The sequence below is a fragment of the Plecotus auritus genome (assembly GCF_963455305.1).
Source record: "Plecotus auritus genome assembly, chromosome: 6".
In the NCBI taxonomy this organism is placed as follows: domain Eukaryota; kingdom Metazoa; phylum Chordata; class Mammalia; order Chiroptera; family Vespertilionidae; genus Plecotus; species Plecotus auritus.
In genome coordinates, this window is record NC_137773.1 from 34,451,014 (window position 1) to 34,523,102 (window position 72,089).

Below are 72,089 nucleotides of genomic sequence, written 5' to 3' on the forward strand. Positions count from 1 at the left end.
AGAACCCTCTTTCATAGCGGCAAAACCACCATGTTTGATGTTAAAGGGGCAGAATTGCTCTCCAAGGGGTAAGAGTGGGCAACATGCACAGGCGGCCAGGGAGGACTTTATAGGGAGGCAGCCTCAAGGAAGTGTAAGGAATGACCCAGAGATGACTAGGCAGAAGCAGGAAAGGCATTACAGGCATTGGAAACACAGAATACAGAGCTTGAGTGTGTGAGAATGCACGGCATATTTGGGGAACCACAGGGGCTAGAAGGTTAAACAGTGTGGCAGCCGAAGATGAGGTTAGGAGGCCACGAAACTAGAGACATCGGGCAAAAAGGCCTTGGGGCCAAGACCCTGAGCATGGACCACCTGGTGGACAAAGCAGAGGAGGTAGTAGCAAGATTTGTCCTTAAGAGAGATGTGCAGGCTGTCAGACAGACAATGGCCCTCTAGCAAGGTTGGAATCTGAGATGCCAGAGAGAAGGCAGTCACACTGTCCAGCTCAGAGATTATGATGAAGACTTGACCTAGGACTGTGGCAATGGGTGAAGGGATGGGTATGACACTGTAGCAATTCTAATAAGGCTTGGTGACTGGTTGGGGTGATCACATTGGTAGTGATGGAAAAAAGTCAGAGTGATCCAAGTTCCTGCCATAGGCAACATAGTGGAGGGAGACATAATGACACCATTAAAGGAGATGGTGCACCAGGAAGAACGACTGGGCAAGAGAGGCCTCCAAAGAGAAAGGCAAACCTTAACATTGTTTCATAAGGGATAATAAAATTAGTGATATCTGAAGCCAGGCTGCCTGAGAAGGCCAGGATAATAATAATAGTGATAATATCAGTAATAATAATAATATATTGAGCACTTGCAATAATACTTACGTGCACTTTGTATTGGATTCTGTGGATTGGTTCTCCCAACCTCCATTCCACTCTCCTTCTAGCTGGTGAGATTGGAAAGCTAACCACGTTTCCCAGGCTCTTGTAGGTAGGGTAGAATGCCAATTGAGTCCCATCAGTTGGATGCTATCAGACCAGATTTGGAAAGCAGAAGTGAGGCAGAGGCCATCCTCCCATCCCTTTTGGCCATTTCTATCAGCAAGCAAGGTCCTGGAAATGTGGGTTTTCTTTGTAGCTGGTTCCAGCCTTCATTCTACAGCTTCCTGGTTATTGAGAGGTGACTGTGGCAGCAGCAGCAGCAGCAGCAGCAACAGCAGCAGCAGCGATCCCTTGATTTCACTGGCTTCCTGGTATCTGGATCCCAGCTATGAGAATGAACCCTGAGTTCATACTTCCAGTGTCAGAGGTAGGACAGAAGCAAGTAGCCCTATCCTAGAGGGTCAGTTCTGATTTGTCCTGGTAATCCTTCCAGAAGTCTAGCAGTCCTTCAGCCCTTCCAACAATGTTATAGGGCCTCATTCACCATATCAAATCTCCTCTTGCTCAAAGTCACTAACTTGGTTTCTGTTTCCAGGACAGAATCCAGACTGGCAGTACTCCATGAGCTTAAACATATCAATTCATTTAATCCTCATAATAAGCTTATAAGGTTACATATGACCTTGGGCAAGTCATTTACCCTCTGTGGGCTCCAATTTCCCCAGCTGCAAGCTGCCCTGCACCTGGGCTAGGCACTGTATTTGGGGCTTTTACATGCATCATCCCCTTACCACAGACCTACTATTAGCTCTTCTTTCAAAAGAGGACTGAGTCTTAGAATTGCTAAGTAATTCATGGAAGGTCACACAGCTAGTAAGTGGCAGAGCTGAATTTCAGCTCACTGCCAAGTACATGCCAACTACATTGTACTGCACTGGATGGGGAGTAGATCTTCACACTGCCTCCCAGAGGCTGCCCTGTAGGCCAGGGAAGGGGCAGGACAGAAGGGAAGGGAAGGGGAGCCTGCTGGGATGGGCACTCCTTCAAAATGATGGTGCAATAGATAGGAAGAGGACAATCATGTGGCTCAATCTAATTAAAAGTGGGGCAAAAGTGAGGTAATTTTGTGAATTACTTGCTCAGCAGTTGGCACATATAAGAAATCTCCCCTTCCCCAGCCTTAAAGAACAGGAAGGGTAGTACATGGAGATTATGGACAAAAGACCACTCATGATGGGTCATTTCATTCACTCTATCTGGGAGCTCTGCCTCATGGTCCAAAAAAACAGACCACATGGATGGTGACATGAGAGAAATAGAGTCAAGATATTTGACTTTGAGGGTTATAGAGGCTAACCCATTGGGCCAAGTCTAAGGCTCCTCAAAAGTCCTCCTTCTAGATCAGTGGTTCTCAACCTTCCTAATGCCGCGACCCTTTAATACAGTTCCTCATGTTGTGGTGACCCCCAACCATAAAATTATTTTCGTTGCTACTTCATAACTGTAATTTTGCTACTGTTAATGAATCGTAACGTAAATATCTGTGTTTTCCAATGGTCTTAGGCGACCCTGCTAGCGGTTCTCAACCTGTGGGTCACGACCCACAGGTTGAGAACCGCTGCTGTAGAGCCTAAGACCATCGGAAAACACAGATATTTACATTACCAAAAGTAGCAAAATTACAGTTATGAAGTAGCAACGAAAATAATTTTATGGTTGGGGGTCACCACAACATGAGGAACTGTATTAAAGGGTTGCGGCATTAGAAAGGTTGAGAACCACTGTTCTAGATGGAGACAGGGGTATATGCTTTGTTGTGAGCCCTTGCTAATACTTTTTCTCCCTCCAAGAGATACTTCCTTGCATGCTTAGCCCATGAATAAAGTCATGTGTCTTTGTGCATAAATTCAATAACATAAAATTTGCAGGGAGTTGCCTTCATACTTTGATCTGATGGAATTTCATATCCACAAGTATAAACAGTTATCACTTGTCTCTTTTATATAAAATATTCTTGAAAAATACCCTTAGGTCTCCAATAATGGAAATCAAACATACAGAATGCTCACAGCATCTTTTAAAATTATTTATATAAAATGTCTCTACACATAAACATAGATAAAATTGAGTAACCATCTGGCTATAAATAACTCAAGGATTGTTGCAGCTTGCTTTTTCAGCTCTAGTATCAGCTCTCCTAAGTGAGACAGGTCTGGCAAGAGTAAGGATTTGGCTGAGACAGGTAGGGGGATACTAGAAAACAGTATTCAGCACCTGACAATGTTCACTCTGAGGTCACCAAAGTGAAGTAGACTGATGCTCAAAGGTACCATTCAGATAAGTGATTATTTAGTCCTAGTGTTTACTGGTTGTGTATGCCAAGGGCCTTATGCTGAGGACCACAATGAATGCATGAATGAATGAATGAATGAATGATGAAAGCTGACATTCATGGAGAGTGTACTATGTGTCAGTCATTGTCATGCATTTTACAAGTACTTCCTCATGTAATCCTCACAATATCAATATGAGATAGATATTATTATTATTATTCCAATTTTACAGATGAAGAAACAGAGGCTCAGAGAGTTCATACAGCAAAGAAGAGGTACAGCCAGCATTTATACCCAAGCCTGTCCAATCCAAAGCCCCTGCTCTCTCCAACCCCTCCTCTGCTGCCACCACTCAACATGCCCTCACATGTCTGTCATGACTGCCCAGAAAAACTCTGAACTGTTTAAGGTGAGAGACATGACAGCTTTTCTATTTTGCCTGGAGGGAGCTCCCTGGATGGTGACCCTAATGGAAAGATGCTCCTGGCTATTAGAAGCACTCAACTATTCAAATCCCTGGTTAGCAATGTCTATCCATTGGTAACTCTATGACCCTGGTCAGCAGTATCTGAGCATTCCCATATAGTTTGGGACCCTCAACAGCTCTGATCTCCAGGAGCCCACAAGATTGGTAGGGTCAGCAGGTCACACAACTCCAGTAGGCATACAATGGGAGTAGACATACGTCTACTACCTATGTAATACCCACCTCTGCTCATAAAATCTTGTCTCCAAATGGAGCAGGTGCCAGGCCAGGCATGGCTCAGTGGTTGAGCATCTACCTATGAACCAAGAGGTCACAGTTCGATTCCTGGTTGGGCCACATGCCTGGGTTGCAGACTCAATCCCCAGTGGGGGGCCTGCAGGAGGTGCAGGAAGCAAGCCAATCAATGATTCTCTCTCATCATCGATGTTTCTATCTCTCTTTTTCTCTCCCTTCCTCTCTGAAATCACAAAAAATATACATATATATTTTAAAACAAACAAATGAAGCAGGTGACAGAGACTATACAGGGTGAATCTGGATGAAGGAATGAGATGGTGGACCAGAATAACACTGCCTAAAGATGAAGGGTTCCACTTGCCTCCTCCAGGGTCTGGTTGGAAGTGGGGCCTAAGGCACTGCAGACCCTCAAAGCCAAGACCTAGTGGAAGTCAATAGACCAAGATTCTAACTCCCTCTTGACTGAGGTCCCAAAGCCCTTTCCCTCTTTGTACCTCGGCTTCCTTATCTATGAAATGGGTATAATAATCATTGTGCCCCTTGCCTAACAGGAGGGCAAACAGGCTCATGTGGGACCATGTGTGAATGTCCTCTTCACACAGTAAAGTGCCATCCACACAAGGGATTTGGGTACCCTCCAAGGAGTGATGCTACCAAGAAATTAGCTAACGCACTGCTAGGCTATGCATCCACTCACTCCCTTTGATGGTGCCAACCTCACTACCAATTTGCTCTGCTTTCACTCTTCCCCTTGGGGGCCAGCCTCTGGGAAGAGCAATTAGGTTTAGTTCAACCACCACATCCCCATGTACACACTGTGGTAAGTGCTACCAACACCATCTCATACAATCCTCACAGTAATCCTATGAAGGTTCTGAAAGGTCCCCATTTTACAGGTTAGGAAACAGATCAAAGAGGTGAAGTGACCTGCCTAAAGTCACACAGCTAGACAGTGATCAGGATTTAAACCCAGTGCTGTCTGGCTGCAAAATACCAGATTTTTCCACTGCATCATGCCACCTCTTATTGCACTCTGAATTGTAACAGGTTTTGGGGGGACTGGATGTGTCAGGTTTCACCAAACCAAGACTTCTATATACATCTCCCAGCTAAAGCCACTTTTTCCTAAGGGAAATTTAAATAAAGAGTAATTCTTCAACTAAACAGATGTTTAGTTGCAGATGTCTATCCTAGCAAACACTAACATATAAAAAGAGCTGGCTTTTTAAAACTTAAGTCCTCAGAAACCAGATATGAAGTCATTGTGGCATACCCTCTGATTCCTCACCCACAGAAGTCACAGTGTTTGAGAGACTCTCTTCTGCTCTAGTCTGAGCCTTGTGTTCCTCACTGGAGCCATCTCTCCAGGGAGGTGTTCATTCATTCGATAATTATTTATTACGCCTCTACTGTGTATCAGACATTGTGCCAGGGAAACAAGACACTTGCTGTCCCTGCAATCACAAAGCTCAGTCTGGTCCAGCCCAAACCCAGGAAGGGGGCTGGTACCAGAAGTTATAAAGCATAGAGAGTTCCCCCCAGGACCATACCCTTGAAAGGCAGAGTGGAGCATTTATCCACCAGCTCCCACTCCCCAATGGTTGAGTTTCACCCCCTGAAATGTAAACTGGACACCCTTCCATGTTTCCAGGACGTACTGGTAGAAGGGCAATGGAGCTCCCATAGGCTGGGAGAAGGGTCTGAGAAAACTGCAGGACGCATGGAACACTTGAGGTGGGATAAGGAAGGAAGAGGTGATTTAGAAATGCCTGACACAGCTGCCACTGAAATCAAAGATGGGCCAAGGGAGGCAGGTGTGACAGGTAAGTGTGGGCCTTAGTCACCCTTCATCCTACAGAAGGACCATCCCATGGACATCTAAGTGACATGCCAGGAACTATGCTAGGAACCAGGCAAACATACAAGAAAAAGCTTCCCCCACTCCTGTGACCTGAGCAAGTCCCTTCTCTGCTCTGGGCCTCAGTTTCTCCATCCTCCAAAGACAGATCAAAATTTGTGCCCTGCAGGGGTGTCACAAAAATGGCAGCAGGGACGTTGTATGACTCTCCATTGCTTTGCACTTGCATCATCGTCTGGTGAGGCCTGCCTTCACCCAAAGAAGTGCAGTCTAATTGTAGAATCCTAGGTAGGGAAGAACTTTGGAGACCAGGCAGTCCTTGTGGCCCAAACACCTTGGAAGTCCAACCGGAGTGTCAGGTGGTGGTAGGTGGGAGCCATATAATGCTTGTGGCAGCATATGGGCCTTGGAGTCAAGAAGATGAGAGTTCACAACTCAGCTCTGCCCAGATGGGTGACTTTAGAAAAGTCATTTATTCTCTCTGCCAATGGGAAGTGTGCTGCACAATGGGCAGAGTTGAGGATTCGAAGAGACAGTGTCTGTGAAGCACCACGACACGAGGCCTGGCCTGGCACATAATAGGCCTGCAGCAAATGCCCTCTATGGGCTGCCCAACCTGAGAACCTGGGAATGTCTAATTTGAGGTCTCACAAGCCAGGCTATTGTCTTTTCTACAAAGCTTCCCACCCTCTTTCACAGGAGAGAGAACAGCACAGCCCCCAGCCCAGGTGGCCAACAGCAGCCCTGGAAATGCTCAAGCTTTATAGTTCCCCAGCAGGCTCTGTGTTCTCCTCCACTAGCTCAGGCCCTCAGCCCTCTGGAAAGCTCTGGGCTTAAGAGAACCAGGTGCCTTCATTTTTAAAAATTCTGTAAATAAAGGGCAACTTTGCGAGGGGAATGGGGTGCATTCTTGGGGTCTCCAAGCAGTTTAACAAGCCCAGCCATGGAGCAAAGGCATTCAGGGACTATGGAGCAGTTCCCAGGACCTAGCAGGCCAGCCAGGGCCCAGGGCCATGGGCTGGGGTGGGGTGGGGTGGAGTGGGGTGAGAAAGTCCCCTCCGCTGCTCCTCACCCCCGTCCAAAAGTACACCCCTAGCTGGCCCTGGCTGCCCATTGAAGGAGGAAGGAGGAAGGAGGGTGACAGGTCCAGCCTGATGAGAGTCAGGTTCATGTAGCTCATCTGAGTTAGAGACCTTATACCCTGAGAACAGCCCTTCCCCTAAAAGGGGTTTATTTTGCCATGGAGGTGGATTGTGAACCCTGGGTGAGAATACCCAAATTCCCTACTCTCCAGGCACTCCCACAAAGCAAATCTGGGAAATTATAGTCAAAAGAGCCAACAAACTGAACTGAAAATTCATCTATATAATCTTCCTTTTTGTAACACATAAGATACCCAATACTTAAAATACATAAAACATGTTACCACCAAATGCCCTGACAACACGCAGCCTCAGCAAGACCCAAATGCCCATAAATATCACTATCAGTGAACAGAAACCAAGTTTTTCTATAAAGCAATACTTCAGTGCCTCATTCCTTCAACATAATGGCTTTTGGAGAATTGGTGTGGGGCCCCTACAGAACTGGGCTTGGTGCCTGGAGAATGGAAGGGTCGTCTCAGAGCCCCACCATCAGTCTCTGTCCTGCTCATTCTTTGTCAACCCAGCAGCCAGCCTGTGACCTGGGCAGGTAGTGACACAAGCTCACTTTTCCTGGCACTATGGAGGTATGTGGTTGAGTGAAATGGGGAGAAAGGCCTCCAGGGCTCCCCAAATCACTGCAGGTATTAACTAGAGAAACTTTTTTGAGAACCTCAACTAAAAACACTAAGCTGTGGATTGTTCATATTTCAGAAAGTCTATATTTTACCCCCAGGGTCCTTTTAAGTGTTCCCAGGCCATTTAAGGTGGGGATAAAATAGGGCAGGAGTGGGAGGTAGTTATGAAATAATGTGTACCACAGAAAGATGAGTACACACGGATGTACAATATGATTGTACTTCCATGGAAGTCTCTGTGTTTCTTAATGGAGTAAGAAGTTCCATGGTATCTTTCTTTAGTGCTACTGTATTGTTTTCAGAATAGTGTAGCTATTTCATTTAGGGTTTCTGTGGGGGTTTTTTTGCGGGGGGGAGGAGGGTTTCTGTGGGTTTTTTTTTTTTTAGAAATGGGAATTGAAATGGCATCAAACAGACCTAGGCACCAAATTCAATTTTCCAATAAAATTAATTACAAGTTCCTGACATCAGCATTCAAGGTTCTCCCTAACATACCACTCTCTCCCCCTACCCCCACCCCATTGCCCACAACCCCCGTCGTTATGGTCTCTCATCTGATGGAACCAGCTACTCCCTGACTCATCACATACTTTCTGGCTCCAGACATTCACCTCTGCTGTTCTCTCCCTGTGGCTCATCCTTCCTTCACCCCTTTCCTCTCTACCTGTGTAAATCTCTCTCAGCCATTGAGGTCCATTTCAAGCCTATCTATTCCATGAAAGCTCTCCTGCTCCTACATGAATGGGACTGCCCCATGCCACCCCCTGAAGTCCCAGAACTTGTGCCAGAAACCCATTTAAAAGAATCTTCCCAGCCTGTTGGCCTTTGGTCCCCTCCACAGCAGGCATCTTGGAGGGCTGCTGGCATTCTTGAAGCCCATGCAGCCCTGGCACAAAGGGGGTGCTCAGCAAGTGTTCACCTTGATGTTTTTAAAGGACTTTGCACATCAGAAAAAAAGACACACCCCTCTATCTCAGGCCAAATAAGGGTCATTTGGGCAAACATGATTTTTACTCTAATCCAAAGGAATTTCCACACATGTGAGTTACTCTTTTCCTCTATAGGAAAAACACAATCCTTTTGTTATATTTCAAATACATTGTTAAAGCATTGCTCCAAATGTCGTGTCTTCAAAGACACAAAGCCCAGAAAAGCTTGTAAATACTTGTGGTGGAGCAGCAGCGAGTACTGTGACCTTCAGACTTGGCATTTTTCTTCTGATGCTGGACCTCCTGCCCTGTTTCTAGGCCTGAGTCTCTGCCAGTCTGCAGTGGGAGGCATCTCCCTCTGACAGGGCCCTCTCCTCTGTCCTCAGCTCTCTCCTTCCTGCCCCCTCTCCCTCCAGCATCCACATCTGGTTTCCCTTCAGCACAAGTTTCACAATGGACAGATTTTGCACTCCTAGGAGTTATGGTTCCTGCCGCTCCTCCTTGCTTTTGATATGATTCCATTATGTGCTTAAAATCTGAGCTGTGCTCTTGGCTCTGGGGAGCTGTTTATGACAATTCTTTTACTATCTTAAATTGCTCACCGTTAGGAACCTGGTCTTATTCAGAAGTAATGACTAGTTGTTAAGACAGAAAATTGCAACTTACCTCAGACTGCTTGAATAGTTTTCTTCATATAAGCTTAATTAAGGCTAATGTTTACTGGCAGGCAAATCCCCTCAGCAACACCTTTGACCCTGTCCTCTTACGTCTGCCTGAGACACTGAAGCAAATTAGTGAGAACATCCCTCCCCGAACCCAATGCTTCCTTCCTCTGGGTACTACAGACCCACTGACAGAAGGGCTGGTAAAAACAAAAACACCAACATTGCACACACCTCCCTCTCGATAACTAATGAGACTGAGAACTACTTTTTATTTTTCCACCTCTGCCTTGCATTTTTCAAAAGATAAAGAATTCCAAGAATAAGGAGACAAAGTGTTTATTCCCTGCCCTTCGGTCAAAAACTTCCTTGACGATGGTTTCTCTTGCATCCCAATTCCCTCTCTGTCATCCCTCTTCACCTGACAGCCAGGGAGCTCTTCCTAAGAGGCAAAACCTAATCACATAACCTTCTTAGGATCCAGGTGACAAAGCCCAAAGCCCTGTACAATGTGGCCCTACTTTATATTTAACCTTCCTGCCAGACAGAGTGCTCTGTTAACTAGCATACCCTTGGCTTTCTTCCCCTTCACTGAGCAGTTTCTTAAGCTGTTGCCTCCACCTGGAATGTCTCCCTCCTCCACTAGAACTAAATGCCCACTCTGCCCTACAGGAGAGTTCACAGTGAGCCTATCCTTCCCTCACCAACCCTGCCCCTGACAGATCCCAGGGGGCTGCATATCTGTGTCTGAGACCACCACTTGAAAGAAGGTGGACCAAAACCACATTGCTGCCCTCTGGTGCTAGATGTAGGGTGGCCAGTTAAAATACAGGAGCCTCAGTTTAATTTGAACTTCAGATAAACAATGAATAATTTTTTTTTTTAGTATAAGTGTGCCCCCAAATACTGCATGGGCACAAGCCCACAATGCCAGGGTAGCCCATATTTATTTGCTAAGTCTGGCAACCCTAGCTGGATGAAAACTCTGGGATGCCCTCCAAAGAGAACTGAGGGCCAGATGCCAGCAGCAAAGGGAGAGGAAAGCAGTGTTGAGGCCTAGGCAAAAGATGGGGAAATGTTCCCATTCCCTCCTCCTAGGAGGCAGCATCGGGCTGTTCTGAGCCAGATGGCTTGGAGTTCAAGATCAGCCTACACCTGCCAGTGATCTGGAAAGTTATTTACCCTCTCTATGCCTTGTCTGTAAAATAGGAATTACCTGTTTTATGTGACTATTATGAGGATTAAATAAATTAATATTTGTATAGCATGTAGAACAGTCTTTGACAAAGAGTAACTGCTATTTGAGCATTTCATAGATATTAAAGAAAAGGAATTAGCCAAGCCTTCGCCAGTTTGGCTCAGTGGATAGAGTGTCAGCCCATGGACTGAAGGGTCCTGGGTTCGATTCCCGGTCAAGAACACGTACCTGGGTTGAAGGTTTGATCCTCGGCCTGGTCCAGGCACATGTGGGAGGCAACCAATCAATGTGTCTTCTCTCACATAGATGTTTCTCTCTCTCTGTCTTTCCCCCTCCCTTCCACTCTCTCTAAAAACCAATGGAAAAATATCCTTGGTTGAAGATTAACAAAAAAAAACAAAAAAAAAAAGGAATTAGCCAAGCAAATCCACAGATGAGAAAATCTAGGAGATTTAATAATAGTAATCCTATATAATAAAGAGATAATATGCAAATTAACCCTCACACCCTCACAAGATGGCTGCCTATGACCAGGCCGGCAGGGGGGTGAGCGATCAGGAGCCAGCAGTCCAGGATTGTGAGAGGGATGTCAGACTGCTGGGTTAGGCCCAATCCCCCGAAAAGTCCCAGACTGGAGAGGGTGCAGGCTGCGCTGAGGTGACCGCCACCCGCCCGTGCACAAATTTCATGCACCGGGCCTCTAGTAGTAAAATAAAACAAGAATGGACATTTATAGAGCACTTGCTATGTGCCAAGATACTGTGCTACATTGTTTGTTCTGTATTAGTTCATAATCCTCACCATGATCCCCTTGTTATTATTCCCTTTTGACAGATGAGGAATCAGAGTCACAGAATAGTATACTAGGATTCTAAGCCAGGAAGTCTGACTCCATAACTCACTAGACTGTAGTAATTGTGATCCACATTAATTCACTCATTCATTATTGAGCACCTGCTGTGTGCCAGGCCCTGGACTCCTGTTGGTGCACTGGAGTAAACAAGCCCCTTGGAGCTCATGGGCTGATAGGGAAGACCTTGAATGAGCCTTTGCATGTGTGAGGAATGGTACTAAAGAGAAAATAGGGCTATGGATCACAGACAACAAAGAGCAGGGGCCTCTCCCAAACCGGACAAGGATAGGGGAGGGGAGGTGGCAGGTGTACAAGGTCAAGAAAGGCTTCCCTGTAGAGATTCAGAAGGTAAAGCAGCAACCAGCCTGATCAAGGGACAAGGGGAAATCGTTAGGGCAGAATAGGCAGCCAGCAAACCCTTGAGTCAGAGCTTTCAAGGAACTGAAGAATAGAGGGTGTGGCTGGAGAGGTGTGAGAGTCTGTAGCAGTGCAGGCTGGAAAGGGGCAGCACCTGGGGCCCATGTCAGGAGACAGGGCTTGGTGGGGCCGGGGGAGGGAGGAGGCCAGGAAGGATGAGACAGGGTGAGGCCTGCCATGATGGGCCAGTAAGCTGTGGTGCCAAGCAAGTGTGGAAAGCTGTGAAGATGGAGCCTGGGCCCTCACCATGGCTCACCAGCACCACTGAGGACTCTTCTGTGGTGCCAACTACAGGGCAGACATGTCTATCACCCATCATGGGGGTCAGCCAAAAGGAGTTAAGGCTGCCTCAGGCCTCACTATTTAAACTGAATGCTCCTGAGTTCCTTTTATAGTGAGAACTAGAGGCCTGGTGCACAAAATTCATGCACGGGGAGTAGGGGGGTGCCTCAGCCCAGCCTGCACCCTCTAGCAATCCAGGACCCCTCGGGGGATGTCGGGCCTAAGCTGGCAGTCAGACATCCCTCTCGCAATCCAGTATGCTGCATACACCAGTGACCATACTTTTCATAAAGGTGAAAGGCATCTTGCTGTTGTATGGGCAGCTACATTTTTTTGCCCTGATTATAAAAAGTAGTACATAACATGATCCTTCTGCGGCAGTAGTACCATTTTCCCTACATTATGGGTGGAAAAACTGAAGCAGAGAGAAGTTAAGTAATTGACTTTGTCACACAGTTTTAAGTGTCAGAATCAGGGATGACCACAAAATGTGCAAGCCAGAGTCCATGCATGTTATCGCTGCATTATCCTATTTTTTCCGTGTTAGAGGAGCCTTGCCAGGTTTTAATTTTTAAATCTAAGAGACTATTCCCAATATATAGGGTAGGTCCCTAGGCCTGGCTGGAGATCAGGGCCTATCTATGGGGTGACCGGCAGGCGGGGCGATGGGTGGGGGAGGGCCCCCCCCCCCCACTGGCACCCACCTTGGCTGGCAGGCTAGCACCACCCGCTGGCCGGCCCCACCTCCCCCACCCCACCCCCCATCGCCGCCGCCAGTCCCACCCCAAATCACCACCTGGTCACCTCCCTCTGGGGAGGGGGGGTGTGGGGGGGCAGTGCACATCATAGCAACCAGTCGTTCCACCGGTTGTTCTGCTGTTCGGTGGATTTGCATATTAGGGTTTTATTATATAGGATATTCAGATAAATTGGTAAGCAAGGAGAGAAGCTTTTAAAAGATGCCCTAAGCCCTACCACTCAAAGAGAATGATGTTTGTATCTCTTTCTTAGCCATCCTTTATATAGCGGTTGCTGCTTTACATACTTGCAATCACAGTGTTTACACAACTTTGTGTTGTCTACTTATTGAATAAGCATTTACTCCATGGAATTCTACAGGCTTTGTAATCATGAGTCTTCATACCAGTATATTTCACTAGAGTTTTCATTGCTTACTAAACCAATCCCCCATTGTTGGGCACTTAGGTTAACACTTTAATAAGGAATATCTTTGCATATTCCTTGTCAACTGTTTTAATAGGTTTTCTTAACTAGATTAATGGGGTGAACTTATTTATTTCAAACATTCTGGCTACATACTATAAGTATGATTTCCTAAAATCTTGTATCACTTCATAGTCCCACCAGTGTTGCTTAAGTGGCCCTTCCTCCTTTTACTTTGGATGTTAATATTTAAAATAAATGTTAGCTTTGGATGTTAATATTTAAAATAAATATTTCATTATTGAATAGGACCCAAACCAAAATGCCATGATACTGCAGCATTAATGTGCTTTTTTCTTGATTGCTAATGAGGATGCACATTCTTTCATGAATTGGTTAATGACTGGTTTTCTATTTTTCCCCTGAATTGTCTTTTGCTGTCCTTTGCTCACTTACTAGGTGTACTGGTTAATAATAGCAGATTTTGTAAGCAAAGAAAATACGATAATTTCAAGAGAAACATCAAAAGTGCTTTATTCAAAGTAATGTCCATCGCTAGCTACACATTTCCCCATTTTTCAGGTAATTTGTGGATACCATCCCAATAGAACTTTTCTTGTTTTGAGGCAAACCATTCAGAGACCCAATTTTCCACTTCTTCGTATGTTTTGAAGTGCTGCTCAGAAAGTGCGTGTGCCATCGATCGAAACAGGTGGTAATCTGAAGGAGCAAGGTCTGGTGAATACAGCGGGAGGGTTAATACTTCCCAGGCAAGATCTTTTAATGTGTCTTTAACTGGTTTTGAAGTGTGTGATGGTGCCTTATTATGAAGCAAAATTACTTTGCTGTGTCTTCTAGAACATTCTGGTTGTTTCACGATCAAAGCAAGGTTCAAATTGATTATTTATTGTTGGTAGCGATCAGTATTAACTGTTTCACCTGGTTTTAGAAGCTCATAATACACCACACCTTCCTGATCCCACCAAATGCAGAGCATGGTCTTTTTTTCCGAAGCAATTTGTCCTTGCAGTCGATGTTGATGGTTGTCCTGGATCAACCCATGATTTTGTGCATTTGGGATTCTCAAAATAAATCCACTTTTCATTGCCAGTCGCAATTTGATGCAAAAAAGACTTTCTTTCGTGCCGTTGAAGCAACATTTTACTAATGACTTTTCGGTTTTCCATTTGTCTTTTGTTCAGTTATGTGGCACCCATTTTCCTTCCTTTAAAATCTTTCCCATTGCTTGTAAATGATTGAAAATTGTTTGCTGAGCAACGTTTAATCTTTCTGCAAGTTGTTTTTGAGTTTGACACGCATCTTCATCCAATAATGCTTGTAATTGTTGGTCTTCAAACTTTTTCGGTTGACCTGGATGTTCTTTGTCTTTCACATCGAAATCATCACTTTTAAAGCGTTTAAACCAGCGTTCACAAGTATCTTGAGATGGAGCATGTTCACCATAAGTTTCCTGAAGTATTCAGCAAGACTTTTCTTCAAAATAATGAATTAAAACTTCCCACAAATGCTCTTTTTTTTGGCACGAAATTTGACATTTTTAAGTGTAAAAATATCTATGATGTTAACACCTCCAGCAAATTTGACATATGAAGTCTTGAAGCTTGTTGTCAATACAACAAAATAGCATACATATCAAATCACATATATATCAACATATGTGTAACTCCATCTATTAAAAAAAATCCGCATTATTAACCGGTACACCTCATATATGTTAGGGCCTTCTTTGAAAATATCTTTGCTTGAGTTCTTAACATAGTATAGATGTTTGTCTGCCATGAGGTGGTGCTGAATGAATAAGTGGCAGAATAAAAGCTAATTGGTCTGTCGTATTTGCTGCAGTCATTTTTTTCCATGTTGGGGGGAATTCACGATGCCCTTCTGCTCCCACAAGGCTACCTGGAGCCTAATTCAACTTCACCCAACTATCCCCTGTGCCATTTCCTCTGGGCTTGATAGCTGAGGCTTTCTAAACATTCCAAGTGTAAAGATCAAAACCAGTTGTTGTCCTCAGGGAACCTTAGCCCTGCCTCTCCCTCCACCTCAGAGCAAGACCCTGAGAGGGGTCAGTAGACAGGACTGTTCTAAAGGAGAACCAGCAAAGAGAAGGCAGCTGGCTGCCGGGTTCCACAGGTTGGGGGCAACATTGGGAGAGAAGCACACAGCCCTCCAGAAAAGAATGAGCTGGAGAGAGAGAGGAGTGCCCACCAGGCTTGGACTCACAGCTAGTGGATGCACTACCATTGGAAGCAGGTATTTTGGGGTGCCACACATATGAGAGGTGAAAGGGCCAGACAGGTCTTTAGAGCACAGGATCTCACTGTGGTCTACTTCCTTCCATCTCTCCCCCCACCTCCCCTAGAGAACCAGCATGATTATAAATAGCTGCACACACACACACACACACACACACACACACACACACACACACCAGAATATATACTCCAGAGGGCAGAGCATGTGTGTGCTCCTTCACTACACCACAGAGATCCCCCTGAATTGGGCAGTGCCACTGTGCAAAGAACTGCCTCACCCATGTCCACCTCACCCTGCCTCCTTGATCTACTCAAAGGCCCCAGGTGAAGCTCAGTGGAGAGTCTGCACCCTGAAGGCATGTCAGGGGTCAAGCCTCCCTCACTCTCTGGGTTGAGCAGCATCACTCACAGACCCATTGGCAGCAAAGGCCCTCCATCCTCTTTTGTACCCATGGATCCAGAACTGCTCACACAAACAGGGGTGAGCTCTGTTTGTAAAGACATGATGGTTGTATTTTGCAAACCAAAGATGAGCATACATAGACTAAGGAATACAGTGGGAACAAAATATTGAAATGTCTGACCTCGTCTAGCCTGGGAAGTTGGGAAACATTGGTCCATATTTTTAGGGCCAACTACTTTTCCCTATAAAAGCTCCATGCCCATGATCCCCGGTGCTGTTAGATCCCACTTAATTAATAAGCATATTCTTGAAACAAACAAAAAATCATATTTCACATGCTCTGCCAAAGCTTGGTAGCTAAAAAATTATTTTTTAAAATAAAAATAATTTTGGGGAGGGCAATTTGCATTAAAAGCCTTAAAACAAGCATAATTCTATTTCTGAGACATAATCCAATTTTAAAGGGCTACCCTAAAATTGAGCTCCAAAAATTTTTGTTACACAGCACTGCTTGCAAAAAAATATCCTTGAAAACAATTCCAATGTCCAGCAGAGAGTAATTAAGGTAATTATGGAACATCTGTACAATGGAATGTGCTGTATCTAAAATAACAGTAATAACAATAATCAGCACTTATTGAACATTTACTCTGCTGGGGACCAAGTTACATGCTTCACATGCACCATCTCATTTAATCCTCCCAATGCTGTAGGTACTATTATATCCCCATCTCACAGATGAGAAAATAAATACCCAAAAGAGTTAAGTCATAAGCCAAGATCACACAGATAGTAGGTAGGATTCGCACTCAGGCAGTCTGACTCCAGACAAAAAATGTTTAGCCATTACACTATATGACCTCAAATGATTATCATTAAAAGAGATATTGTAACCCAAGCTGGTTTTGCTCAGTGTATAGAGCATTGGCCTGTGGACTGAAGGGTCCCAGGTTCGATTCCAGTCAAGGGCACAAGCCTGGGTTGGGGGCTTGATTCCCAGTAGGGGGCCTGTAGGAGGAAGCTGATCAATGATTCTCTCTCATCATTGATATTTCTATCTCTCTCTCCCTCTCCTTTCCTCTCTGAAATCAATAAAAATATATATTTTTTTTTAAAAGAGAGATATTGTAGAAGCGAAACTAGTCATGTGGAACAATGCTGATGATACAGTGACAGGGTTGATTATTAAACAGGACTGACTATTAAACAGGGTTGATTATTAAGCATATTATTAAACAGGACATCCATTGATCTCATTTGTGTACAAGCATACAAGCAAAGAGAGAAGGGTTTGAAAAGATAACACTGTAGCATCTTGGTGTAGATTGCTGAGTAGGTGTAAGTGATATGTGTGTGTGTGTGTGTGTGTGTGTGTGTGTGTGTGTGTGTGTTTTCTGATCACAAACGTGCTGGTTTTGTGTTAAGAAAAAATAATTTTAAATTTCAGAAATTAACATAAATGGCCCTGCCACAGTTGGTTGGGCGTTGTCCCATGCACTGAAAGGTTGGTTGTTTGATTCCCAGTCAGGGTACATGACCAGGTTGCAGGCTCAATCCCTGGTAGGGGGCGTGCAGGAGGTAGAAATTGATGTTTCTCTCTCACATCAATGTTTCTTTCTCCTGTGAGCATTCTCTCTCTCTCTCTTTCTCTCTCTCCCTCTCTCTCTAAAATTCACTAAAAATATTTTTTAAAAATTAATATAAATGCCAAAAATAAGTCCCTTGCACTTAACCTCTACATAATCCAAGTGTCCAGTTGTTGGCCTTGCTTTAAGTATAGGTACACAACTGCTTGCATAGGACTCAGGATATGGCCTGAAGCCAGCTCACAGGCACTGCTGGCTCTTTACGGCTCAGCTTCCCCACAAGGAAGCCAAAGCTCCCAACTGAGAGACAACACAGATTCTTCCCACTCTGCCCCTCATCAGCCTGTCTATTCCATACCATCCCCCCAGGATCTCCTCTGGGCACTTTTGCCCCCAGGAAGCTGCTGGGCTAAGAGCACAGAGCTGTGTGAACTGGAAGAGCCTGGCAGCTTCTGCCCTGGCGCCAGCTTTTGCCTGAGATGCAAGCCCCGGGACCCTCGAAGCCTAAGAAGCTCCATCCCGTTGCTGGGTCTATCGAAGAAGTATTTCACCAAATGCCTGAGGGAGGTTGGGTGGCCCAGGGACAACACCAGTTCTGCAGTCACATACTAGTATACTAGGGTCCCTCCCGGCCTAGCCACCTACTTCCTGACTGTGTGATCTTAAAAAGTTATTTCTTCTCTCTGAGCCTGCTTCCATGCCTGTCAAATAATTAAAATACCAACTTGAAAGGGGACTTGTAAGAAGCAAAAGAAAATATATACCTATATAATAATGATATCAATAAGTAAAATTTCCTGAGTACCAACTACTGGCTGGGCATTCTGTTAAACACTTTATATGTCTGATCTTAAGTAGCTCTCACAGCTGCCCTATGATAAGTACTGTGACTACTTGTACTTGCCAGAATGAAAGGAAGGCCAATAGTGGTGAACTCACTTGCACTGTTGAGTAGTGCAACAGGAACTTCTGTCGCTATCCCTGGTCCCCTACCAATGCACCACACAACCTGGCACGATGTCTGGAACATGGACTCCATCCAGATGATTATCACTGTCATATCTCCCTACTTGGCCTCTGCATGGCTTTGTAAGAATGGTATAACAGTGAGGAACCTCTGCCTGGTTCTCCCCACCCGCAGACAGCTGACACAGCCAGGGGCCATATACCCACTTTAGGAAGCCTTCCTCTAAGAGTGATCAAACCTCCCACAGACATACTCTTTGAGCCAGCTCCAGTGACCACAGGTGATGGTTTTGCTGCTGTACAACCAACCTATGGCAACCTCCCCCCAACCAGGCCTTCTGCTCTGGCCACCATGGCTGCTGGCCCAACAGGGACTGCTCACACCCTAGGTGTCAGGCCCACTGGTACTCACACCTGGCACCTGCCCCCAAACCCTGTCAATTCTTCTCAGAAGATCTGGGCCACAGGCCTGGGTCTCCCATTTGCTCAAAAGAGCAGATCAGTCTGTCCAGAGGGAACTAAGCAAACCAGAAAAGCAGTGCCCTTAAGCAGCCTCTCAACTGTCCAGTGGAGCCAGGGCACTGGCTGTGTGTGCACGTGCTGGAGTTTGGGTGTGCAAGTGTGTGCAGGAGTGTGTGGGAGCGCGGGTAGCGGATTAACTGTGCGAATACGCGTGTGTTCATGGCTGGGAGTATGTGCCGCTGGATGAGGTTTGGGGTGGGCGGGCTAAGATGGTCTCCTCCCCCCACTGAGTTAAGAAATCTCAGTGAGTCACCGAATGGTTCTGCATATTAATGAGCTCACTCTCCGCGAGGGCAAGAGCGGATTTAAAAGAGGCCTGGGCGGGAGGAGGGAGGCTGTGGAAGGAACGCCGAGCCCAGAGCGAGCTCAGTGAAGGAGGCACCCACCGACGGGCGCGCAGTGGAGCTAGAGGAGCCGAGAGGAGCCGGGAGTCGCTCTCCGGGCACAGAGAAGAGCGCAGCCGGCAGTGTCTCCCGGCTACTGCACGGAAGGGCGGGCGCCCTCCCCTTGTCCCTGCTCCCGCACCGCGAGCGCCGTGCCCCTCTGGCCAGCATGAGGCTCCTGACCGCTGCTCTGCTCCTGCTGCTTCTGGCTCTGTGTGCCGCGGGAGTGGACGGTGAGTGCCCAGAAGGTCCTTTGTCGTCCTTCTGTCCCATTCTGGGGAACCCAAGCGCCAAATGCTAGGTTTGGTGAGATCCAGGGTTCTGAGTTGGGCACCGAGTGCGTAGAAGGGTAAGAGACCCTGCCCTCAACTGAGCGGCCTCTGGGCACTCTTTCGCAGGGTCCAAATGCAAGTGCTCCCGGAAGGGGCCCAAAATCCGCTACAGCGACGTGAAGAAGCTGGAGATGAAGCCAAAGTACCCGCACTGCGAGGAGAAGATGGTTATGTGAGTTCCCACTCCAAGCTTGTGTGTGCCGCTCTTAACCTGGTGCAGGGGCATAGCGTGGGGCTGGGTCAGGCTAACAAACATCTCTCCACCTTTGGCAGGGCCTTGGCAGAGCCTTTGTAATTGCCCAGTGAGTCAGTCCTTAGGGCGCTGGTGCAACAGTCTGGAAGAGAGTTTCGAAAGAGGGTCACTGTCCTGTACTCCGGGAACAGCCTCTCCCAGTTCACCCTTGCTAGGATTCAAATGGGTAGCCCTGTGTTTTCACTGCCCAGCTTTCTAGGGTGATGAAGGGTTAAATGACTCCCGCGTGCCAACTTAGAATAACACCCAGCTTGCAAGCACTCAAAGTACACCCAGAACTATTGAATTTGCACCCAGACTGTGAGGTGTGCTGCCTTCCTATTACTGGAGAGAGGATTAAAGTAAACATTGTCCTAAGTCCTCAGAACCTCCTTTCAGAGCCTTTTTCCAATCAGGGGACCATCCATGGCCGGTTTTCAGCTTCTAGCAATTTCATTTTGAGAATGGTCCCTCACTCTTCCTTCTCCAGCTGGACTCCTGTAGGTTCCTGAGCCTGTGTGGAGGGATCTGCTGGGGTTAATGTGCCACGTGGTTGGAGCTCTGCTTGGTGGGGATGTGGGAAATATCTTTGAAACTGGGGCAGAGAGAACACTGAGTCTCTTTGCTCCTCTGCCTTCCCAGTTAACCACTTGAGGCCAGCACCACTGTTTCCCCATCAATATGCTTTTGGCCAGGAAGGGAGCTGTTGGCAAAGCAGCTACCAAATAAATATCTGCCACGGACCACTGGCCCCTCTTCCCCACCCCAGAAACAGGACACACACTATTCTCAGTCTGGGCAAGTACCTTCCACCACTGGCCCCACTGGCCCAAAGGCCACAGTCTGCAAAGGCAGTCCCCAATCCCCACTGCTACCTGGAGGCTGCAGAGTGGGGCTGAAGGTAGAGGAATTCTGAGAACCAATGGCCTGGGCTGAACCCCACTGCCTTCTTCCTGGACACTTAAATTAACCTCTTGCCCCTGCCCCTTTTGCCTTGCCCCTTCCTTTATGGAGCCAGGTCCAGAAAAACAGCCAGAAAATTCTTTTTGTGGGGGCCAGAGATCACAGGAGCTGAAGCCCTTCAGTTCACAGCTTGAGGACTGAAAAATGATAGGGACATTGCAAATTAAGTTTGCAGTCCTCAAAGTGCTGAAAAGTGCTCCAAGTCCAGTTGCTGAGACCTTTCAGGGGAGGAGAAGCAGGGTGTGAGGTACAATGACATCTTGAAAGGACAGAACACTAGTCATTAGGCCTGTTCTTTTTCCTGGCTAAACTTTTGAGAATAGAGAGGAAACTGACAGGCAAGTGCATGAGATGGCTGTATGCAGCCTTGTGAAAACTTGTAGGAGCCTCATGAGATCCACATGCAGTCACGCTCTCCTAAGCCTCTGTTCCACACCCAGAACAACCCCTATCCCTGAAGGGCTGGAGGTCCACTTCCCTCAAGCCTCTAAGATTCTCTAGATCAGACGAAGGGCCAGTACTTTTTGCCAAACCAGATTTTCAGCCACACAGGCTGAACAAAAGCAAGTTTTCCAGCTCACCCTGAGTTACCCAGAACTCTCTGATGGCAGGGGAGGGATGCTGCCTGCTTTGTAAGTGGGAGTCCTTGCACTGAGAAGGGTCCAGGAAAGTCCAGATTCTAGAAAGACCAATCTGTGTCATATGTCCATTGACTTCTTGCCAAAACCCTCGGCACCCTAGAACCACTGAGGAGAGGGACACAGGACCCAGAATTTCTGAGTAATTGCTGGGGGCAGAAATCCTCATGTCTTCACCCCACAACCAATTTTCATAGTCCCAGTATTGTGACAGAGCATTTGAACCTGTGGTTGAGGGCTGAGCATACTCTCCTGCTCCCCAACCTTCAGGTCTCCAGACTTGGAATTCTGCGCCTGCACACTGACCTGAAAAGGGATTTTTCTCAGGCTTTGCCATGTCCTTTTACTGCAAGTAAAAGAGCAACATTGCAGGCAATGCAGGAGCTAAATTCCTGCAGAGTGGTAGAGTACCACAGGGGAGGAGAATGACCAGATTCCACTCTGAAGCCTGGCTCCATGCTCCAGACATTAAAGGAGGCACAAGACCTGGGGAGCGACAGGCCCCTCATAAAGAGGGCCAGTGAAGTCAGGGCCCAGTCATCCAGCATCAGTGGAAGACCCATCTCTGCCCCCAGGATGCTTATGCAGTTGTGGGGGGGGGGGGCGGGCATGGAAACTCAGAGCACATGAGCTGGGAGAAAACAGCTGGCCCACAAATACTCTGCCCTCATTCTGGTGGCAAGATTCAACTTCCTCGCCCGTCAATTAGAGACTCAGTTCATAGAGACTCTGATCCCTTCTAGAACTTAGCATATAAGCCCTAACCTTTATCTTTGGGGATCTGCAGGAATTAGCTGACCTCTCTCCCTCCCTTCCTGCTCTTCCCACTTGGACCCCCAGCCACCTCTCCTTCCCACACCACCCCCGATTCCCCAGCATCTGAGTCCTCCCCATACCTTGTTCTTGCTGTGATCTCTCAGGGAGTGACATCCTCACTTCTCACCTTCCACTTTTCCATATCCCATAGGTGGTCCCTAATTCTTGAACAGCATTCTTCCTCCCAGAAGCTTCCTCCTAACTCCTGCCACCATGGCCCAGCCCTGGCTGAGAGGGGCATAGCAGTTCTGGGCAGCAGTCTTGCCTCCCACTCCAGGCTGAAGCTCCTGTACTAAGGCTTCTTTCTCATCTTGCATGACAATTACTAATAACAATAACTATTCATTGTGCATCTACCAGGTGCTAGACACTTTGCATAGATTATGTCCTTTAGTCATCCCAATAATCCTAAGAGGTAGGTCCTACTATTACACCCATTTTACAGATAAGCAAACTGGAATCAGAAAGGTTACCCAAGATCCCACAGACAGACCTGGGATTCAGACCCAAGCCCTACCATCTATACAATGCCACCTGCTTCTCTACTGGCTAATAGAGGTCTGAAGAGAGGTCTTACTTTTCTGCCCAAGGGTGAGGCAGCTGGGACTTCAAGCTCAGGAACAACAATGGGCTTCAAGGCCAACAAGACTTAGCGTCAGGATCAACAGTCCTGAGATAATCTGCAGAGGGTTGGGGAGAACTGGGGTTTGAAGAATCAGATGGAGACCACAGTGTGTGCAGAGCATGTCCAAGCCCTGCTGTGGAGTAACTCAAACCCAAGGAAAGAGGCCTTGCCATGCATACCTTGAGGCATTAGCACCCTCCACCTCTAAACCTCAGGTTCTTAGGAGCTATTGTCCATGGAAGGTTTGAGCCCTGTAGACAATACCCTGCTTGCAGGTGGGGGTGGAGGGAGTTGGAGGGTGGGGAGACACTATCCCAGACTCTGAGAGCTCCAGGGGGAAAAGTGAAAGCCGATCACTCAGTAGATATGGAGTCAAAGATTAAGAGGACAACCCAAATCTTCCAGAGAGCCAGCCAAGGAGTGAACATATAGGTAGGTTCCCTTGAAATGAGGGAGGAGGCCACAGTCTCTCAGTGCCCTGATTGGGACAGGCCAGGGCAACCCACAGGCCACACTAAGGGGCTATCATTCAGGTTCCTCAATCCTCTACCCTATCCTACTCCATTTCAGCATCACCACCAAAAGCGTGTCCAGATACCGGGGTCAGGAGCACTGCCTGCACCCCAAGCTGCAGAGCACCAAGAGATTCATCAAGTGGTACAATGCCTGGAATGAGAAGCGCAGGTATGCCTCACCTTCCTCCCCCTCATCCCCAGACCCAGATCCTGGACACCTTGTAGGTCCTCTAGCCATGTTTAATGGGTGAACACCCATCACAATAACCACAGTATGCAGATACCCAGACACTGCTTACATACCCCCAAGAATGAGGAACTAACCACTTAAAGTAGGCTATTGCTGTCTTAGACAGTTATAAGCATGAAAAATGTATCCTTTTATGAACTAACGTTTGTTTCATTTTAAATTTTATGTTACAGTCTTAATTCCTCTCCTTATTTAAATAACTTAAAGTTATATGACTCTGGGTTTGCCTCTGTCCAAGGCTGAGTGAGCACCTGGCACAGTTCTCTCTGTGATTCTTATGGGGTGAAACATGACCACTTAAGTGGCTGGGTTTATTCATTATAAAACTGTAGGTACAACCACAAGATGATAAGAATGACTCCCTGCCAACAATAGATTCTCCCATGATGCCCAGAAAACTGATAAACTCCTTCCCATGCAGGTGCAGGGAGACCTTGGGTTTGACCCTTTAAAATCAGATCTATTCTTAACCTTAGGGGCAGCAGTAGCCAGACCACCTAAGCCCTGAACCAGACCCCTACCCCTCTGGGTTCTGTTTCCCTATAAATAGAAGATAGGGTTTCACAGCTCTGATCTCCTGGGGTCCTATGTCTGGCCTCAGAGGGGAGGCAAGTTCCTGGTTTCTCCTATACCACATAAAGGTGAGCCTGTCCTGGAGCACACCTGTCCTTGCACACTCAGAGACTGTTTACACCTGTATCTGCACAGCCATGGACACACACACACACACACACATACACACACACACACACACACGTGCATGCTCACGTGCACAGCTGAGTTTCCCAGGAGCTGGTGCCAGCACCTCATTCAGCAGAGAAGGAAACCAAGGCTAAGTGTGGATGGGGAGTGACATCTCAGGAGCACAAGGAAGAAAGCCAGGCTTCCCAGTCACCTTCTCCCTCCCTACCTCTGGTCCCTGTGCTACCCCTTCTACATTAAGCTCAGCCTATGAACAGCTCCCCTATAGTTGAAACTTGGGTATAATCCCAGTACCTGAATCTTTTGAGCTGTCTCCAAAACTGCCTGATCTGCAGTTGCTTGAAATAGAAAATGATGAGAGTGAGATATTATTTTCTACAAGTCTAATGGGAATGAAGCCCTCTTTCTGATCAGGGCAGCTCACGTGGCAAAAGCAGCATTGTCTCATCCACTGTAATGCTCCAGGCCCTGTGTCATCAAAAGTGTAAAGAGGCTAACCTCAGTGCCAGTTCATGGAAGGGTTGTGAACATCTTCGCTGGACTGCTGGGAGATACTCAGGCCTTTTTATAGGGGTACTTACCCCTCACCCCTCCACCTAGGCCACAGCTTTGATGAAGAGGAGGCAGGCATGGATCCATGCAGCCCTGACCTTCTTATTTCTGCAAATTCCAATGATGACAGCAGTGAGGGCACTTCTATTCCCAGAACTCCGTCACTTCATTATAAAATAAGTTCATCCCTTTCTTGGAATACTGAGGTATCTTGGAAGAGGAAGGGGGCATTCCCTTGTCCTTCCCACCTCCCCTCCCCCTGTAAAGGGTTGAAAATGTCTCCATAAATGTAGAATGGATATAAGGGAACTATCTTGAAGCCCTTTGGAGAAAGAGAAAGAAAGAGGGAGAGAAAGAGGGAGAGGGAGAGGGGGAGGGGGAGGGGAGGGACAAGGGAGGGGGAGGGGAGAGTGGGAGAGAGAGAGAGAATATGCTAAACCTAGGATAGAAGAAGGAGAGGACAGTGGGCCAGCCCAGCACCTGGGGTCCAGACTAGAGAGTGCCAAGCACCTCAGGGCCCAGAGCTCTTCCAGCTGCCACTGGCAGCAACAGCAACAGCAGGAATTTGATTTCATGTACAATTAGATGGTCTTACTCAGAAATCAGGAAATAGGCAGAAGGAGCAATGGGTTGTCTGTGAAGTGCAACTCCACAGCAGCCAAGGAGCAGAAGAGAAGGGATTAAAATACTTAGAGATATCTTGGGAGGTGAGGGGGAAAGTCAGCTTGTGAATGCACACAGGCCTGTTAACTACCAGAGGATGTGACCTTGAGCCACAGGCCTGCAAGACAGCCCCAGCCCCACTATACCCTCTTCAGTCTTAAGGCAACTGTCTCTACAACTGCTGTTTTTCCAGAGGATAGACATTCTTTGGGCAAAATACAAAGAAAATCACAAGCCTAAATTGAGGGAGGAGATGCTCCCTCCCCCCCCCCCCCCCCCCCCCCCCCGCTCGCAATCTCCCCACCTCTGCCCATGCTGGAGACAGATCTCCTTCCCACCATTGACATTCAGTATCAATGAGACTCTTGTGCCTCAGGTTCCTCATATACAGAGGGGGTTTGCTTCATAGAGTTTTGAGGATATAATGACTACAGAGGTGGAGGCTGTTTAGAAAGTCAAAGCCAGATTCAGGTGAGCTTTTGTGGTCCTTGTGATGCTTTGAGATGTTCCCCACTTCTCCCAGGCTCCTGCAGTCCTGGGAGGGGCACTGCTGAAGACAAGAATGAAGGAGAGAAACCATAAGCCTGTGCACTGCCCAAATCATGTCCTGAGCCACTTACATGGGTGTGTTTTTTTCCCAGGGTCTACGAAGAATAGGATGAAAAACCCCAGATGGGAAAGCATCATACACGTTGGGAGACAGCAAAGGACTTTGCAGATTAAACACACAAAAAACCTTTCTTTCTCACAGGCATAAGACACAAATTATATATTGTTACAAAGCACTTTTTACCAAGGGTCACTTTTTACATTTTATAGTTGTGTGCAAAAGGCTTCCAGATGTGAGACCCATCTCTCTTGCGCTCCAGATTTCATCACAGGCTGCTTTTACTGAAAAGCTGGAAACTCATGCCTTTCCTTTGTAAAAAATGCTTTTTTGTATTTGTCCAGACATTACTATACACCTGAGCTTTATAAGCACCTAGGAGGAACAGGGAGCTTGGTTGAGACATTTCATAGTAGTGTTGATTCATTCCTAGAGCAGGAAGCTTCCGCTCAGAGGTCCTGGCACCGCGGCACAGCTGCCACGGGCTCTTCTGGGTCAGTCACAGTGGCCTCAGGGGGGACTCCGCAGTGGCCTCAGTCACTGGGCAAGTAAGAGCATATCTCTTTGCGTCTGTTATTTTATGAACTCGAGTTTGACTGCTTCCTCCCCCTGGTTAATTTTTACACACTCTAGGAAACATTTCCAAGATCCTGGGATGGCAAAGCCAACGGTACTTAAGGAATGGTTTGGATCTTCTCTTCACCCCAAGGTGAAGCAGTGAAAGTTCACTGCTTCAATAGTTAATGCTTCAGAAGCACATGAAGTTCCTAACATTGTTAGCAAAACCCTTAGGAGCAAACTTAAATATATACAAATACACACAGAGTATAGAGCTACCGATACATTCTATTGATGAGGGAGAACTTTCAAAGCATCTTTCTTTCCCTCACCACAATGGAACATGCAGTACTAAAGCAATTCCTGCATAATTCTTCAGTGCAGCCCTCTTTTGAAAGCTAAGATAATCATGGGCCCTTTCCTTGTAAATATCTCTTAAGAATGCCCCTGCACACACTGCCCCTTCAGTGTATGCCACATTGTACTGCTGTTGTATGCTATGTAAATGTCAGAAACCATTAGCATTGCATGCAGGGTTCATATTCTTTCTAAGACAAAAAGAAACTGAATAAAATATATTTGAAATGTACCAAAATTCTAGACTACTGACATTTTTTTCTGTTTAAATAAGCCAGGATGACAATCAAATATTTACCACTTTTTGAATAAGCAGGGACAAATACATTGGAAGGAAAACTGGTATTCCCCAAATACCTGTCAACACTGTCACCTCTATGGAATGTCAGCACAGTTCTGAGACAGAAAGCCAGGTCACAAGGCTAAGGCTTCCTCCCTGCCTGAATCCCACACCTGGGCAGGTTCATCAGTGCAGCCAGGTCAGTGTGTATGGGACTGGAGGGTCCCACTATGGTCCCCATTTAGAGAAGAGACTAGATTAGGGACCAGTCAAGATCCCTGTAATAACAGGGCCCCAGGATTCCAGTGGTGCTCAGGGAGGGGCAGGCAGTGCCCACCAGAAGACTGTGGGGCTGTCTTGGAGCCACAGCTGGGAAGATATTGAGGCTCGGCTTCTGCTTCTGCAAGGTGAAGGTGATGAGTGCACACCTCATAGGGCTCCTGAGGCTAAAGGAGGCAGCCACATAAAGAATGCATGGTGAACACTCGGTAAATGTGAGCTCCTCTAATATTCACAAGACGAGGCTACTTGCACTTTGCAAAAACTGCCCACAGCCCCATGTTTCACTGTATCCATGTCAAGCAGGCCCTGAGACAGGCCCCTCTGTGCTGCTTGGGTCCCCCACACTCTGTAGGACTGCCCAAAAGGACATGCCTCCTCCGTCTGCTCTTCTTGTCTGCTTCACTAGGAACCAGGAGCCAGTGACATGCACAGCTGACTCTGCCAACACTGACGGGAACACACAGCATTATCCTGCCCTAGCATGTCCTTAGCACAGTGCCACTGCAGGCCCTTTCCATCATGGCCTCATCTCCTGGCAATACTGTTACACCAAGTGCATTTCTGAAGAAACTAAGGACCAGAGAGGTTAACAACATTGCCTAAGGTCACTCATCACACTGCTCTAATGGCTGAGCCTAACTGCTTTCCTGCTAAGTGGGCCTGGGTGACTGTGAAGGCCTGGTGTTGGTCCCAACTTTCCCCTCATTATGGAGAAAGAAGGGACACTGGACAGGGAAGCCCAGATACCAACCAACAGAGACATCCCCAGTAGGAGGACGCATAACAGGTCTGTAGAGAAGAGGCTAGTCCTTCTCCCCAGGAGCCCTTGCTTGGGCTTTGAGGGAGATGCCAATGTAAAGAAGTCAGCTGACGGAGACCCATCAGCACCAGCCCCCAAATCCCCTACCCTCACCCCCTGCCCCACCAACACAAAGACCTCTCCATCTATCATGGGGTGGAACAGCATTCTCTGAGCTGATCCCTGCGTTTCAGGTTTCACCTTACCCACTTCTACTCACTCTAAACAAGCCACATGCACACCTCCCCACCCTTGCACAGATCTCTTCTGAATCAGCTGTTCTAGTACCAACAGCTCATCTTCCAGCCCTGCTGGCCCATATGTCCCCCTCCATAATCTGACATTCCAACCACAGAGTGGATTCTTAATAACAATAACAATGCCCCCTTACAGTGTGCCAGGCACCAGCCTAGGCACTTGCCCTGATGCTCTATCTCCACCCTCCCCTATACTGCTGTACCCCAGACCAGTCAGGCGATTTGTTTAGAAGGCACTGTGGTCAGTAGAGGAAAGCTGGACTTGAAGCCCCAGTCTGTGAGAAAGCAGGAAGGAGATGTGTGTGACTGTCTCATCCTCCACAGAGACTATGTGTCCCTGGGGAACAAAGTCTGCTTACGCTTCTGTGGATGACTTGGACCCTGTCTTCCAGTGGGTAGGTATTAGCCTGACCACTAAGAATGGACTCTGAGCCCAACACTTCACAAATGCCACATGCTGACCCTCCAGCACCAGGAGCTGTGCCTGACTCCAGGGAAGAATGCCCTTTTCTTGCTGTTTCCCGTCGTTTTTCTCTAAACTTCCCAGCAGCCCTATGAGGTTTCTACCCACCACATTCCTGAAAGGAGAGTAACTCCAGTGCAGCAAAGCAAGACCAGGCCACCCTCCCAAGTGGCCCCTATGATGGTAGCCCCCCTGGGGAGGGTAAGCTTGCTCCTCCAAACATGGGGCAGACCAGGCCCACCTCTGGAGCCTCACTGGCAGGCTTGCTATGGATCCAAATGCCACACCCTGGGCACCCACTCTTCACAAGCATGTTCAGAGCAGGTGCACCAGGCTTAACACCAGGACAGTCACATCCTGAAGAACTCCAGTCTGGCTCTGCCACTCATCTTCACCTAGCCAACCCTCCTCAGATCCCCCTGGAGTCAGAACCAGCTATGTAATCACACGGCCTGGTATAAAACCAAAATGCACGCCCTCCCATTCAAAAACTATTAAGAATTTCAAGATGGTAACAGCAGAACAGTAAACGTGCACAGGGCTCTGTGCACCTCACATGTCACAAGCCCAAGTGTCACAAGCCCAGGGAGCAGCACAACAGATACCTCAAATATCAACTCTAACACCCATCTGGATGGCTCATTTGGCCCTGAGTCATTACACGACTTGTATTGCAGTTTAACAGTTTAACCTGAACATCTAACAAGTTGTGCTCTTAGAATCCAAGGACTGTGTCATGCTTTTTATAAAAATCTCCCAAAATCTATAATAGCAGTCATGATGTATTCAAACACTATGACTAAATCTGAGGGGGTTTTTTTGATTTAAATTCTTTAATGTTTAAAGTATTACATGTGTCTCTTTTTTGCCCCATTGACCTCTCCCTGGCCATTCCCAGCCCCCCAGCACATGCCCTCACCCCCCTACTCTCTGTGGTACATCTTCACAATGGAATACTACACTGCTGTAAAAAAGAGGGAACTCTTACCATTTGCAACAACATGGATGGACCTGGAGAGCATTATGCTAAGCAAAATAATCTCAGTCTTAAGGAGCTCCATGAGAACATGCTTTCTGTACTCCTTCATTGACCTACTACTACATGCAAAGCTCCATGCTGAGCACAGGGGTGGAGTGGGGAAGCCTTGGTGGGGTGCCATCCCTTAATTTCAAGAATAGAGTTCATTCACACTCTCAGCTTAGTTCATTATGCAGCATTTGCTATGTGTTGCACACACTGCTGAATTCTGCCATCAGCCCCTCCAGAAACCCCCAGTCTACACAGGAAATGAAGATGCTCCCTAAAACTGTCTAAGCCCTATGCTAGAGGATCACACAGCAGGCTCCAGGGGCACCCAAAGGGGTACTTACCCAGTCTTGAAAGAAGGTGACCCCTGCCCCAAGACCTCTATCAGTTCTGGGAGGGCTCATAGCAAATTGCAAGTTGTTTTCAGGCAGCAACAGGAAGTGCTGATTCCTCTCTGGCTCTGATGTGGCCTGTGGCCAGATGTGTGCATATGAAGAGGCAGCCCACAAAAATAGAGAGCTCGGAGGGCAGCAAAGGAGCATGCTGAGGGAATTCAGAGGGTACTCGGGAACATCACCCATGCCCCAGTTGAACGTCCCGGGGAAACCAGCCACAGTTCCAACCTCCACTCCCACTTCATCCATATCTCCTCCTCTCCCTCATCACTTTCCATCTGGTCTGCCAGAGAACCACGGCTGGGAACTCTCCAACCTCTGGGCAAGGAAGTAGCCCACCACAGCTTTTACCTGACCTGAACAAGGAAGAATCACACTGATGGTAGAGCCCTCAGGGTGTTTTCCTGTCCTCCTCTTTTTGAAAAGTTGAATAGATATTCTTGTAAGTAATCAAGAAAGCAATCAAACCCTAAGCAATTTTCTTGCCCCTCTCCCTCAGGCCCTTTCTCTGTCGGCCAGCAGGGTAGGAGAGGGGAGGGGGGAAGGGGAGGGGCAGAGGTAGGTATCTGGGTGAAGGGGAAGATCCCTTAGGAGTGTGGACGGGAGGGAAAGGAGGAGGAGGGTGTTAATTCAGAGCCACAAAAAATCTGACCCCCTCAGGCAGTAGCATAGTCGCCTCAACACAACCCGAGTCTCTCCCCCGCCTCCCGCCCCCAGGCGGGTTCTACCCCGCAGGCAGCAATGCCCTGCCCTGAAGGAGGTTCTGGCAAGCACGGAGTTGGGGGAGGGCCGGGGAAGCCGCAAAATGGGATACCTGAGCGACGTCGGAGGAGCACTAATAGTAGTAAAAGCATCGCAGAGGTACAGCCTCACCCCTCACGGGTTTCCTTCCCAGGGCGCTCTCAATTACCTTACTTTTAAGGTAACATCTCCCAGCTTCCTCCATACCAGAACACTGATCTGCGCCACCAGAGGGAAGCTAAAAGCCGATGCACCTCAGCCAAGGGTTCCAGTTCTGGAGACTGTGGGAGAAATGACAACAATAACTGCTATAATTATTGCTTACTGTGGCCAGACCTGTGCCTAGGGCTCTCATGCCTTATCCCATTGAATACTGTAACTACAGCAGGGGGTTCTATTATTAGCTCCACTTACAGATAAGGAAACCCACCCTCAGTGAAACATTGCCCATATTCATGAATCCCGGAGGTGGTAGACAGGATTCAAACCCACATGTGTCTGACTCCAGAACAGGGCTTTTTACTCCCTGAAGTACATATTGTCTTACAGTTCCTATCCACCCTGGCCAGCGGGAGACACTGCTGTGCCCTCCACCTGCACTTACCTCCTGTCTATTTAATAGAGATTAATCACCCAGTTAATTTGGGCCGCTGGGACAACAGCCTTCGCCAGATTTGCTGTGTGTGGCTGGGTTTGTCTTTTAGAGGCAGGAGCCTTAACACCCACACGCTCTTCTAGGGCTTCTCCCACTGACTGGAAGTGAGCCCTACAACTAAGAGGCGACTGCTCTGCCCACACTTGGTAGATACAAACTCTGCTTGAGTAGAAGCAGCCAGAGATCCCCCCCGCCCTTAACATCAAGTAAATTGAATAAGCAAAATGACAATGATATCTTCAAATTCAATTCAATGTTTTAATTAGAAACAACTTGAAACCATCAAGATGTTGGTTTAAAAAAATTAATTCAAAGCTGGATTTAAAGTAATCAGTCCATTTCACAATGAGGAGAATTGTGAGGAGAACTGACTTTTCGGGATGAGTAGCAGGATGTCTAATTAGATACAGATGATACTCTCAGCTAAAATTCAAAGTTATTCCTGAAAGCAAATTGATTAGGTGAAGGCACTTTCTTTCAACCCATTGTTTCCTTAAAGGCAGCCATCACACAAAAATCATTTCTAACTGACAAAGGCTTTTGTCCCTCTGAAATAGCCTGCAAAGACAAACTGGAGTTAAGTATTTGCATTGGTACAGCCAAAAAATAAACCTAAAAATTGTGAGAAAGAACATATTTCAATTTCTTTATAGCTGCTATGATACTGACCCTGATGATTCCACATATTTTGAGAGGCAGCAAAGTTTAATACAAACAACAGCAACAACTATAACCAATATTTATTGAGTGCTTTCTCAACAAACTCTATATTAGTCCCATTTTACAAATGAAGAACTTAAGGCTTAAAGAAGCTCAGTAACTTGTCCAAGGTCACACAGGGGCCAAGAGGTCTTGGACATTGTTAAATCTTTATTTGGACATGCCTTGGTAGAGTGACATATGTCCTGGTTGCCTGGGACAGTCCTGGCCTATGACAGTTGTCCCAATATAATCATGAAGAATATTCTTTTACTCTCTCCAAAGAGTTCTGGTGTGGTTGATAAATTATATGATCACCCTACTTATAGGGCCTACCTTGGAGAATATATTGGTGGGATTGCTCAGTGTCTAAGAAATGATTAGTTAACTCCCCTTGGACAACCTACTCCTAAGTGAGTGTGGGCTCTTTAAAAATAATGGTGACACTTTAACCCCATAGGGAACCCTATAGAATATCCCTGAGCCATCCTCTGGTTTCCCCATTCCACCCTGGCCTGTCTCCCCTGCTAAACAAATACTGGAGCTGACGCCCATGGATTGTTCACATTGCACTTTGGAGACCCATCTGTTGGATGAAGACCCAAATGCAAATCCCTGTCCTCCTCCGTGTGTCTGTCTATATAAGCTTCTCTAGACAAAGTATCAGGTTCTGGATTCAGGAGAATAAAAGTCAGAGGACTGAAGAAAACCTTTCCTTGACAGTTTGGTTGGCATGTGCTATAAGCGGGCGATTAGCTACTTCAGAGGAGTGGTAATGAGATATGGACCTTTGACATCCTATTTGGATCCAAGGAGGCTGGGGAGGGCTGCAGCATATCATGAAGCTTGGGGAAATCCATGGAAACACAGAGGTGCAACTCCCTCTCCCCATCTCAGTCCTGAGCATGTCACCCCTTAGGACTGATGGCTCTGGTCAAGTCAGAGTGTTTTTCTACAATAAGGCTGCTGACTTGTTCCCTTCCCTGAGCCTGGGAGGAGCTGGGGTGGGAGAGAGGGGCAGAGCCTCAAGACATAGGTCTTGTTGAGACCTCAGCCTCACTGAGACACCTGGAACAGGGGCAGCTCTGGGGGCACCTGAGCCCTTCAAGTTCACTGACTCAGTTGTCCTCTCCATGTTTAGCCCTTGGGCTGGTATCCTGTGCTGAGGCTTCAGGATATGTCCAGCTGTTGCTCTGCCTGACCTGACATGCCCCAAATTTTAAGGGGTTTTCTGCACTTCCCTCCAAGTCTATTCAAACAGGCCCTCATGGGAGAGACACACAGAAGAGGCCTGGACCCCCAGCTCAGTGTCCCATCCCCAAATGTCTGCAGAGCTGAGGATGTAGGCTGTAGCCATCCAGCTCATTCAAATCCTAGCTCCTCTCCTTAAAAGCTCAGTGACCATGGGCAAGTTACTTAATTTCTCCCAGCCCCTTAATTTCTCCCAATCCTAACTTTATAGTGAGTATTAAATAAGTATGTCAACACATAAAGTAAGCAGCCAATACATGGAAGCTGCTTATTATTATTATTATCATTGCCATGCTTTTAAAATTAACAAGGAAAAACTATATTTCTCCCTATGTTGATATCATATTTATTAGGCACAAAAAGACCAAATTATCAAGTGAAGTTGGAACCTTCTGTGAACTTGGACAAACTTCCGTGCCTCGGTTTCATTTGTAAAATAGGCATAATAATAGTGCTTAATCTCAAACAATTTTTACTAAAACAACAAATGAGAGCCCTGGTGGGGTGGCTCAATTGGTTGGAGTATTGCCCCATACACAAAAAGGTTGCGGGTTCAAATCCCAGTCAGGGCACATACCTAGGTTTCAAGTTCAATCCCCAGTCAATGTTTCTCTCTTTCCCTTCCTCTCTCTCTAAAATCAATAAACATAACCTCGAGTGATGATTTTTTAAAAACACACTAAATTAGACAAATAGAATATGTAAAACTTTGTGACACATAATAAGCACACAGTAAACGATAGCTAATAATAACAATAATTCATGTTACCCACAAGAACATATTTAACAACCCAAAGACTCTTAACTCTGGGGGGAGGGGGAACACCTTAAAATCTAGTCCCACCGTATCCAATAGCTAAATTTCTCCAGGTCACCAGCATGGCTGTGGCTCATTTCCTTTGCCCAGGACACTGTATCTTTATTAACTCAACTAAGTCTGTGCTACTGTTCTTAGCCACCTACATCTATTAAGTAGGCATTTAACTGATAGTCCAGGCTTCATTGTACAAGAGCAGTTTCATGCCACATACATCCCCACTCCAACCTCGTGTTTAGACGACTGATTTTGAACCAAACCCAACACTTTACAACTGTCTCGATTCAATTTAGCTCACCGATTTCTTCCCTAACACTCCAAACTTTTCTCTCACCCAGTGTATTAATTCTGTCTCTCAGCTTTGAAACATTTGCAAATCCCATACAAGACAGGGAACTCAATGATGCTTGTGATGTCCTTGTGTTGAGTTGGGGGTAAAATGCGTTACACAGTGCTCATTCAATCTTCACACCAACTCTATGCAATAGGCATTGGCATATATACTCCCATCCCTATTTTATAAACAATAAGACAGTCTGAGATTCATTCACTTACATAGACATCAAGTAGCCAAGCCAAGACTTCAATCCAGGCCTGTCCGAGCCACACTATTTCACCATACCCTCAGCATTTCCACATTGAATGGCATTTTTCTAGATATGTCTGGCTCTCCAATTAGGCTGTGTGATCTCTAACAATAGTGAATAGGTTTTGACTCTGAATTCTTAGTCCTTTGCAAATGCCTAGCACAGAGTAGGTGTTTTTACTACTAGTGGAGAAGAAAAAGAAAGAAAAGGGACTAGTGTACAAGATAATGCTTTTTGGAGCTAGACTTGGAATTCAAGTTCTTCTTTTAGAGCATTTATTCTACCCTGTGGAATATTAGGACATATTGTCGTCTACTATAACCAGAAGGTGCTATGTTCCAAGTCCCCAGGCCTATGCTGCTGGCGCTAAGATTGTGACATTCATTCACCTAAGAAGTCATTATTTAGAAAACTGACCTGGAAGAATGGTCGGGCATCACTCCCACACCCAGTGTGTCCCCACCCTACTCTCCCCACCCCCACAACTAGCCTCTTCAATACAGGGGGCTGCATGCTGAGAGGGAGAAGATTCAGGAAGCCCCTGGCTTGAGATTTCTCAAATGGTCTTGAGAAGATACTTAAATTCCTGACTGACTAAACACGCTTTTCATAAAACAGATTCTTGAGCGAATTGACAGAACTTTTATACTGAGGAATCAAGTTAAGGAAAAGAGGCTTACTATTAAATAACCAAACACCATCTGGGTATTGAACCAGTTCTCTCCACACAGTACCACTTTTATTGTTGTTAATCCTCACCCAAGGATATTTTTCCATTTATTTATTTATTTATTTATTTATTTATTTATTTATTTATTTATTTATTTAGAGTGGATGGTAGAGGGAGAGACAGAGAGACAGAAACATTGATGTGAGAAAGACACATGGATTGGTTGCCTCCTGCATGCATCCCAACCAGGGCGGGGATCCAGCCTGCAGAGACCCTTCAGTCTGCAGCCCTGCTGTCTATCCACTGAGCCAAACCACCTAGGGCCACACAATATCACTTTCGTATGCACACCCTACTCATGGCATCCAACCCCCACAAAGGCCTGTTCCTTTTCCTACACACTGCAAGGCCTTTAATTCTTCTGGAAACCATCAAGCAGGGTTTCACTAAATATATCTCTGTGGGCTAATAGACAATAGACAGAAAGACCCAGGGAAAGTAGTCCGGGCTCAGCGTTTGCATGAAGGAGAAAGATCAAATGCGCCATCTTGTGGTTATTTCACAACTTGCATGCTGCATAACACCCCTGCTTCTATAACAGCATCCTAGCATCCCACTCTATCCTTTGCAAGCCAGCGAAACCAGAGAGGGCTGTAAATCACAATGCCCACCCCCATGTGACCCCAGCAGTACGGAATGGGCATATATGACTTATGACAGCTGAGACAAAGACACATGACCAAGTAAGCCAATCAAGGACTTCACAAGATTTACTAGGTGGAAACTGGACAAAAAGGCTTCTAGTTAATCACAAGCCGTAAGGATGTGGACTCAGGACACCACAGGTCATTTCTGGGATACAGTGAAGAAAACCTGACTAAGAACAAAGCCAACACCCAAAAAGAATCAGAGGACAGAAATGGAGTGAGGGGACTATCACCATATGGGTGTTCCCCTGGATCTAGCTTTGCCTGAAGTTGTACCAGCTCTTTCTTCCCAGTTACAGGAGACAGCTCATTCTGGTTTTGCTTAAGCTACTTCGAGTCAAGTCTCTGTCACTTTTAATCAGAGACATAACACATTAATAAAATACTTTTAAATAGAGGTCCAGTTGCAGAAAATAATGCTTACATTAACTTTACAATTAATAAGGCTTTTAATAAAAAAATAACTATAAGTAAACATATAGCTATTGAATTAAAAACTGAAATAATTACATAATACAATAAATTTTAAAGCCATGAATTTCAACCTAATAAACTAAAATAAAAAGCTAGTATGGAAGATTTCCATCAAAATGTCTATAAGTGACTTCTGAGTATAATAGAACCCTTTCTGAATATTTTGTATTGTCAAATATCACTTTGCAGCCTGTAAAGCAATGTGGGAATATCTTCAGGAACTTCTGAATAAACCCTTTAAAACAATAACCTCATTTCCAGGAGTCTGCCCTAAGAATCCCAATCAAAGGAACAAATACTTGCATGACGATGTCCACTACAGCATGATTTACCATAGATAAATATAAATAAAAATGAAAGCAAACGCAAAAGGTTAGGATACAACTGAGTATGTTATGGTACATCAATTTCATTAAACACATAGCTAGGCAAACTACTCCTATGCTAACTATAGAAATAATTATTCAAACATTTGTTGAACACCAACAATAAAATTTACTGAGTTCTTATTGTGGACTAAGTATTTTACATGCTTCATGTTATTTTATCCTGGAACAATTTAAATGTTAGGTACTTTTTTACAAATCCTTTTTAGGTGAGTAATGTAAGGCTTGGAGGAATTTATAACTTTTTAGTGCAAGTGACAGAGAAAGAGTTTGAACCCTGTAGTTCCAGACCAAAATCCACACACATGCCCACTATGCTTCACCCCATGAATGAGGTGAGGTGCTGAACAGGTCACCTGAGTTACGTGTATAGGCAGCACATGGCCTTTGTGGAAGCAGTTTTGTATGTTTGGCTATCCTTTTCAGCCCATGTTCCAGGTGGCGATGAAGGAAAGCTCTTATTCAGCATCTACCAGCAGTTAGGCACTGTACTAGGTACTTTGTTTGCACTGTCTACTTTAACCCTTGCAATGCTCCCTAGTGGGAGGCAAGTTCAGAGAGATGGAGAGGTTTGCTCCCAGTCAGGGGCACAGCTCTTTATCCATGTATGTAATAAGAATATAAATGGGAGAAATCATGGAGACCTGCTCAGCCAGAGCAGAAGGAGGAGCTGGGAATGGTCTGGGGGGCTTTGAGAGTCAAACGGAAGGATATCTGTGCTAAAAATTGGGGGTGGGATATCCGTGTCACAAAACCTGGAATGAGGAAAACAACAATGTTATGTGCATGGCTGCCATTATTGCGCTCTTCCTCCATGCCAACACTATCCATGATTATCTCACCTGATCCTAATAGTGTGCCTTAAATCCAGGCATTATTATCCCATTTTACAGATTAGAACACTCAGAAAGTAAGTAGCATGGCACCAGGCTACAAAACTAAATAAAGATCCATTCTCTCTGCACCACAGCCCATGGCCTTTCTGGAGTCCAGCACTCTTCACACCTGGACCACTGAGTCTGTGGCACGTTTCCAAACACTGTAGACAGAGAGGGGCTAGGGTAGGATAATCCACATGGCTTCTGGGGTCAGGGCGAAGTTCCGAATAGCAACAGCACAGCTGGTGGGAGACAACCGCCACCTCACTAATTTCCCCCTGTGTCATGCTCAGTTAAGGACCCAGAAGAAACCAATCTTTGTGTCTTTTCATGGTTAAAATTCTACATGGAAGAGAAACCTCAAAGCAGCCACCAAGCCAGTCTTTGTTGGGTTTCTAGGCAGTAAGGACACTGCATCTTAACACTTAGAGCTCAGAGAGAAAGGAGCTCCGTTATTCAAAGGGGAACTCAACAAGAGCCTTTTTCTCCCAAGTCCTTGCAATTTTGGACTCACTTTTAATCCCCGGAAGAAATGTTGGATCCCTTTTCCCTCCACATCTCAACGTTGTTCCTGTGAGTTCAGAAACCATGAGGAGAAGACTTTCATAAGTGGTTGTCCGGTCCCATTTTCTACCCTATTCTGGTAGAATCCACTTGGTTTTCAGAACCTTGAAACCTTCATTTAAAAAAAAAAAAAAGAAAAGAAAGAAAGCTCAATACAGCCCTAGCTGGTTTGGCTCAGTGGATAGAGTATCAGCCTGCAGATTGAAGGGTCTCGGGTTCGATTCTGGTGAAGGGCACATGCTCAGGTTGCAGGCTCCATCCCTAGTAGGGGGTGTGCAGGAGGCAGACATTCAATGATTCTCTCTTATCATTGATGTTTCTATCTCTCTCTTCCTCTCTGAAATAAATAAAAATATATTTTTTAAAAAAAGCTCAATACACTCAGAAATCCTATATAATAAAACCCTAATACAAAAATCAACCAAATGGCAGAATGACAGGTGGCTATGACATTTTCAGAATTTTTGCAAGCCAGTTATTAAATTGTTGGTAAGTTGAAATTAGCCATGGTGGGAGAACTTACACCACAGATATCAGGATATGCTACAAATCAAGTTTTGATTTGGTTTGGTTTTTCCCTGAGAACAAATTATTAAACATTTAACAACACATCCCTGGGAGAATTTATTAAAATGTGGGCAACGTTAAGGAAATCAAAGGGGACTATGCATTCTCCTGAGATTAGCAACAGTGGAGAACTGAGCCCTGAATGAGCAAGAGCAATAAATGATTTCCAAAGCCAGACAATGTAGCGGGAGAGGAGGTCCACCCATCAGGGCCTTTGAGAGGTGATCCAGCAGGGCTGGAGACAGGAAAAGAAATACCCAAATCTGACTTTATAAGAAGCATCCCTGGTGTCTTTGGGTGGACCAGGGCCCTCTAGGTCAGCCCTCCCCCAAGCCTCCCTCCCTAATGGGCTTTTGTAAACATCTTTTGGGAATTAACTGGAGTTGTGTGTGTGTGCAGGTGCTCCATCTCTGGCTGTGCCTGCCATTGACAAAGCCCACCTGCAAGCAGAGGGTGAGGGAGTCCCCCAGTGAAGTCCATATAGATCATCCCCGGGGGCACTGCACAAGGAGTGAAAGGAAGAGAGTGGTACCCTCTGGAGGCACCCTGTATCTAGAACAATATGCTCAGATATTGCTTTAAAATTTTGTTTTAAATTGCTCATTATTTTTTAAACTACACATCCTATGCATATTCAAGCATATATATTTCTGGAAGAGCCCCCAAGTAACTGGTAATACGTTACCAGGGAAGGTAGCTGGGCAAATGAGATCAACAGAGGGAAACTTTTTCATGAGACTCCCTTTCATATTGTTTGACTTTTATTCCTACATACATATTACCTTTTTAAAAAGAAGCAAGTGCCTACTAAGTACAGAGCTCTCTATTCGGCGGGGAGTGATGAGCTGCCATAATTTCAGGGAGAACCATTTGCAACTGAAGCTGCCTTCTATAATGATGCTGGGAAGCAATCCACTGGGAAAACACTGAAGTCCCCATGATACAAGGTAGGATCCCTGCCAAGAGGAAATTATGGACTCTGCCCCAGATTGGCTCTGAAAACTGGGCAACCCCTCAGCTTCAACCTGTGGAAGAAGGGAACCACGGTTAACTTAGTGGAGCAGGAGGGGGCTGGTTTGGATGTTCAGGAGAGGGAATTTCTTTCAACGCAAAGAATCTGCATCTCCATGAGGGAACTGAGGGTGTGGGACTGCCCTCTGAGCCTTTTTCTTCCCAATTCCTTTGCACCCACCCACCTACCAGCCTCCCCATCTGGAAAAGTCTTCCCAGAGTGAACAGATACCTTTGGAAGGTGGTACAGAGCTCCCCCTCCTGGAGGCCTCACACATCTATCTCCCTGGAGGTGGCCAAAGATTCCCAGAAGTGAATGGAGGGTTTGGAAAAGCTCCAGATAAAAGGAGCTTTACAAGTTCACCTGACACCTTCAACTCCTGCTCCCTCACTCCCTTTCAACACTGTGCCTTGGGTAGAAGTCATCCCTATGAAGGTTGGCCCAGGTTCCACCCAAGGCCTTGGCTGCATGTCAGCTCCCAAAAAATCCCCTGATGCTGGGTGCCTTTGCTGGTTGGAGCCCCTCCAAGGCCCTCGAGACAATAGCCACATCCATCCCTGGAAGCCCTGAAAAGGACAAAATGCCAAACAGAATGCTGTAGCATCTCTGGTCTACATTTAATAAATGAATGTTTTGAACCCATGCCAAAATACTTATGAAATTTTGTCACAGGACCGACCCATAAGATTTTGGCAGACTTTAAAAAATGTTAATTTGTAGTGTAATATGGTGTGATCTAGAAACAGAGGCAAATTCAAAGTTGTATGACACCTGTCTTCTTTCCAGTCTGTCATTTTGTTGTTGTTAATCCTCACCCAAAGATATTTTTTCCATTCACTTTTTAGAGAGAGTGGAAAGGAAGAAGAGGGTCCCAGGGGTGGGAGGGAGGGAGAGAAAGAAACATCAATGTGACACATCAACTGATTGCCTCCCACAGGTACCCTGATCAGGGCCAGAGATTGAACCTGCAACCCAGGTAAGTGCCCTTGACCAGGAATCGAACCTGCAACCTTTCAACGCATGGGCCAACTCTCTAACCACTAAGCATACTGGCCAGAGTGACCAGCTTGTCACTTTAATTTTAAACATTAATTATAAACATTGATTTTAATTATAAACATTGATGATAATGTTTAAATTTAAATGGCAGCCCCTCCATGAAAGGTGGGGCCAAATGAGTCTCCTGCCCACCTGACCCTGCAGTTGGCCTCCAACATCCCCTTCATGAAGCACTTACTAAGTAAGAGACATGTATGAAGCACTTACACATACACAGCTCCAGTCCATTCCCATGAGATGTTTTCAAAAGTCCATTAGGGAGGGAGGCTTAGGGGAGGGCTGGCCTAGAGGACCCTGGTCAAAAACACCAGGGATGCTTCTTATACAGTCAAGCTGGAAAGAGTCTCATCTATCAATGTCTTGGTGACCTGGATGAAGGAACTGAGGCCCAGAAAGGGGAAAGGTCTTAGCCTAGACCCAACTCTGTTCCCAACTCTTGGAAGTTCTTTCATGGAGCCACACTGTCTCTGGTTGTAGCTCAAAGAAAGACCATATTTGCTGTTACTGAAAGTTGAAGGGAGGCCATGCCCACCTAAATATATTAAACCCGGTTCCCTGGAAAACATCATGAGCTTCCCAATGTGCTCAGCATCTTGGTCACAAGCTCTGAGTTCTGCAAGGCCTTCAGCAGATCATCTTGCCCAAACCTCTGATTTCACAAATGGATAAACTGAGGACACGAAGGGAACACACACTTAGTTATGAGACTTGGTAGAGAAACAATAACCTATGAGGTGCCCCCACTATAACCTTATGTAGTGACAGAAACTGAATCCCCAGGGACCAAGACCCTGGCCCAACCCCTCAGCACTGCAGTGCATTGTGTCATAGCTACTCTAGGGGGCAGGGGGCAGGCAGGAAGATCCCAATTGCATTGTGACTTCTTCCCCTGTAAAACTGTTAGCAACAACTGCCTCTTTGTGACCAGGTTGTAGAGAAAATGGTTTCTTATAATAATTTTAATGGAAACAAACAGAAAGCATATCTTTCTTTTTTAAATGAACATAAAACACTATAAAAATAAAGCACATTTGCCCAGTCGGTATTGCTCAGTGGTTGAGAGTCAACCTATGAACCACGAGGTCACAGCTCAACTCCCAATCAGGGCACATGCCCAGGATACAGGCTTGACGCAGAAGGCAGCCGATCAATGATTCGCTCTCATAGTTGATGTTTCTATCTCTCTCCCCCTCTCCCTTCCTCTCTGAAATCAATAAAAATATATTTAAACAATAAATAAATATATAAAGCACACTTGCACTGGTTGGTGTTGCTCAGTTGTTGGAGCGTCAGCCCATGCACCAAAGGGCTATGGGTTCGAATCCTGGTCAAGGGTACGTACCTGGATTGCAGGTTTTTTTGTTGTTATTGTTGTTTTTGTTCATCCTCACCCAAGGATATTTTCCCATTGATTTTTAGAGAAAGTGGAAGGGACGGGGAGAGACAGAGAGAGAGAAACACTGATGTGAGAGAGACACATTGATTGGTTGCCTCCTGCACGTGCCCCAACCAGGGCCAGGGATCTAGCCTACAATTGAGTTACGTGCTCTTGGTCAGAATCAAACCCAGGACCCTTCAGTGTGTGGGATGAAGCTCTATCCACGGAGCCAAAAAAGCTAGGGCTGGGTTGCAGGTTTTATCCCCAGACCCAGTCAGGCAGTCAGAGCAAGTATGGGAGGCAACCAGTCGATGTGTCTCTCTACATCAATGTCTGTCTCTCTCTCTCTCTCCCTCCCTCCCTCCCTCCCTCCTTCCCTCCCTCCCTTCCTCCTTCCCCTTACCACTCCCTCCCTTCCACAAAAATCAATGGGAAAAATATCCTTGGGTGAGTATTAACAAAAAAACACACACAAATAAACCACACTTATAATGAACAACCTAAAACAAACTCAGTCATTAACCTTCTTTGCTTACCACTCATACTTTGAGATTCCCCTTAACTACTCCCTCCTACCTAAAGCCTTCCTAAAGCCTTCCTGGTTCTGCAGGCAGACCTGAGTGATTCCTTCCTGCTCTCCTTCACCATGGCACTGGTCATTTCCCATCTCTTCACTAGATTGTGAGTCCCACAAGGTCAGAACCTGGGACCAAGGCTTCTCTGGGATACTCCCAGGGCTCTGCCCAGCACCCATGCCCTAGTAAGTACTCACCAAATATCTGAGACCTGCTAAATTAATAGCTACCTGACTGATCATTAATATGCTTATGAATGGGACTTTATTGTGAATTTTGATATAGAGGAATAAAAAAAAACAAATATGAACAAAGTCTAGCAACAATCCTTTGAAAAGCAAGTTATCTGACAAATACAAAGTTTACCTGGCCCAAAAAGTTTATTAGCTCTAGACACAAGGAAGCAAAGGCCCAGGAGAGAGCAGTGCCGAGCTGCAATGAGATCAGAATTCCATTTTAATTTTTGTTTGCTTATAATTTTTCTTTTTTAAAACCACTAATTTGAATTGAAGTTTATACACTTAATTTAATTATCTAGCAAAAATTAAAGATATATTGTATGATAAATGGTCTCCCTCCCATTCCTGTCCCCTACCCACTCACTCAGGCAAACCACTGTATTAACAATTTCTTGTGCAGGTTCCAGAATTTCCTCATGCTTAGAAAAGCAAGAGGAATGTGTATTTGATATCCCCTCTTCTCTTTCCATATACTATGGCATTCTATACACACTGTTCTACAACTTGTTCTGTGCTATTGTGTTGATCCTGCTTTCTTAATATACCTTGGAGAGTTTTCCATATCAGTACATATAGAGCTCACTCACTATTTTCTTAGCATTCTTTCATATAGATGCAATGTACTTTATTTATCACTCCTCTATCTGTGGACATATGGGTTGTTTCTACCTGTTATATTTCAAACAGTTGTGCAATGAATAGTTATACAAAAATACCATGTCACTTTCCACATGCTTGTTCACTCAGGTTTTGCCTCTTTTATGAAGCCTCTTAGAGCTTCTCAGGACAACTTAGACCCCCCACTTCTTCCACACACCCCTTTGGATTATTTTCTGAGATCCTCTGGAGCCCAAGAAGCAGGACAAAAGCAGGCAGCCCAATTTCCTAACTCAGCTCTTTTCATTCTGGAGGCAGAGCTGTGCCGATAAGTTCTCCTGCATTCCCCCAGCCTCAGCCCACTCCTCTATTCACACCCTTACTTGCCCCACCCAGCACAGGCCTGCACACCCAGTGGGTGATTAAAACAACATGGACGAGGGATCCATGTCCTCACTTGAGCTGTTGTACAACCATCACCCTTTTTCACCAACAGGTGGCATTGCTTTCCACCTTTAGACACAGTTCCTCTAAGGCAGCGGTTTTCAATTGGTGTGCATATTGGCGTGTGGCAAGAAAAATAATTTTTTTAATTAAAAAAAAAGCATTTTTAAAACATGCAGTACATGACTATTTAGTCAGGAGCACTGACCTCTTTTCCCTTAGACCAGTGGTTGGCAAACCGCAGCTCGCGAGCCACATGCGGCTCTTTGGCTCCTTGAGTGTGGCTCTTCCACAAAATACCACGGCCTGGGCGAGTCTATTTTGAAGAAGTGGCATTAGAAGAAGTTTAAGTTTAAAAAATTTGGCTCTCAAAAGAAATTTCAATCGTTGTACTGTTGATATTTGGCTCTGTTGACTAATGAGTTTGCCGACCACTGCCATAAACTATCAAATTAAAAAAATGACAACAGCCAACACAACAATAGCTGTCTGGTGTGAATGCCCTGTCTTGAACCATAAATATATGTTATATAATAGAGTTGCATCTTATTGGTCATATCACATAATAAAGTTGTGTCTGATTGGTTAATTCTTGGTACCACAAATCCTTACATACAAGTATAGAGGCACCTGATTTTTTTTTTTTTAAGTTGCTTTGGAACAAAAAGCATAGGTAATTGCTATTATTTTTTTTTGTAAATCAATCAAAATTATACCTACTTTTTTCAGATTGGAAAAATATATATATTTTTGGTGTTTCACAGTATTTTAGTAATTAGTTTATGTGTGCCATGAGATTAAAAGGGTTGAAAATTGCTGTTTTGCGGGAAGCCCTGCTCACCAAACAGTGAAAAACTCCTGAGGATGGAGTGTAGTTTTCCTGATGACTTTTCAGTCTCTCCACATTATCCTCTGAACAGCTTAAAGCCATGACTACAAATTTTCTCTGGTTTATCCCTTCTCTGTTTCCACATACCAGGTGTGTGAAGTTTATATTATTTTCCTATACAGGAAGCTCATTTTATTGAGCTTCACAAATGCTGCATTTTCTACATATTGAAGGCAAGAACCTTTACCAGCAAAAGACTATGATGTGCTTTATTGCAGTGGTCTGGAACTGAACCTGCACTGTCTCCAAGGTCCACCTGTATTTTGGGAGACAGAATCACCAGGTGGCTATGAACTTGGGCTCTTGAATCAGCCTTCTGTTCAAAACCCAATTCTACCACTGACATGCTGCATGACCTTTGGCAACTGATTCACCTGTCTGAGCTTCCATTGCCTCCTCTGCATGATAGGACTATAAGAGTGCACACCTCATCAAATGGCATGAGGATTAAATCATCTGATTTAATATGAGCACAGTGCTAGGTACATGGTAAGTACTCAGTAAGTATTTGTTCTTACTTGTGTTATGCTGATATACATTGTCCAAAGTTGTCTATAGCTTGCTCATGAAGGCTTTCTTAATATACACTGGTCTTCCATCAGTTTGTCGCACACTACAAGCTTGCTTCAGTCCCCGAGTCTTCATTTGCTAGGGCCTCTGCCTGGAATGCTTTCCCTCTAGCTCTCTCCATGGCTGGCTCCTTCCCATCCCTCAAGTTTCAGCTTCTATTTCATCTCCTCAGAGATCCTCCCTGGCACATAAGTAAGTAGGTTTCTCCTTTTTCCCCACCCCACCCCACCCCCGCAATTGTGTCTTGTTTATTAAGCACTCGTTACCACCTGCTGTTATCTTAGGTGTTCATTCATTTTTGTGGTCTGTTTCCAAGTGGAATGTAAACTCCAGGAGCACAGCTCCATTTGGGTTTCCTCAGGTTTCCCAGCACTGCACACATTGACCCCGCACCTGGGAGGCAATACATAAATGACTGGCTCGTGCATGACTGGCTGCGTGAATGAGAACATGTAGGCAGAACTGCGTTTGAATTCCGTCCACTGGCTGCTTTCCACGCTCATGTCCTGACTTTCAGACAGACTACCAACTCTCTGAGGGAAGGAATGGGGGACTTCTCCCATAGCTAGCCCTCAGTGGGCAGAGCCAGGACTTAGGGGAGGGTGAGGAGCACCTGAGAGGGCTGTTGAGGGCTTGCTAGGAGGGTGGAGCACACAAATTTCCACCCTAAACACACTATCAAGGACAATTCCTGGGAAAGATGGGGAAGAGCTTCTGGCCCCTGCTACTCTAAGTGGCTTTCCTTAGAGCCAGCCCCAGCTCTCTCCCTGCTGAGGATCACCTACCCAGTGTGCCTTGCCCTTAGCAACTGCTCAGCTCCCAATGTGCTCTGAGGAGTCCCTCCTCTTCCCTGCCTCCCCTGCAGGAGCATCCCAGGGATATCTGTTCTCCATTTTGGACTAGAAAGCCTGCCCGTGTCCATTCCTACGATGTTTAGGGAGCATGTTTGCACAACTCTCATAAACCGAAGAGACAGGTGCAGATGTCTCCTCTGGCCACAAACGTGGTAACTCAGAGGGTCCCATGGGTTTGAGCGTGACACAAAATCGCACTATGAAGTCTAGCCCAAGTCAGAAATGTGCTCTGTCCAGCCATGTTAGAAAATGTCCCTAGGCCTAGAGAGAGACTCATCTGGGACATACTCTACTCAGAAGCACACAGCTTCACACTATGTAGAATTAAATCACTCACACATGATTCATTCTGTCCTCAGCCCAGATTTTCCTGGAGCTGGAAGTTGGAGACATATGTAATAGCAAGGCACACACACTTCACTTAAGTACCTTCAAATCAATGTCTACATTCAACCACAGAACATACTGAGCACTTGCTATGTGGTTACACATTGGGAAGATTGAGGTTTTATGAGGCAGGGCACTGACATCACAACGAACTGTCAGTTGGAGATGGACAAGAAAGAGGCAAAGAAATATGTCAACCTCCCATAGATTTCTGTGCTGGTGGAAATAGAGTGATGTGATGAAAAGTGACTGCAAGGCCAGGGAAGGTGTCTTTGGCCAGGATCATCAGTACATCCTCGGAAATCAGACCTAGAGGGATGAGAAGGAGTCAGCACAGGGAGAGTGCTCCAGGCAGAAGGCACAGCAAGTGCAAAGCCCTGAAGAGCATAAGGCGCTAAAGAGACACCGGTGTTCTTGGAACACAGAGGGCAGAGGAGAGAACTGGTGATAAGGCTGAGATACCCCCCAGATAGGCAGGAGATAGATGACATAGAGCCCTGTTAACATGGTTAAAATAAAAATACGGGGGTATTTCATTCTACGTGCAATGGAAAACCTTTGAAGGATTTTAGGCAGGGAAGTTAAGTGATATTTTACTCAGGAAAAAGTAGACTTCACATGATGGAAATGAATGAATGAATGAACAACTACTGAAGAAACGAACATAAATAACCTAGTCATTCGGTGCTGAGGTCATGTTGAGTTCTTCAGGGACACAGACAAGAAAGCCCAGGACAGCCCCAAAACTCTATGACCATAAACTTCACACCAAGCAGGACACAGAGAATATCCCCTTCACCACTCAGAGAGGCTGCTGGCTTCAACTCTGTAGCACAGCTCAGCTCTCTGGGCCCTCATAAGCTCAGCTCACCATGCAAATAGGAAAACAGAGAGGAGAGGACATCAGCTGATGTCACAAAGCCAGATGACTCCCCAAGACCTCAGATAAGGGCAGCACTCACCAGTGAGCCTGGAGATCTCCCACTAGTCTGCAAGCCCCTAGGAATACCTTATACACCTCACCCTCCCACCTTTGTCATCCCTTTTTAAGATGCAGAGGATGAGGCCTGAGAGGAGAAGGACTTTCTCAAGGTAGCAAAGGGAACCCAGATCTCTAATTCTTGGCAAGACAACAAGAACAGAAACCAGGTTCAAAACGAACAATGTCCCCTGTGTGCCATGGTCACAGCCCTTCCCCACAAGAGCATCAATCAGCCAATAAGCACAGACATTCTCCCAGCTTCACACCTGTGACAGCTGCCCTCCCCCACAGAGTAGAGCTCTGGTTTCCATCCCATGTCCCCAGCACCTCATTGGAGCTGGGCACAGTGTGAGTTTTTCGCATAAAGAGAGAAGGTGACAGGAGGAGGATAACGAGCGGTCAACATCATGGCCATTGAAACCAGATAGCCCTGGGTTCCAATCCTGGCTCTATTGCCTAATGGCTCCCTGACCTTGGACATGTGTCTTAACCTCCATGAGCCCCATATTTAAAAGGCATATAAAAATATACAACTCCAGGCTTTTGAATTTAAATCATGACTATTGAGGATGTAGCTCAGTGTCCCTCTCACAAATAGTATTTATATCAACATGGATGATGATGATGATGATGATGAAGTCAAAAAGTAAAGAGGGGCTAGTACTGAACACCTTGCTTCTGGGCACTCCCAGTGCGTAATGCAAACAAGCATCTGGTATATATTTGTTAAAGCTAGAAAGAAGGTTGAGATGTTTTAGAAAGATTCCCATTTTTCTAAACAAAGTTTTCTATATAGCCCTCAAATTAGGAGAAAATCCAGCCCACTGGGTTCCCAGCATCACACACAGACTCCAGGAGAGCCACCTCTCAGCTCCCACCCCAGGACACACCTCCTGGTGGTAACAGGTGTTGCAGTGAGCAGCTTGTGGCTTGGGCTTTGAGAACTGGCGTTTTCACTGTGGTAACCACCCTCCCCCCCTTCTTCAGCGCCCAGATTGGAGGCTGGGGGCATGAGGGAGCAAAAAAAGCATCATGTGGCCAGGCTTTGGAAGAGCTTGGTGACAGCTTACCTGTGGCCATTAATTGGAGTGACTGGAGAAAAGGTGTGACAAGTGTTTCAATCTGCCCCTGCCTGACCCCCAGCTAGCAAGGGTTATTAGGGACCTCTCCTCCTTGGATTATAGTGCTTCCATTTCCCATTTTATCTCCTAAAGTTATACCGCCACAGAATGAGTGAACAGATACTCACCCAGCAAGCCCTCTGCCAGCCAGGGGCTGTGCACTGGGCAGAGCCTGGGTTGCAGTGCCAGCTAGTGGGCCCGCTCTCCAATTACAAGAAGTGGAGTCATCCCAGAGAAGTGGTGCAACCCAACTCCCTGCTCCCTTCGCCATTAAGGTGAGGAAGGGCTGTGTATGTGCATGCATGTGTACATGCATGTGAGCCATACACAGGCAGACACGCACAGGCATGCACACCAGCATCCATGCACAAATCCATTCTCTCCTTGAAAATCCTTTGAGCATCAACTAAGCTAGGCACTGTGCCAGCCATTGAGGATACAGAAGAAACTGGGGCAGAAAAGGCCCTGATTGTGGGCATTTGTGAGTGTGTCATCTTTGCTTCCCGTTCTCTTTCTAGGGCAGACTCCATCCCACAGACCCTTCACCCACTCCATTGTCATTACTATTATTAGGGTCATGGTGGGCCACTGGAGCTTCTCTATTATATCCAGCAAAAAAGGGTTGTTAGATCAATGCATTTCACAGCAGTCTGCTTTACTTAGATTGATAATGACCAATATACCTGGTATTTCTGTGCCCAGACTTTATGGGGAATCCACAGTGCCCAAGATGGAGGTGCAGTAAGGAGCTGCCTTCCATTACCTTCTCCTTCATTGCATGAGCATGGGAGCTGGTTTTTACACTTTTCCTGCTTGTCTTTCTCACTCTGGTTTGTGTCTTCCCCAACTGCCCCAGGCTCAGGATGCCTGTCACCTGGTCCTTGTTTCTCTTTTATTATTTCTGCTTCAGAAATACTCACTGAAGTGTCCATCCCAGCCCCAATTAGCATCAGCTGGGGCATTCAGCACAGTGAAATCTAAGCATTGTTATTAAATGAGCATTCCATCCAGAATGGCCCCTTCTCTGAACTCATTATGCAGGATGGAAAAAAGGAATGAGGGAAACAATGACCACCTCACTCAGAATATACAAATCTTCCACATTTTCTTCCAACACACACTGCTGATTTGTCATTAGATACTACGGCGTTGTACCCACTCATTAGTCCCCTGGGATCAGGTGGTGCTGGGCTCATCAGGACCTTGTCCTCTGGCTGTCAGAACACTGTCCTTCTGAAAAGTCGGTGTGGGCGGGGTCCCCCCTCCCTCCACCCCCAGCCCCCATTTCAGATGCAAAGTGCACATATGGCTCATCTCCATCTTTGGGGGAGGTTCTGTCTAAAGTCCTCCCAAAGATTCAGATTATATGACAAATCACGTTCTAGACTATCGCTGTGAGAAAGGGCCAGAGCATTTGCATCATTACCCCCAGACAACAGCTTCATTAGGCTGAAAGAGAGGTTTGCAGCCGTGCAAGCTCCGCCACTGACCTGGGCCTCTCACTTCCCCCATTGTCTGTGGGCTCCAAGGCTCTCACTCCAAACCATATGGTCCATTTGGGCATCTCACACTGCCTTCCAGGAAAAGGCAGGCATGTTGGGAAGTGCTTGGGGCAAGCCAGAGGCCTGCCCACATGATCCCAGGTGCCATCCTGCCCCAAAGTGGGGTCAAACTGGGCCAGGAGAGAGAAACTGCCAGAGCTCAGAGGGAACTGAGCTCTAAAAAGCAGTGTGTGGTCCCAAGAGGGAAGAAGAAAGTCTCCTTAGCCAGAGAGCAAAGGAGATAGAGCCCTGGCATTTTTTCCCTCAGAGAGCAGGCAGCCTATTGTCTCCATACCATCTGAGAGTATGTCTTGACAGCATCTTGGTGTGGAGAGCACCTGCATAGCGGTGCTCATGCTAGCACAATCCTTTCTTTACCTTTACTTCCCTTGTCCCCCAAGTATCTGGAGACTCCTCAAGGGCCCCAGACTCCAGGCATTTCTCCCACAACAATGATAAGCAGATCTACAATCTAGCAGGCTGAAGTCTCAGGCAGCCATTCCCCTTCTCCAATCCAATCCCCAGGACCAGGTCCCAAATCCCAACACCCTGAAAACAAGGTTACCCCTTGAAAAGGATACTCTTGGGGCAAGCTTAAAAGAAGCTGGGGGGCAAGGCTGCATGAGGCGCCCCAATCCCTATCTCTCCAAAATCACGTCTTTGAAATCCCACTTTGCTCCAAGCCTTTGCAAGATTCCAAACAGATGGAATTAAACCAAAAAACCAGCAGTCACACAGGCCTAGCTGAGGACCTGTGGGAGCCAAAGATTCCTGCCCAGAGGAGGCCCTGGCTGGCTTTTGGTGGCCTGGATCCAGTGTGCCTTCCTCACATCAAGAAATGTGCCAATGTGGGCCCAGCCTACCATTCCTTTAAGAGTAGGAGAAGAAAACCAACTCTCTGGTGCAACATTTCCATTCCGCCTAGGCCAAAGGGGAGATTAGAATCAGGATTAACATTTTAAACTCGACCAGACTTTCTGACTGAGAGATTTTCTCTAGCTAATTGTATTACTATCCCTGGGATTATTGCTTTACTTGCTGCAGAACAGATTCTAAAATCAAATTGCTTAAAGTTCCCTCCTGTTTCCTCATGGCTCCTTTTTGATGGATTGTAGCTTGTTAAGGAGACTACTTTTAAAGTCGAATCTCACTTATTATTTCTCTCCCCTGAGCCAGGCGGTGGTAAGAAGACGGGCGACACGGTTCCTTTATTCCCGCCCACGCCTGCTCCTAATTCCTGGTAATTTATCCCATATTAAAACTTCTTTAAGTAAGAATGGACAAGCATCAGCACCTGCTATGCAAATGTGGGCAAATCCAGCCCGGGCCAGGGGCGTGCGTGCCCGCCCGCCCGACAGCCAGCGGCCATTCAGCGCTCCTAAGGCGCCCTTGGCCCTTCATATGGAAACCGAGCCAGGTCCTGACAGATTGCGACGTGCTCCTCCTAACAGGGGAGGGGGCGAGTGGGGAGGGGACCTAATGACAGAACTCCCTCCAGCCTGCAATACGCCCTACAGGGGATATCTGGAGCTCTCTCGTGCGTTTTCTTCACCGTATTTTTCTTCAACCCATCTTTCATTGTTTTTCTTAATGAAATGCCTCATTTTCCTGCCAACACCTATTCTAATTCGCGCACCCGCACCCCGCCGAGATTTCATCCTATTCTCTAGGAGAGCGCCTGCCATTTCCAAAGTGTGACAACGTCTCCCCGCTTTTATGCAGGCGCGGTGGTCCGCCGGGATGGCCCCACCTGGCCCGGGTCTCCGGAATGGGGCTGGTTGGGACAGGTGTCCTCTCTTGGCCCCGGGGAGCCAGCCCCAGGAGGCAGGGCCGGCTTGCGGCTTGGCGCGGAGTTCCTGCCGGATAACAAGGATTAGTTTGCTGGGGACCTTTGAAGCCATTTCTCTCCTCACGTGGCTGGAGGCCGCTGCGCAATCGTGTCTCGTGCGGCCCTAATCCCGTCACGCGGCCCCACGGTGAGCGGCCTCGGCGGTGACCCAGCCCCAGCCCGCCCGCCGCCCCCATGAGCTCTCCAAGGCCTGCGCCGTGGGAAGAGCTCAGCGCGAGGGTCGTCTGCGCAGGGCTCAGGAAGACCCCCTTTTTCCAGCCAAGGAGTCTTTATTTGCGGTTCCATAAAAGAAGCCGAGAAATGCAGGCTCTGGGGCCATAGCCGACCTGCAGCGGCGGCGAGGGTGGGGGCGTGCGGGCGCGGCCGTCGGCCCAAAGAGATGCAAAGTGATAAATACATTGTTTGCAGCCGCCCGCTCCTCGGGCCCTTGGGAGCATAGAAAATGAGGCACTTTCTTCCCCCTTTAACTCGAGGGGAGTACCAATAACTCATGTATGTTATAATTCTTCATTGCCCCTAGGTAGTCTGGGAAAAGTGGAAGAAAAGAAAATGCCAGAAAGTTATGGTAAAACTTAAGATGCAGCAAAGTCGCTTTCTTTGCCCCTGCTGTGAGTGTTTGAATAAGAAGAATGCTCCTGGACTGTAACAAGCAAAAAGAATGAAGAAGACAAAAGATTTCCAGAAAAAGGTTTAGCTAGAAGACAAGGCAAGTGAAACTGAAAGGAGGAGAAAAAAGCACTTACAATGGAACAATAAGTGTACTAATCGCTTTGATATATTATACAAGCCCAAAGACCCAAAACATTGTGTAATTATTTATAAATGACTTCTCCACTCCTGTGTATAATGCAGAGGAAAGAATAAAACTGCAGGCTACTCTCTAAACTATTTCTAAATAGACCTGGTTCAAAAGAAGGCAGAAGTGTTTGAAATAAAATAATTAATGGTGGATTTTATGGTTGTCTCATTAAAACATTTTAATTACTACAAACAAAATGCATTTGTGTTCAAACCCAACATGAATTTATGTAGTTGAGCATTAAGATAGAGAAAAGCAAAAGGAAAACATTTCAGCTATTTCTCCTTTCTCTGTGTTTATTTCTGAATTCTCTCCATAAAGCAGTAGTTAAATTCCATTAGGATAGATTTCACTGCCACTTCTGTTTTACACACAGAAGAAAACACCCGCACACAGTTTTCCCACACTTGACCCACAAGCATCTGGGGTGGAGGGGATGTTTTTAATCTCAACTGAAGACGTTCTTAAGACTTCAGAAACATGAAAGCTGACAAAAGTGAAACGGCTCAGCAAAATTAACTCTGGCTTTGGCAGTATACTGCAGCAGGTGCAGCCTGGATTTGGGGAGATAATTCTAGTAACAGCAACAGCAGGAGCTATGTTTTGTTTTTTGTTTTGTTTTCATCTTAGCCCAGAAGTTTTACCTTTAAGAAATCTACAAAAGCAAAACTCGGAGTCTCTGAAGAAGATTCTGGATAGATTTTAGCCTCATGCATCTGATGTGAAAATGATTCTAGGCCTCACTGCTGTGAGGGGGTGGGGGTAGGGGTGAGCACCTCTGCCTGCTCCCTCTTCATTTCAGGGCCTGCACCCTCATGGGCCCTCTCTGCACAAGTGTGCACACCCACTTCGCCTCCGCCACTCTACTTTGGGCACAAAAAGGACATTGTTTCACCCAAGACTGGCCCAAACTGCAAATGTACTGCAAACCTTAGGCCAACCCAAGCACATACTGTCCCCTACCAGGCTTGAGAACGCCAATCAAATTTGAAAAATTCTTATAGAAAGAATTGATTTGGCTACAGAATTTCCCAGTATGTTTTTAGAAGGTATTTCTTATGCAGCACTAGAATAAAGTAGATTTGCACCAGGACTTCCCCTGAAGGCCAAGATTCATCCCACACGTAGGCAGACTACAGAAAACCAAACACATCAGTACACAGTGCCACCAAATATTCAAGCAGACATCTCTGAGGTGGGAATGCATAGAGCCGGCACTGTATTTAGCAGGGCAGGGGCCGAGGGTGCCTCCATGGATTTCTGGAAACCATGGATAATTTGCCATTTTCCTTGCTCTGTCACTGAAAGACCCCTCTGTTTCCCCCCTCCTGCCTCATACCCCCATCCCTTTTACCCCCCTTACACAACTGTCATGGGTCATCAGTAAAGAAAATAGGGAATTGTTTCTCCTTTCGATTCCCCCAACCCCACCCTGCTTCTCTTAGATAGAAACGCATATCTGCGGGTGTACTTAAAGAACTAAATGGAACTGTGTGCCTCTGGGTCCCACATCATCTTTCATCCCTTCCTCTTGAGTAACTGCACCTTTTTCTTCCTTTTTTTCTGAAAAGATTACAACATTTTCTTTCTAAAATTCTACCCATGAAGCCAATGCCTCCCCTCCTGCTCCAGGTAGCTCCAGAAAGAAAACAATGATGGAAGTTGAGCAGTCTTGTTTAGAAAAGATGGCCCTCCTCACAGCTTTACTTTGTGCAAAAATTTCAATCAAGGCTGCCCCTGTAGACATCAGCATTGCCCAATAGTCTTATAAGCTAAGTGCGTTGCACTTCCCTGTGCCCAACTCCTGGATGGATGAGAGGCTAAGGTGCACCACTTACCTCTCCTATCATAAATTGCATCTGAGAGCTTGTGTGTACTGTAAAAATTAACTTTGCCTGTAACTCCAAGAAATTCAAACATATAGGTGCCACAGCACTCTTGAAATTAATATCCTATCTAACCAACTGAAATGGATGGGGAATGATAAATCTCAACTAAAACAATGTGGGGAGGAAGTGTAATATGTGCTGATGCGTGTGCCTCCCCCGCCCCCAATACATTCAGATTATCATCCCATCGCTCGTAATTATAGGACACTAATGTCTCAGCCTCATTCCCATTATAGTATCTCTAAAAGGTAGTTTGCTCTACCTCAGGCTTACAGTGTTTCTAATAAATAAAAGGGAGGATGGCAAGGAGGCCATTTGGCTCAGCCTTATGTCTGTAAAAGAGCTCAAAGCCTATGGGTACTAACTCCAAATGAAGTCACACACTTGGGCACTGAGACATTGACAGGGCTGGAGGAAGAAAATGTACAAGCACAAATTTAAATCTGGATCCATCCAGGCACTATAATTTAATGTTCATTTTAAAACCCTGAAATTGTTTTGTGAACAGCAAGGACTGCTTTGTATTTTCACGTGTTGATCACATTAATTTATTACATGCAAACATTTATAATTTGCCACTATTTTCTCCTCTTTTAGCCTCCCTTCATTAAAAAAAACCAACACCGAAAATCCCCCAAAACCCTGAAAGCTTTGCTCAACCCTGACAGCTTCTCCCTAGCATCTCTCCAGAAAGTTGTTTCCTTCATCAGTGTGTTAAATCAGAAAGATCATCTCAGTAATGAGCGGAAAACACCACCCTGATTAATTCCACGGTGGTCTTGGAGTTGCCCAGAACAGTTCTGCACCTTCTGGCCCCTGCATGTCTTTCAAGGATCCTCCCTTCACCTCACTCCCCCAGCTGTCAGACAGGCAGGCAAAGCCACAGGAGGAGCTGCCACTGATACCTGCCTGATCTGGCTCAAGGGCTTAGGCAAGCATGGGATAAGAGGGTGGATGGTAAAGCTTGAGACTCTAGGTGTCAGCAAATAGTGACCACAGCATGTGGTCCAGATTTCCAGAGATTCTAATTCTCAGCATCTGAGATGGAGCCCCCATCATCACTACACCTCAGGTGACCACAGTGTGAGAAGCTCTGGTTTAATCCAGTCCCTTGAAACATCTGTCCCACCCACCCATCTCTACCCCACCCCACCCCCCAGCAGATTGGCAGCTGGATGGTTCACACATCAGGCAGCCAGAACACCTGGTGCAGCCCTCACCATCTCAGGGTGCCTGCTGGGGTTGGATTTATTACATGTCCACATTGCATCCTATTGTGCTCTGGGAATAAGAGCTTCCACAAATGTGCTCTGATTAGGCACCAAGAAATCCGGGAAAGTGGGAGAAACTTTCATCCTCTCCAGCAAGGATACATATGCTCCTAGAAGGGCCCAGACTTTTTCTCTTGAGGGGAAAACTCTGAGCCTCATAAGAAACAGGCCTGAGCCTAAGCTATCGCATTCTCATCCTCCCAGCATTCAGTTCCATCCTCATTGGGTCCCTTGTAGGCCCTCCTCAGATGCACTTATGAAAAGCACCAGGGGCAGGCACTAATGTTCAGGGGGGAGCTGCCACAAACAATGCCCAAGAGCCAGCAGCAGGCAGAGCAAGGCTAAGAGGAGACAGGTCACTAAGATATAGGCAGAGGAGGAGACAAAAGCAGGTGAGAACGCGGAGTCACTGCTAGCTCCTAAGGTGTCTTGGTGCACATGTGAAAAGCACAATTCTCTGGGCAGAGCAGTCCCACATCAGGATGCATAGCTTGGTGGGTGGTGGAGAGGCTAGATTTTAGTCACCACTTGCCCTGGATGCCCTTGTGCAGTAAGCCACTAGAACAACTCTGACAGCCTTACTCAGAGAGAGCAGGAAGTAGAGGAGACCGAAAGAAAGAAGAAAGGCCACCAGAGCCATTCAAGGCCCATCCAACTGTCCCCTGCTCTTCTCTCACTGGATCCCCACAGAAGGCCCACCAGACTGCCCAACAAATTGTTGCCACAGTCATCCCCACTGCTCCCTTTTACCTAGATTGTCTATTCACATCCCTTCTATCCTTCAAGGCCTTCTCAAACCCCTCTCTGACAGGAAGCCTTTTCTGAACACCCCCTTCACTTTGGGGGGTACACAATGATCCTTAGATTTGTTCTCTTAGTGGGTCCTCAGCACTTCTCTCAGCCAGTAGCAGGTCACCTTTCTGTGACCATGTCTCTCCTGCCCCAAGACTATATAGTATGCCTGATTCTCCACAGACACCTGGCACAGGGCAGCATACAGTAGGCACTCACTGTATATGTATTGATTGTGATGGAAAAACATGGAATGAGGGCTGAAAGGACTCCTGAGTCTGGCCCAGGTTTGACTACTAGAGATCCCTGGGGTATCCTGGAGAAAAGACCTCCCCATCTTCCATCTATTTCCCATGTATAAGGTGCAGTGGATGGATGGATACTCTCCAAGGGTTCCGCTGGCAATAAAGCCTCATCTTACAAAACTCAGAGCTCCTGGCCCCCATCAGCCAGTTTTTCACCTCTGTTATTTCAGTGTCTAGCACTGTACTTGGTCCAGAATAGGCAACAAGATTGAGCCGGTGGTGCTCAGTGGTTGGAGCATCAGCCCATGCACTGAAGGTTTGCAGGTTCGATTTCCGGTCAAGGGCACATACCTAGAATGTAGGTTCCATCCCCAGCCCCAGTTGGGACACATGCTGGAGGCAAACATCTCACATCAATGTTCTCTCTCTCTCTCTTTCTTTCCTTCCCTCCCTCCCTTCCACTCTCTCTAAAATCCAATGGGAAAAATATCCTTGGGTGAGGATTAACAACAACAATAACACAAACCAAAACAAACAAACAAAACAGAACAGACAATAATATGGTATATGGGTTGTCTCAGTCACTCACTATGCTTTGGCAATCTAAGCATTTAACTCAGTGTTTTATTTAGCAAACCATAGATATTAAACATGGCCAACTCAAGCAAAAAAAAAAAACACAACCCTACTAGGAAAATATCTACTATGAAGTTTCTTGTGCACTCAATGGGAAGACTAGAGAACCAGGTTTGGAAAATAGGTATAGGTGTGTGTGTGTGTGTGTGTGTGTGTTTGCGCGCGCGCGTAAAACCACAGCTGAAGGCATGCACAGGGAAGAACTAGGTCAGGATGCCACCTCTTTTACCACTGGTCACTGCCTAACCCTAACCAGTTGCTGTCACAACACAAATGTACTCTGAACTGCCACTAGCCCAGAGCCCAAGTTCCAAGTGGTAGTTCCTAATTGCCATAAATGAGGAAGGAAGGGCTCATGCATTCAAATTCCTCAATAGGAAGGCTCTTCAGGTGCAAGGCAGCCAAGAAATGACAAATGGCCACTTTGATGACCCTGTTCCCCTGACCAAACAGATTCTTCCCTCCAGCAATTTGGAAAAAGGACCTGTAGTATGTTAATACTGGCTCCCCAAAAGATATATCCACTTAGAACTTCAGAATGTGAACTTATTTGGAATAAGGGTCTTTGCAGCTGGAATTAAGGTAAGGATTTCAAGATGAAATCATTCTGGATTGGGGTAGGCCCTAAATCCATTCACAAGTGTCCTTAGACAGAAAAGAAGACACAGAAACACAGAGGAGAAAGAGGCAGAAATTGAAGTGGTGCTGTTACAAGCCAAGGAATGCTAATCACTGCCAGAAGCCACCGGAAGCTAGGAGAGGCACAAAATAGATTTTCCCTCGGAACTTCCAAAAAGAGTCAACCCTGCTGACACTGATTTCAAAATTCTGGCCTCCTGAACTGTAAGAGAATAAATCTGTTGTTTTAAGGCCCCTAGTTTGCAGCAATTTATTACAACAGTCTCAGGAAAATAATAGAGGTACAGAGATGTCATCAAGTCAAAGCTGGTGGGAGTGCATTGGGGCCATGGGAAGCTGAAGCAGGGAGAGAAACAGAGGCAAGAAGCAGACCTAGGATACCTGGCTACTGCAAGCTCACACAAATGCCAGCAGCCCATGGGTTCCTTAAGATACCCAGTCGCACTCAATAATTTCCCTTTCTTGCTTAAACTGACTAAAGCCACTTTTTATGACTTCCAAAACACCGAAAGTCCTCATATATGACTGTGTCCAGCCTCCCCTCTCCCCACTAGGTGGGAGTACATATGGAGTGCAGCAGGGGAAGGGAGGACTGGTAGAATCCACTGAGCCAGAAGACAAGCCCTGGTCAGCCAGCCAAGGTGGGCTCGGCCTCCAGAGAGCACCCCTCTAGAAAGAGGACAGTGCCCAAGGCAGAGTCTGCTCTGAGGACAATGGCTAAAGGACTGAGGCCACCATCCAGATATCAGGAGGAGAGGGGTAAAACTTTGCTAAAAGTTCTTCATTTTGTTTTCAACCCCGCCCCCATAATCTGGTACTGTTCCTTAGTGACTGTTTTCCCCTAAGTACAGAGTTGGGGGTGTCTGGACCTCTACTGCTCCAGAGTAAGCACTGGTGACCAAAGAAAAGCAACGCCTGACATGCAGAATATAAACCTGCTAGAATAGGAGCCTTTACCTAAGGGGAGAAGGGGGTGGAGTGTGAAGGGTGCTTGCTACCCTCTCTCCTGTCCCCTAGATGGCTTCCACTGAAGGGGGCCACAGAGGATGTAAGCAAAGAGACTGAAGGGCAAATGGGAGGTGGGACGTGGGGAGGAGGCTGCAAGAGCTCCCTGAGGGGAAGGGATTCTGACTGTGCTAGGGCTATTGGGGGAGGTGTTGGGGGGAGATATGCCTAAATTCCACCAACTTGGGAAATCATCCGTTCCTTTACTTTCCAAACAGGTCCTCCACCCCCGCCCCCTGGTGAAGGTAGCAGAGCCATTGCCCTGTCTATTTGGATAGGGTTTTTCCGAGTTCCGAGGCGCTGTATCTCGCAACTATTCATCTAGCAAAAGTACCTTGCCAAGTATCCCACGAAATCTCACATCAACCTCTTCAGGGTAGACTTTGTGCACCATTTTACATATGGGGAAAGTGAAGTCAAATCACTTTCCCAAAATCAAGCGGCCTGAAAGAGGAAGCGAACCCAGGATCCCAGCTGGCTCCAGGTTTCCGCTACTCACTGCGCTGCTCACACTTTCCAGCGCCCCGCCTGGCCATCCCACCCCAGCGAGGGGCGCCCCGCCCGCTCCCGGAGGAGCGTGCCTTGGCGGCTAATCGCCCGCCGCCCCCGCCTCCATTTTTCACTGACTGGAAACGCCCTGGCGGGCTAAGCCCGGAGACAGCTCCAGGGCCACGACGCCGCCGATTGGCCCGAGGTAATTACGGGCACGCTCCGGGCGGGGGGAGGGGCAGGGGCGGCCCCCCGCAAGCATAAATTATGCAAATACCCGGGCGCCGCACGGGGCTGACCTGCCGCCTCGCTCCATTCACGGGGGCTGCCTCGGGGACGAAGGTGGCCAGGGAGGGGGGCGCCTATTGTTGTGCCGGATACTTAAGGGGTCCTGAGGCCAGTCGTGTGCCACACTCGGTACTCACACGAGCTGATCTGATTGCCGGCGAGATCACTCGGGAGACCGGCTGGAGCGTGGCCCCTGCAGGCGAGGCGAGGAGAAAAGGCCAAGTTTCCAGTGCGCCCTTCCAGGCCTTCGTGCCCGCAGCGGGCACAGAGTAAGCCCGGGCCGTTCGGAAAGTAAGTGTGCCCCAACGGTTCTGCCCTCAGCCCGAGTTCCTGCCCTCTAAGTGCTCTCTTATCTGTCCGTCGGTCCTGCCCGACGCAGAGATGCCAGCCCCTCTGGAGACCTGCCTCTCAGACCTCGACTGCGCCAGCAGCAGCAGCAGCAGCAGCAGCAGCAGCAGTGACCTGTCCGGATTCCTCACGGACGAAGAGGAATGTGCCAGGCTCCAACAGTCAGCTTCCGCCTCAGTGCCGCCTGTGCCAGCCCACAGGGGCGCACCCGGGATTCCTGGGGTATCAGATACTTCCCGGGCGCACGACGACGAGCAGGAGCGGCGGCGACGCAGGGGCCGCGCACGGGTGCGCTCCGAGGCACTGCTGCACTCGCTTCGTAGGAGCCGGCGCGTCAAGGCCAACGACCGTGAGCGCAACCGCATGCACAACTTGAACGCAGCGCTTGACGCGCTGCGCAGCGTGCTGCCCTCCTTCCCCGACGACACCAAGCTCACCAAGATTGAGACGCTGCGCTTCGCCTACAACTACATCTGGGCTCTGGCCGAGACTCTGCGCCTGGCAGACCAGGGGCTGCCCGGAGGCGGTTCCCGAGAGCGCCTCCTGCCGCCACAGTGCGCCCCCTGCCTGCCAGGGCCCCCGAGCCCCGCCAGCGACGCCGAGTCCTGGGGCTCCGGTGCTGCCGCCTCCCCATGCGCTGCCGCCTCCTCACCACTCTCTGACCCCAGTAGCCCTGCCACCTCTGAAGACTTCTCCTACAGTCTTGGCGACCCCCTTTTCTCCTTCCCCAGCCTGCCCAAAGACTTGCTCCGTACAACGCCATGTTTCATCCCTTACCACTAGGTCCTTTTGGACACCTTTACCTCTCCCTTCCCCCAGGCAACAGGCAGTAGTAGTAGATGGGGCCCCAGCTGCAGCCTCGGGACCCCCAGTCTAGGTGGAGGGAGGAAGCGGGAGCTTTAAAGGGATGGGGGATACCTGAGCCGCTTGTTAGGTCGCTGCACCCTCGCCACGGCTTCCCCTTGGTCTGTTTTCTCCAGCCCTCAGCCCGGGGCCCCTCCTGCCCGCCCCTAGACAGCCTTCCCTTTTGCACTTTCTGAACTCCACAAAACCTCCTTTGTGGCAGGCTCAGAGCTGACCCCAGCCACCACTTCAGTGTGATTTAGAAAAGGGACAGATCAGCCCCTGAAGACGAGGTGAAAAGTCAATTTTACAATTTGTAGAACTCTAATGAAGAAAAACGAGCATGAAAATTCGGTTTGAGCCGGCTGACAATACAATGAAAAGGCTTAAAAAGGAGAGACAAGGAGTGGGCTTCATGCATTATGGATCCCGACCCCCACCACTGCAGGCTTGGTTTAGGAAGAACCCAAGACTCTTGCCTCGGTAGCTATTCAGGCACTGGGCTGGAGAGTACTTTAATTTATTCAAGATGCTTCATTCATATGAAAATGTATTTTTGTACATAAAGAGTTTATTCTATTATAATGAGTTATCAAAGTTTACGTTTTTGTACTGCAGATGTTTGTGTAAATAAAAACTAAGTCACCAAGTTTCTTGCCTAATGTTGGTGTCTCTCTGGGGCCTTTCTTTCCTTCCCCTAGCCGTTCAACCACTAAAGTGAAACACTATCCCTACCCACTTTCAAATCCTCCAGTCAAAAACAATTAAAAAATAAAATACACCTGATTTCCACCAAAAATCAGATAAAGACAGACTAGGAAGTTTATGATCCATCATTTCCTTTCACCTTATAAACACAAGGGAGATCTTTCAGGCTCCCCATAAACCAATTAAGACTTTTTAGTGGGGAATTAGTCCGGATACTCAGCTACCTGTAGAGGTAGGGGCGGTGGGAGAGCCTTTCTTTTGAGGAACTCCACATCAGCTGGCTCTGTGTTTCAAAGAGAGGGGGATTAAAAAGATCAATACAGTGTGACCACTGGCTAGGAAGTCCCAGTGACAGGTGGGCCTAGCTTGGGCAAGCAGAAGGGCCCACTTTTATAATAGCCTATTTTGAGGGGGAAATTGACTTGTAAACAATGCCCAAATTATTGTCCATTGAGGCTGGGATCACCCTGGCTGTGAGGTGTGGGATGAATTATGCTGGTGTGGTGTCCCTGGGTGAGGTGTGCAGCTGCCTAAAATTGTGAGTTAGGGTGCCTGCACCTCCCCTCCCCCCACACACATGCTGTGCCCACAATGGAGGGGGGCGGGCATGCAGTGGGTTCAGTCCTGGCTTGCTCAGCCAGTCCTGGGGTAGCGGGGGGCAACAACCAAAGCTTTCATTTGCTGCCAGAGAGATCAGTTGCCCAAACTCAGTAGGGATTTTTCTGGCTGCAGTGTGTTTTTCTGTTGTTCGACAATTAGCAAACAGCACTGGCCAGTATTGGCTTTTGTTTTAAATTTCAGAACATGGACACTTGCAAAAGATAGTTCTGAAAATGCTGTTGCTGCCTGTTCCCCCAACTCACAAGTTATCCCACATTAAGACCAAAACTCCCCCGACCCTGGGTTGCCCCTTTTCATGAATATAATTATTTAGAGGGACTAGAAATGAGTTTATGAAAATAGTATTCTACAGTGCTAGAGAAATCATATCCATTTAGGAAGTGAATAGAAGCAGAATGCCAGAAGTAAGGCCACGAATAGCATTTTCCCTTGTGGAAGTGTTTTCCCTCCTCACACACATGTCCTGATGAGTTGGATCCAGATTCATATACTGGGCCCCCAACAGGCATCACTAAGTCCAGCCACAGAGAAGGAGTCCTCTTTCAGATAAAAATGCTCCTTTTTGGAAGGTTCTGGAAAGTTGGGTACTTCTCTAACTGCCCTCAGTACAGAGACAAAGAGTTTGCCAAGAAAAGCTTCAGAAGTTATGAGGATTCAGAACATAGTTGCTTCTGCTAAAAACTCCAAAGAAAAAGTGTGTCTCTTGAATGACCCTGCCTGGGGCCCCACTCTATTGTCTGTCTCAGAATTAATTCACTCTACTAGCTTTGCATTTTCCTATGGCAAAAGACACAAATGGTCTGCATCAGATTTTCTGCTCTCCCGTGCATACGATACTTGGAAGTAACTATCTTCCAACTTTCTAAGGGCTAAGGCCCAGTCTGTGACAAGGGCAGATTCCCTATGGAGACTGCTCAACCATGGTGTAGGTACACATGTTTGGGCCAGAGGAAGAGAACATCCCACTATGTTTATCATTATCCAAAATCCTTGGGGAAAGCAGCAGCAAACAAACACTGCAAACATCCCTGGAGCTCATGGCTGCAGTAGGAGCTTTGTCTCATACAACTGCACACACAGCCAGTCCTGAAACAAAAAACATTACCAACCCTGGGACTAAAGAAGAGCAAAACATATTCCAAACTTTGTGCCAAAATAGGCTAACAACTCAAGGTACAGAGAGCACCTTCTATCTAAGGAAACATCTTGAACAACATGGGTTGCTGGGGACATTCTACCCTTGCCAGTTAATACTGTTCTTCCAAGGAAGCAAATATGTATGTGCAGCCCTTGGAGCTCCCAAATAGAGGAAGGGTAATTAATGATGCTTATTCTCAGCACAGGGGCCTCTTTCTTCCTGCAGCAAACTCTTGTTCATCCACTAGCATCTGTGAAGGCAGGCTGGGGGTTAACGGAATAATCAATTACAGAGCATAGAACTTCCTGCTGACAGCCATGTTTTACTTCCTCAACAGAATCTTCACTGAGGAATTATCAGGCACTCTGGAAGGTTTATTTAGCCTGATCTCTCTATTTGCTTCTGTCCTGGTGTAACATGTCATATTTTATACACTGCTTCCAAGCCTTTGGATACCAGGACAGGGAAGACTGGGACAGCATAGCAAAATGAAACATTCACTCGGTCTCTTATTTCTTTAATGATCTTTTTTCCCCGTTTACTTGTTTATCTTTTTAATTTTTTTTATCATTTTTCATTTTCAATTACAGTTGACACACATCATTTTATTAGTTTCAGGTATACATACCAGTGACCAGACATTACATAACTTACTAAGTGATCACCCCAATAAATCCTGCAGGCACCTATCCAGCACCATGTCTAGTTATTAGAATACTAGAGGCCTGGTGCACAAAATTCATGCACTGGGGGAGGGGTGTCCCTCAGCCCAGCCTGCACCCTCTCCAATCTGGGATGCCTCAGAGGATGTCCAACTGCCGGTTTAGGCCCGATCCCACAAGGATCGGGCCTAAACTGCCCTCCCCGGTCGCCCCCAACTGCCCTCTCCTGCCAGCCTGGTTGCCCCCAATTGCCCTCCCCTGCTGGCCTGATCGCCCACAACTACCCTCCCCTGCCGGCCATCTTGTGGTGGCCATCTTTGACCACATAGGGGTGGTCATCTTGTGTGAGGGCATGAGGGTCAATTTGCATATTACCTCTTTATTATATAGGATTATTGACTCTATTCCCTATGCTGTACTTTACATCCCCATGACTATTCTGTAACAGCCAATTTGTATTTCTTAATCACTATACCTCAACAAAATCATAACTTTTCTTCTGGTAATCAGAGATGTGAGGTCACAAGGCAATTAAAGTGAAGTACAAGAGAGGAGAACCCCTCCAACAAGAGAGAGAGCATGTGAACTGTTTAACCTTGGGCAAAGCATTGGGGGAGAGGTGGCTGCCATACAAGCAAATAAGAAGAAATTGGCTAAAATCTTTATAAAATCTTAGAAGACAAATATGTGAACTAGAACATCAGTTTGGAACAGAAGATTTCACACCCACTCACAAGCTCTTATCTATGGGCTTTCACAAGAAAGATTAGGCCAGGGAAAAAGACCAGAGGCCATCTCCTCAATGGTAAAGGTGTCCTGGAGGTGACTGCTGCTTGGGAATAGGCACAAGCCCCACACACTTTCCCAGATACACTATCATCAAAGCTAAAGCAGTAAGCCACCAAAGAAGGGGCATTATCTATTGCTTTAGGGAGAAATAGAAGCCAGAGCCACCTATTTCTGGTAGAGGGATAGGAAACTGCCTCAACCTCGGGACAAAGGCAAAGATCAATTGCTCTTAGAGAAGATAATAGAACAAACACCCTCTCTTCTAGAGAAATGGTCAGGATTTTACACCAAGAGTAAGCAAGGGTCTGCTACTCCAAAGGGAAAAACAGGAAACTCCTTCCCAAGAACAATCACAGAGATAAGACAGAGTTTGGGAGATGAAGAGCTGGAAATCCCCACCCATGCAGTAAAGATGCACAGAGCTTGCCAAAGACTTACCTAGCATTGAGAACAAGGAACATTAGTCTAGTACTAGTGAGAGACAAGAGCACGGAGAGAGATGCCCATCTGAAGCACAGGCAGACAGGAATGGCTGAAAGCTGAGGGTGAACAGGAGCACTGAAAAAAAACCCTCTGGTAATACCCTCAATAAAAGTACATGGTAACAAAAGCTCACTTCTGAAGTTACTGGAAGTTTGTGGTGCACTGTAAGTAATAAAAAGAAAACACAAACCAAGCTCAGCTTCTGACTAGATTGACTGACCACTGTCTCTCCATATTAACTGCATGACAACCAAGAGGCATATCTAGACATAAAATTATTTCTTAGTGCCTACTATTCCTATTATTAATGCTGCCCAGCATTAATAAAAAATTACAAAGTACACAAAGAATAAGAAAAACTTACTCCCAAGAGATATAATCTATAATAATAAAAGCATAATATGTTAATTAGACCAAATGTCCTTCCAGATGTCCTCCCGGACGACATTCTGGATGAAGCCTGGGCTGCGAGGGAAACCCAGGTCCCGGGAACCAGAGGGAAACTGGTGCCAGTAGCTCGGGAAAGGAAGGCCTACTCTTGCACGAATTTTGTGCATCAGGCCTCTAGTAATCAATAAATCCAGATTCAAATATAATCCAGATATTAAAATTTTCATATAGGAAATTTAAAATAACTCTGATTAATATGTTAAAGAATCTAGTGGAAATCATGGATGAGAACTGGTCCCAGACCGGCCTTGAGCCTGGGGAGTTTGTCCCCAAAGTCTGTGGGGATGTAGTGGCCTGAGTTCTAAGCACAGGTATGTATCTGTTCTTGAAATGAAATGACCCAGGCCCAGAGCACGTGGCAAGTGGCGACCAGAGGGTTCCTGGGCACCAGTTTGGTGCAAAGGCCAGAATCTGCCTCTCTAAGGTAAAGGAAGTTTACATTCGCAGGCTCTGCTGGGCAGAATAACTGCATCTTATGGGGTTTTGGACTTAAAGAAACCACTGAGATTCACGAGATATTTCTGAAAGAGGACTGCAGGAAACTGTAGAGAACCCTGTAAAATTTTTCAAGTTTCTCTTTTCTGTGCCCTTTTAAGGTTGACACAGTGCCTAGGAGGCTAACACAGAAGGGTAAAGTAAATCTCCGTAAAACCCAGAGAAGAGATGGTAAAACTGGAGTCACAGCTGAAAAAAGAAATAAAAAGACACAGTAAGGAAAAGAGCAAACTTCAATGAAGTTGGAAACAGAAAGCAATAGAGAAAATTTACAGTCAAAAACTTTTTAAAATAACAGAAATCTTTTAAGATCTATTTCCCATTTTATGATGTTTGAATATCATGTTTCTATATGCTTATTAATTGATCTGTCCATTTGTAAGGGTTTTTTTAAAAAATCTTTATAAATATTTCAGTAGAAGCTTAGAAGAAAGGTGTGTTGCATGCTGCTCTCTGGTGAAAGTTTATCTGAAGTCTCCCAATATTTTCAGAGATTTTTGTCAGCCTTTTCATAATCCAATCAATAACAATCTATTGCTGAATGAGAATGTAGGAGCCAACAGACCAAACCAAATTTATATTTTTCTTCAGTCTGATATAAATATATACTGGTAAAAGTAAATTAGATTCATCTGTTCTACCAAAAGGACTCAAAATTTTATGATTATTGTGTTTTACAGCGTCTTCTGCTTTCCAGTTCAAAAGGATAGCATTTCTTTAAGAACTCAAAAGATTGTGCTAATAAACACTCTAAGAATAGTTGTTAGTGTCGATAGGTATATCACCAGTGTCTCCAAACTCTGAATCTTGAAAGCTGTGACAAGATCTAATCTGATTTTGAGTATGTTATTTTGATCCCACATCCCTTCTTCATACTTCAGTTCTAGTTCCTTTGTGTTATCCTTTCCCTATGCTCATACTTCTTGGACCAGGGTTTAACATTTTCATACATACATGAGGATGTCAGATAACACCCAGGTAACTGATATTATGAGATACATTGGAAAGGATTGAACCTGGAATTAGTTCTGACTACTGTGGGAGACTAGGGAGACAATGCTGTAAATGCTGAGTTACAGTAAGCCCAATATCACATAGAACAGACATATGAAGTTTTTCATTTTCGGTCACTTGTATTGCAAATTGTTTGCCAAAACAGTTTACACTGTCACCAATAAAGTATACTTATTGACCACAACCTAGTCATCACAAATGTTAATTTTAAAATTTGTGATTTACTAGTTATAAAATGGGACTTCGCTGCTGTTTTAACTAGCATTGCAACTAACCTGTGGGGGAAAATATTTTGCCATGTGTACTAGTTTTCTTTCCTCTGCTACAAATTTTCCATTTGTTTGCCTTCCTCATTTTTGTCTTATATATAAATTGCTCTTTGATGAAAATCCTCAAACATTAAATTTTTGTGAGAAAAAAAAAACCCTATAAAGTTGATAAACTTCTAACTAAATTGACCAATAAAATACTAGACATAAATTACCAATCAAGATAAAAAAGGGAACATGACAGATCACAGACCTTATAAGGATAAAGGAATATTATAAACTTTGTGCCAATACATTTGATTAATTAGATAAGCTCCATAAAAGACACAAACTACAAGAGCTTAATCAAAGAGAACTAGGTAACCTAAATAATCTTATGTTTATTTTAAAAGTTGAAATTTTGGTTAAAGCCTTCCTGTAAAGAAATCTGCAGGCCTAGATAGCTTCACTAAAGCTGTTAATCAATGTAATTCATATATCAACAAACTAAAAGAGAAAACCCAGGTAATAATTAACATAGAAACAGAAAAATCATTTGACAATTTTGATGGCCATTTCCTGGTAAGATCTCTTAGCAAACTAGGAATAGTTACAAACCTGATAAAGGACATTTGTGAAAAACTTATGCTCATATTATACTTAAAATAAAAAGACAATGTTTCCCCCCTACAATCAAGAACAAGACAGTGAAGTCAGCTTTCATCACTCCTATTAAACATTATGCTAAAGGTCTAGCCAGTGGAATAAATCAAGGAAAAGAAATAAAAGACATACAGATTTGAAAAGTAAATCTGTGTTTATTCGTAGACAACAAAATAATATACATCTACAATTTTGAAAAACAAAGTTGGAGCTTGCATATCACCTGATTTCAAGAAAATGGGGTATTTGGGGGTTTTTTGGTTCTTTTTTTAATAATTTTTATCGTTGAAAGTATTATATATGTCCCCCATTGACCCCCTCCAGACCACCTTTGCCCCCTGTCCCAGGCCTTCAGCACCCTATAGTCTGTGTCCATAGTTTATGCATATATGCATACAAGGTCTTCGGTTATTACCTCCCTCCCACAGCTCCTCCCCCACCTTCCCTCTGGACCCACTCCATTCATCAGTTTATTTTGTTACTTAGATTTCACATATGACTGTGATTATGTGATACTTGTCTTTCTCTGACTGACTTATTTCACTTAGCATAATACTCTCCAGGTCTCTCCATGCAAGACAATAGGTATTTGTGAAAAGATGGACTAAGAAATTAATGAAACCAAATAAGTAATCCTAAAATAAACCCACACATATATGGTCAATTGAATTTAGACAAAGGTGCCAAGCTAATTCAATGCTAATTCAACAAATACTGATGGGACAATTAGATACCCTTATGCAATAAAAATTAACCTTTACCCAAACCTCACGCAATATACAAAAATTACCTCAAGATGTAATACTTAAAATTATAAAACTTGTAGAAGGAAACATAAGGAAAAATTCATTGTGACCTTGGATTAGTCAGAAATTTCTTAAATAAAACTCAAAAAAGCACGAACCATAAAAGAAAAAATGATAAATTAGATTTTTCATAAATTAAAAACTTCTGCTCTTCAAAAGACACTAAAAGGAAATGAAAAATAACCTATAAACTAGCAGAAAATATTTTCAAGACATTCTGATAAAGGACCGGTACCCAGAATACATAAATAACTCTCATAACTCAATAATAAGAAAACAAACAACCCAATTTAAAAACTGGCAAAAAAAATAAAAAGTTGGACACTGCACCAAAGAAGAGATAAGTTTGGTGAGAACATGAAAAGGTGTTCAATACAAGTAGTCATTACGAAAATGCAAGTCAAAGCCACAACGAGATGCCATGACTCCACAATTCTTAGTTAGAATGGCTAAAATAAAAAAGCTGACAATACCAAGTGCTGCCTAGGATGCAGAGCAATTCAGACTTTCACACTTTTCTGGTGGTAGTGCAATACAGTACAACCACTTTGGAATAGTATGGCAGTTTCTTATAGAGCTAAATATACATTTACTATATGACTCAGCAAACTCCTAGGTATTGACCTAAGAGAAATGAAACCATATAGTCACACAAAGACTTCTATACAAATGCTTGTGTTAACTCCAAAAACTGGAGTCCAGGCACCAATGAATAGGAAAATGAATAAAGAAATGATTGTATATCCAGATAAAAGCAATTAATTGATATATGCAAGGAAATAAATGAATTTCTAAGGCATAATGTTAGGTGAAAAAACAAAGCCAGACTCAAAAGGTTAAATATTGTATGATTCTATTTACCTATATGGCATTTGGAAAAAAGCAAAATGACAGGGACAAAGGGTAAATTTTATTTTATGCAAATTACATTTCAATAAGCCTGACTTCATATAAATGATCATAGAGAGGAGCGGGTCCTCCTTCACATCCCGTTTTCCCTTCCTATGACTGTCACCTAAACATAATGCAACCTAACTTCAGTCATGAAGTGGATGATAATACTCAAGCTAGTGCCACAGAAAGGGTTTTTAAGCACCAGTTCCCTCATGAGACAAGTATAGAAATTAAAGGGCATATTGAGTAACTTTTATAACAATTTATGTAAGTAGTATTACATCTGTAGTGTCTAATAATAAAATGCTTTAGACTTATATTTTGTATGTCTTTAGGGGTTTGTCCCCTCATTTTTATTTTTAAAAATGTTTGGTCTGGAATGGATTGAAAATGTTAAAAAGGGGTCCTTCACCACATATGATTTGAAAAGCACTGCCTAGGGAATGGTAAAGCAACTCAGAGGACCCTGCATCCCTGGATGACTGCATGAAGCAGAACCACCAACCACAATGAATACTCCACTTGGACAGTTATGTGAATGAGTAACATATTTTGCTCTTTGAGTCTTGGCATTATTATGTGTCTCTGGTACAGGAGCCGAACCTTATCCTGTCTGGGATTGCCACAAAGGCATGCTATCTGCTGACTCTGAACCAAACCTTTAGACCCACAAAGAGCTAGAAGTAAGATCTTTCCAGAGAGCACAGGCTCAAAATACAGTATACCTGAAAGCAATCAAGATGACCATTAGAGAGCCCCCACAAAAGAGAGGAGGTAAGAGCGAAGGCTCTCACTTCAGTAGGGTTCAGGAAGGCTGACAGCAAAGATGGAGTGGGGAGCCATTCCAACAGCCTGCAA

The 72,089-nt window shown here is 45.9% G+C and overlaps 2 protein-coding genes across 2 annotated transcripts; both read left to right on the forward strand.

Annotated features, from left to right (window-relative positions):
* The first annotated feature begins 18,900 nt into the window (after positions 1–18,900).
* Positions 18,901–27,258, forward strand: CXCL14 (C-X-C motif chemokine ligand 14). Its single transcript, XM_080673877.1, has 4 exons — positions 18,901–19,443; positions 19,609–19,714; positions 23,387–23,500; positions 26,140–27,258. The coding sequence occupies exons 1-4, from the start codon at positions 19,380–19,382 to the stop codon at positions 26,153–26,155; spliced, it is 300 nt and encodes a 99-aa protein (XP_080530003.1). The 5' UTR covers positions 18,901–19,379; the 3' UTR covers positions 26,156–27,258.
* A 34,192-nt stretch (positions 27,259–61,450) lies between these two features.
* On the forward strand, positions 61,451–62,200 carry NEUROG1 (neurogenin 1; the record flags this gene model as incomplete). The annotated part of the gene is made up of 1 exon (XM_080674064.1): positions 61,451–62,200. The coding sequence occupies one exon, from the start codon at positions 61,451–61,453 to the stop codon at positions 62,198–62,200; it is 750 nt and encodes a 249-aa protein (XP_080530190.1).
* Between the last annotated feature and the right edge of the window lie 9,889 nt (positions 62,201–72,089).

Coding starts and splice junctions, on each gene's coding strand:
- CXCL14 (XM_080673877.1), top strand. CDS start 19,380: ATGAGGCTCCTGACCGCTGCTCTGCTCCTGCTGCTTCTGGCTCTGTGT. Junction 19,444..19,608: donor GTGTGCCGCGGGAGTGGACG/GTGAGTGCCCAG, acceptor ACTCTTTCGCAG/GGTCCAAATGCAAGTGCTCC. Junction 19,715..23,386: donor TGCGAGGAGAAGATGGTTAT/GTGAGTTCCCAC, acceptor ACTCCATTTCAG/CATCACCACCAAAAGCGTGT.